At 39.7% G+C, this 61,259-nt stretch overlaps 1 protein-coding gene across 3 annotated transcripts; it reads left to right on the forward strand.

Annotated features, from left to right (window-relative positions):
- Positions 1–463: 463 nt before the first annotated feature.
- On the forward strand, positions 464–56,035 carry SNX3 (sorting nexin 3). Of its 3 annotated transcripts, none has more exons than XM_057528124.1 (4): positions 464–916; positions 36,278–36,373; positions 42,886–43,010; positions 55,996–56,035. In XM_057528124.1, the coding sequence occupies exons 1-4, from the start codon at positions 755–757 to the stop codon at positions 56,018–56,020; spliced, it is 408 nt and encodes a 135-aa protein (XP_057384107.1). In that variant the 5' UTR covers positions 464–754; the 3' UTR covers positions 56,021–56,035. The 3 variants fall into 3 exon arrangements, with proteins under 3 accessions (XP_057384107.1, XP_057384108.1, XP_057384106.1); XM_057528123.1 differs by lacking the exon at positions 55,996–56,035 and adding an exon at positions 44,522–45,285 and having other exon boundaries at positions 550–916; XM_057528125.1 differs by lacking the exons at positions 36,278–36,373; positions 55,996–56,035 and adding an exon at positions 44,522–45,285 and having other exon boundaries at positions 547–916.
- Positions 56,036–61,259: the final 5,224 nt, after the last annotated feature.

Raw genomic sequence — 61,259 nt, forward strand, 5'->3', positions numbered from 1 at the left:
TGATCTCGCGACGTTGTTTTTATTCCACTCTACTTTCCCACGTTCAATTTACCAAGCCAGACACATGTACGGTGAAACTCAAGTTGATATCAAAATCATTTGAGGCATTAATTCAAGGTTATCTAGAAAGGCATTTTCAGTGGTTTACAGTGAGACGGTGGATAGGTTGGCACTGAGCGTAGGCAGTTTTGTTCGGATTGCGGGCAAACCTCCGCTACCTCGCCGTTTAACTTTTGTCCAAGCGGCTCCCAAGACCGCGAAGACCGTTTCCGGCGTTCTCCCCACTGGTCCAGGCCAAAACGGACACAGCAACACAGGAAGCGCCCGCCCTCGCACCCCCGGTCCCGCAGCACCTGGGCCGCAGACCCGCGGCGGCGCGCTCGCCCGATGCACTGTGGGCGCTGTAGTCTGGCCGGAACCTGTTCGCACCTACAAGTAACCTGACTGCGCTTTTCTTCCTCTGCCTCGTGCGCAGTCACCCTCCGCGGTTTCCCCTGGGGCTCCCGGCCCAGGATGCAGCGTTCCGGCGGGTCAGCTGTTCCCCTCTTGGGGACAGGAGGCGGAAGCCGGAGGGGCGCGGGGAGGAGCTACGCGTGCGGAGAGAACACCCACCGTACGTGCTCGTTCGCCCTGCGACCGCTGCGCGCGAGCCCGGCGTCCCCGCGGCGGGCAGCAGCGGCGGCAGCGGGGTCGGTGGAACGCCGAGGGGGTGGAGGGAGCCCGCGGCGGCGGCGGCGACGGCTGCAGCAGCGAAATGGCGGAGACCGTGGCGGACACCCGGCGGCTGATCACTAAGCCGCAGAACCTGAATGACGCCTACGGGCCTCCCAGCAACTTCCTCGAGATCGATGTGAGCAACCCGCAGACAGTGGGAGTCGGCCGGGGCCGGTTCACCACCTACGAAATCAGGGTCAAGGTGAGGCCGTCTTACGCCCCTACGGAGAGACCCCTCCTGCGGTCCCTGGTGCCCCCAGCCGACCCTGGAGCACAAACCCTCAAACGGCCAAGGCCGCCTAGGCCGGTGCTCCCGGCTGTCCGCGGGCGGGGTTGTGGGCCAGGGCCCTTCTTCGTGTAGGGCTTGGATGGGGGCGGCAGAGTGAGCTGAGCCCAGCGCTGGCACTTGAAGAAGGTACTCGAAGAAGAGGGCGTGGGTTGAGCGCCGCTTGCCCCTCAAGCAGCTGATCTGGGAATGACATCTGAGTTGGAAAGGGGTAGATCTTTCGAGAACACAGCCCTTCATCGGGAAGGGAGCTAGCTGTGACTGAGAAAGGGGGTTTGCGCAAAGTTGAAGTATTTCCGGTTTTCTTTTCCTGGATACTTTTCTCCTAGGTGGCCAAGCCAAGCTGATTGCTTCAGGCCCTTCCCAAGCTACCAAACTCACCTAGGTTGTACGCTTTTCTGAACAGAACCTCATGGGAGTTCACAAAAGCCTGACAAATTTGGTAGGGCTGAGCCAGGCGAGAACGGTGATTGGAAATGATTGACTTTAGTATTTTGGGCCACCGTCGTGCTAAAGGCTGAGGAGTGGGGAGTGTTGCCTACCTCACAATCAGAACTACCACTGCTTTAAGAAAAGCCTGTTCATTTAGGGGTCTTGCTCTCCTAATTTCGAGATTTGCACTTCACTGAATGAAGGAATCAGCTGAAGTAGAAACATATTTATAATTTCATAACTAGTATTTGTTGGTAGTAAGTAATTCAGATGATTTGAAAGATGCTAATTGAGAATAGTGCTTCACTTTCACTCTCTAGTTCAGAATTAAAGAATTTCCTCATGTATGGAAGTATCCTTAAAAATTAGTTACATAAAACGAATCCAGCTGTTAATGACAACAACAACAAATTACTAAAAATTAAGCGTAAGAATTTGGTTTTAGAGTAATCAAAATTTACATAACAAGTTACTATTAACATTTAAGTGGAGTAATTTGTCATTAACTCACATTTTTTTGTGTGGTAGAATACAGCAAAATTTAACATCTTAACCATTTTTAACTGTACAGTTTAGTAGTGTTCAGTTTATTCACTGTTGTGAAACATACTTTAAAAAATGATTTACTTTTCATGTGTTGCTAGAAAAATGTAACAGTCGTCAGACTTTAAGATATGAAACGAACAGGTTCATGTTACAAGCCACCGTTGTCTCCCTAAGGATGTGTGGGCCACAAGCAGTCTTGTTACAGTGAAACTGCAAAATTTGAGCTCCAGTGTACCTAGGGAAGTACATTATCACGTAAGCCAAGTGAAAAAAATGAGGCATTTTTTTTTTTAACTTTTGGAATGGTTTGGGATTGTCTTAAATATATGGCAGATCGTTCAGTAAAAAGAACTTCCTCTTTTACCCTTATTCACTAGCATGTTTTCCTTTATTTCTTGTGCTAAAACAGAGCTTGGTAGTCCTATTTCTAAACTTCCAGAGCTAGTACTTCCTGTCACACAACTGAAGTGGAATCTCCTGCCTACATTTCCTCCATTTAATAACTTTGTGTTTATCATGCTGAGTGCCTTATATTAAATGGACTCTAGTATGATAATTATTTTAAAAATTCATCTGATATTTTATTACCAAATAGCTTATGTGACACTTAAAAATAGTGTTTATGGTATGATCATTTGTATTCTGGAGATTAAAATCCTTTTTAAGAGTGATTAATGAGTTAAGGAATTAACAAAGTACACATCTACACTGGTTTGTTAGATTATATACACCAGTTTGTTTTGTGTTAATGACTGTTAGGTCATAAGTCATGTGCCCTCTAAGAAAATGTAATTGAGTTTCTAATGCTTATGAAATGCCATTGGGGATTCTCTTAATAATGTAATGTGTTAACTTAAAACTCAGGACACCATATAGTAAGATATTAGAACTTATTTTAGCAGCATGTGATTTTTGAGAAAAATTAAGGTAGAACTGCCAGAGAGATGAATAGGTAAGTCATTTTGTCATTTTTTTTATTACTACTTTTCTAAACTCTTCCTGCTCTCCCTAGCTCCTGCTGCTTGCCTTCTGCTGTTGAATTTGACATGTGGCAAACCATTTTATGTTCCAAAGTTTGGGCCCTTAAACTATCTTATAGTTACTCTCTAACTCTAATCTTGAGAAAAATGTTCCACTTTATAGGATCTGATTGAAATTACTCTAATTCACAGAGTAATTTTATCTGGATGGTGGCACTTTAGAATGCAAGTTTCCCAGTCTCCATTTATCTTTTGGTTTGAGGATAGTGTTTAAGACTATTAGGATCACTTGATTAATATCTCTGGGCTTTTGAAAATAATTGGTACAGTGTTAATGTTTTTTAAAATTGTTCTAATGGTAGATATAGCAGAGAGCACCATAAATGATTAAAAGTTTTTGAAAGCTCAGGGTCTAGAATTATTTTGGCATATTAAAGGGAAGGCTAAAGGGGAGATTCAGTCACTGTTTATGAAGTTTGTGCTATAACGTAACTTTAATTTTCTGGAGATTTTAAGTTAATTAAGGTCTATTGTACCTAGAGACAACTGTTTTGAACAGGAGTGAAGTTAAGGATATTTCTTGAGCTCTGAGTTCAAAGAATAGATTTATCATTTATTAGCAGAGTAAGGTGCAGAATCTAAGCTCCACTTCCCCTCTGTAAAATAGGTATGCTAATAATAGTACAGTTGGCCCTCTGTATCTGCTGGTTCCTCATAGGAGGATTGAACCAACCACAGATCTAAAATAGAAAAAAATTCCAGAAAGTTCCAAAAAGCAAAACTTGAATTTGCTGCACACTAGCAACTATTTATATAACATTTACATTGTATATTAAGTATTATAAGTAATGAAGAGATGATTTAAAGTAAAAGGGAAGGACTTCCCTGGTGGCACAGTGGTTAAGAATCCGCCTGCCAATGCAGGGGACACAGGTTCGAGCCCTGGTACGGGAAGATCCCACATGCCGCGGAGCAACTAAGCCCATGCGCCACAACTACTGAGTCTGTGCACCACAACTACTGAGCCTGTGCTCTAGAGCCCACGAGCCACAAGTACTGAGCCTGTGTGCCACAACTACTGAAGCCCGTGTGCCTAGAGCCCATGCTCTGCAACAAGAGAAGCCACTGCAATGTGGAAGCCCACGCACCACAACAAAGAGTAACCCCTGCTCACTGCAACTAGAGGAAGCCCACGTGCAGCAACAAAGACCCAATGCAGCCAAAAATAAATAAATAAATAAATTTATTAAAAAATAAAGTAAAAGGAAGGATGTGTGTAGGTTATATGCAAATACTAAGCCATTTTATATAAGGAACTTGAGCATCTGCAGATTTTAATATGGAGGTGTGTGTGTCTTGGAACCAAATCCCCCGTGGATACTGAGGGATGACTGTACCTACCTCATAGGGCTAAATGCCATAATGCACATAAATCTCTTTAGCACAGTGACTGGTATATAATAGGTACTCAAAAGTTACCTCTTTCTAAATACAGCTACCTCTAAATTAAAAGTCATTGATCAGCTAACTACATTTTCTATGTTAATGTGCAGTTGAGCTACTAAAATCATTGAATTTTCTTGTCAAGAAACATGTATTTTGTGGCATTCCACGTGGGAAGTTGTGATGCCATTCAGAACATAGTAAATTTCACACTTAAGAACAAAAATAATGAATAGAATCCTCCATATTTTAAGGTAGTATGTTTCCTATGATTGTACTAGTATTTTTTTTCCAGTTTGAGATATAATTGACATATAAAATTGTATTTGTTTAGGGTGTACAACATAATGATTTGCTATATACATATATATAAATGATTACCACAATAATTTTTTAAATAAATTTATTTATTTATTAACTTTTTGGCTGCGGTGAGTCTTCGTTGCTGTGTGCGGGCTTTCTCTAGTTGCGGTGAGCGGGGGCTACGCTTGGTTGCGGTGCGTGGGCTTCTTATCGCGGTGGCTTCTCTTGTTGCGGAGCACGGGCTCTAGGCTCACGGGCTTCAGTAGTTGCAGCACGCGGGCTCAGTAGTTGTGGCTCACGGGCTCTAGAGTGCAGGCTCAGTAGTTGTGGCACACGGGCTTAGTTGCTCCGTGGCATGTGGTATCTTCCCGGACCAGGGCTCGAACCCGTGTCTCCTGCATTGGCAGGCGGATTCTTTTTTTTTTTTTTTTTAATTTTTATTTATTATTTATTTATTATGTTTATTTTTGGCTGTGTTGGGTCTTCGTTTCTGCGCGAGGGCTTTCTCCAGTTGCGGCGAGCGGGGGCCACTCTTCATCGTGGTGCGCGGGCCTGTCACCATCGCGGCCTCTCTCGTCGCGGAGCAGAGGCTCCAGACGCTCAGGCTCAGCAGTCGTGGCCCACGGGCCCAGCCGCTCCGCGGCACGTGGGATCCTCCCAGACCAGGGCTCGAACCCGTGTCCCCCGCATTGGCAGGCAGACTCTCAACCACTGCGCCACCAGGGAAGCCCGTGGCAGGCGGATTCTTAACCACTGTGCCACCAGGGAAGTCCAATTACCACAATAATTTTAGTGAATATTCATCACTGCACATAGTTCTAAAAGAAGCTTTTTGAAATTGAGGCATATTAAAACATAACACTGAATAGTAAAGTTTGCTAATAAACAGTGTGATGAGAAAGATAGTGAAAGTCGCATCTTGACAGTATTTAAAATCATTCTAAACCTGTATTGGTGATTCTTCTGTGGATGAGTCCTCTCATTTTAAATTGAGAGTCATTAATATCCTGATCAGAAATAAGTTAATTTTTAGACTTGTTTTTAGGATTTATAAGAATCAGTTGTTAAAGGGCCAAAATAGTATTTTAAAGAATCAAGGCATTTTGGAGCCAAAGGACATCTGCAGGATCTGTGTAGCTTTATCAGTTGGCCATGAGATGTTGTCTGATAAACATATTTGCTGCCAGCTACAGCTCACCTCCAGGATCTCTGTCAGGGAAAGGCATTTTGCTAGCTTTGAAGAGTCTCATCTTACCTAACCCATCCCTTAAGATGGGGGGAGGGAGGCAGTGGCAATTAAAAAGCAGCCCAGTTATATTGTGTTAAGGGAGTCTGTTCTATGTTGTTCATTTTGACAAATAAGGGAACCAAGGCACAGAAAGTTGTCTCTAACCCAAAGTAAATTATCTAACTAGTGTCAGAGCCAGGGTTGGATTTGAAGTATTCTGGTCCTGGGTCAGAATTGCTTCACAGCTGCAGTTAATTGAATTTAAAACAATGCATTAAAACCTTTGTTATCTACTGCCTAGTGTTGGGTAACCCTCAAGTGTCTGAACCTTTAGAAGGAAATCCCAGTGTTGGCACCCTTGAGACCTGAGAGTTGACTCTTCAGTAATCCACAGTAGATAAGATGCACCCAGGAAAAATAAATAGCTTAAAAGAGCTTACTGTTGAATTCTGTGCTATGATGAGATGACCTGAAGAAAAAGTGTGTTGTGGATTGGCTTTCTCATGTTATGTTAAAGCTGAAAAGTTAGGGGATTTATCACTTGAGTACCTGCTCTGTTCAATGGACTTTGCTATATATAGTATAATTTGATCTTTGAGGTAACCAAGCAGAGCAGATGATATCTTTGTTTTGCAAATGTGAAAGCTGAAATCACTCTTGGTCCTCATCTATTGTCCTTCCTTCATTCTTATTTCAGTCCTGCTGAACTACTTGTATCTCCCAAGGAAGCTGACTGGTATCCAGGCCTTTGCACACACTTCCTCCTCTGTTAAAAAGTCTTCCTTTAGCAGCCTCATCTATCATTACTTGTCCTGCAGGACTCAGCCTTGATTTTACCTTTTTAGAGATTTTGCTGATCCCTGGAATCTAGACTGGATTTCCTTCCTGGGTGCCCTTGTAGCCCTATTAGGATTAAGTCTGTTTGCTTGTCTGCAGCTTCCTTTAGTTCCTGTTTCTTCTACTATAACTTCCTAGAGGACAGGGACTGTCATGATCACCCTTACTCAACACCTGACATTGTGCTTGGCATGCAGTGGATTCTTCGGGGTCAATGAAGTTTAGGGAGGTTAAGTAACTTGTCCAAAATCACAGCTATTAAATAGCAGAACTGGGATTTGAATCTATATTTTCTGACCTTCAGAGCCCTTTTTCTTCCACCCTCACTGAACATTCAGATCACCTGGAGCGCTGCCGAAACCCTTTAGATTCTCTCTTAATTGAGTTGGGGTGGGACTTGGGAAGTGGTAATCTAAAAAGCACCCCAGCAAGGCCAGCTGACCGATGTGCAGCAAGGATTATCCCCGGAGGCACCATGCTCTCTGTGTCTGAGATACGACAGGCAGCAGAGTCGGACGAAGAAAGATACGTGGAGCCACAATGGTCGGTAGCCTTGATGAGTTTTTTAAAAAGGCAAATTCGGGGGGGGGGGGGGGGAAGAAAGAAGCAGCAGATCCTTACAGCAAAGAGGAAAACCAGTGATATTTGCCAAAGATGAAAACTATTTTTAGAGGGGAGACAGTTTAGATACTAAGCTGAAAGCACGCCAGCAGCTTAGCTTTGGGGGAAGAAGGGAGAAGGCATTGACTACATTCCGCCAAGCCAGATCTTTTTGCCCCTGTCTTGCACCATCCATGTCTATATCCCTGTGTAATAATCATGAGAGTAAGCCAGAAATCAGGACGAGACAAAATATATATCCACTTAAATAATCTTTATATTTTATTAATATTCCCACTCTATACCTTTAAAGTGGAAAATCTACAAGTGCTTAATTTTTAAGCTATTTTGGTGATTCCATGAGAGATTTTTCATCTCCTCACCTTCACAATCATGCTTACAAAAAAAAAAAAAAAAAAGGATTGAACTGTTATTTTTAGATACTTCTATGTTTGTACCATATTATGCTGCTTCCATGTAAGCAGAGCCAGCAATTTTTTGAGTATTAGATAAGAAAGATGGTGTCCAAGAAAAGCAATAGTGTAATCTTGGTACTGCTGTTTACTGATTCCTTAGTTAAATGACTTAAAGCTCTCAGCCAAAGTTCTACTTCTTTTAAAGAAATATTTAACTTAGAATCTAGGAAATTGGACAGGGTAGTAAAATGTGACATATGCTGTAGTTTGCCAGAAAGCTTGTATCAATTAAGATACAGTTTGGACTGGTCTCACAGAGACCTCAAAAAATGAGTTTATTTTTTTCTTGTGAAGAAGTCTCTAGCAGTCCAGGGCTGGTATTGTGACTATCAGCTCCCAGTATCACATCCACATTCTAGCCAAGGGGAAGGCATATTCCTGCCCCACTGCCACATTTGGCTACAAAGGAAGCTGGAATTTAGTCGAGCTGGGCAGCCATATGAAGAAAGGAGGAACAGACACTGTTCTCTGCTTCACCACGGTGGCAAATAAGTGATTGGGATCAGCCTTCTAGGGTGTGGCTCTAGCAACATTCTGATCATGTCTCTTGATTCTTCCCTTTGTTTGCTGATGACTGAAATTTCAATGTTTAGAGAAAGTTCATTTGATTTGTAAGAAATAAAATTTGAGCTCCCGTTTTGACATTCTTAAATGTGAATAAGTTTCCATCCCTTCCTGAGAAAATTTTGGTGAGTAGAGAAAGGAGGCAAGCATGAAGACATGGCGTATTGATAGAGGTATATCATGGGGTTGAGTTTGGTTTAGAGGTACTGAAAATAGATGATTAACATTTTTTTGCCTTCAGTGACTGTAAAACTATGTAGGCGGTTTTACTTAGGACCAGCGTTTTAGCTGATGACATTGAATGATGGAGTATGTTGTTTGAGCCACCTAAATAAGTGAGGTCAGTGTCTCTTACCAGAGAATCATAGGAAGACTTTAAATCATTTTAATAAAATTACTTAGTGCCTAACAATATTGGAATGGTCACTTTCTAAATTCTGTGCTCTCTAGACTTTGATTTTATCAATGATGTAGCATCTCTGTTTCCTTGGCTTTCCTAAAATTATTCCACACCTGCCACCTATAGCTTGTTTGCTTTCTGTGTTTTCCATTCCTGTCCTTGTGGTATGAGCTTCTCTGTTCTGTAGGAAGTTTGGGCATTCTAATCCATAGAGAGGAACAAAGGAGCCTCAAAGCTCCCCTTCTCGTGTCTAGTTCTCAGTATCTCCTCTCTTGCCATGAAATTATTGATCATCTTCAGGTGGAAATAGAAGCAGATAAAAATCTTGTTGGCTAGGCATACTTCTGTGTATCACCAGATCTTTGTTTAAATTTACACTCAAATATTTCCCCCATATTATATAACTGAGAACATTCTTAAGACACTAATCACTCTAGAGCAGGGATCAGCAAGCTGTGGGCTTCCCTGTTTTTGTAAAGTTTTATTAGAACACAGCACACCTTTTAATGTTCTGTTTACATAGTATTTATGACTACTTTCGCACTGAAAGGGCAGAGGTTAGTAGTTGCAACAGCCTAAAATATTTACTGTCTTGCCATCTGAGAAAAAGGCTGCCAATGCCTGGTCTAAATTTTATGTAGCATTGAAGTATTGGAAATCAAAAGCACTTGGAGAATCTTATTTTCAAAACATGAGACTTTGAAAAAAACATTCAATTAGAATGCCAGTAGTAAATGATGGAGGAAATGGTAGTTAAATATAACACTGCTAGTTAGGTTTTTTTCCTTAGACATTCATCAGATACCAATAGGATTTTAAAGCATAGTCATATTCTTGGGTGCTGAATGGAAATATTAGATGCCATTTTTTCCTTCTGAAGGTCCTGTTTTTGCAAAGACACAATCTAACTTTGTGAGTTATTAGATTACATCTACTATTCATATTAAGGCCAAGCACAAGGATTTTTAGTTTATAAAATTAATTTTCTTACTTGAAGCCTTTTATAAACTCCTTTGAATAACTACTTAGAGAAAGTTGGTGCTGATAAAAACTGTTAAGCAGCTGGTTCATGGTAGTTGAGGTTCAGTCAATAAACCAGTGGCAAAACTGAAGATGGTGCCTGACAAAACTATAGTCAGTTCTAGCCAGGATTGGGGTTTGGATATTTTTCAGCTCAGAATTAACTTTTCATGCCATATCATCATTTAATGTTTTGTGTTCTTACATGGTAACTCTCTACGTATTATGGCAGTATACCATTATTAAATGATTAAATTGGTATTGGTTGAACTATTGACATGGGTAAGTTTAATGTCTGAGTTGTAGAAAGGGGTTAAGTTGAAAATTGAGGAACTGTAATATTAGCTCTCAAAACGGGACAATATAGTAAATTGATAAAATTTTTATCTTAGTTTAAAGGGCAGATGATGTTGATACACTTAAGTTGAAATAAATTATGGAGCTTTTCACTAAGATGTTAGGATATGGTTCTTATCTGTAATCTGTGTATTTGCCCAGTTTTATTCTCTCAAGATTCTAATCTAACTAAATTTCTTTTTAGATTTAACTTGACATTTGAGTAGCCCCTGTGGGCCAGTTGTTTTATTGAGCACTTGGAATGCTAAGTTTAATAAGACATGGTTGCTGCATTTAGCAAGTTCACACCAACTTGAAACAGGACTAGACATTTTCTTTTATCAGTTTTCCCTAAAAGTGTCCAATAAATGAACATTTATGAACCACCTACTACATCCCAGACACTGTGCTAACATATGTCTTGCCCTTAAAGGCAAGAAACTTATAGACTGGCGGTAGGGAGGTAGGTCAATTCAATTCAGTTCAATTCAGTTCAGTTTAATGGTACTACTTGGTGAAGATAGTCATAATGTGCAGTAGGAACCCAGGCCTGCATGAGGGACAGGGTGGGGGGGTAAGGGCAGAATGGGCCGGGAGTGTTCTAGGCAGAGAGAGCAGCTGTCTTTTCCATCCTTCACTGCCAACATCTGATGTTGTCAATAACCTGCCAAAGTCACACAGTATTAATACCGGATTCTGACCACTTTATGCCCTGGGACCCCTTGTTACTATCTGGCTCGTACATATTTCTCTACCTCTTTATTTATGGTTTGTTTTAAGCATCTCTTGGGCAATTGCTATATCTCAGGTGGTATGGTAGGTACTTTCTTCTGTGTTTTCTTTGATATAGTTTTAGTTATCTGACTGCCTCTTCTTAGAAACTATAATGACTCTTATTTCCAGTTACAACAGATCATAGAAATAAACCAGGGTCATTCTTACTTAACAGTAGTCATTTCCTTTATCAGCCTGATCATGCTTTGTGATATAGCCAAGAAAGTTTACCTGCTGTCCTCCTCCCAAACCTAACCCAAATGACCTTATCTATCCTCCTTGCAAAAGCTCATCCAGATATATATACATTGTATAGGCTGGTTTTCCCACTAACCAATATTGTATCAGTTGCATAACAAACCACCCCAAAACTTAATGATATAAAACAGTGATTTATTTCCATCCATTCTGTGGTTTGGCTGGGCAGTTTCTCTGCTAGTTTTTGCCTGTGCTCTCCAGCTTTTGAGCTGGAGAGTTGTCATGTCTGGCATTTGATGGCATGTCTGACTATCCCCTGGGGTGCCTCATTGTCTTCTATACGGCCTCATTCTCCAGTAGGCTATACTGGCTTCCTTATATGGCAGTCTTAGAATAGCATTCCAAGAGAATGAAGATAGAAAGTTGCAAGACCTCTTGAGTTTTAGGCTCTGAAACTTGCTTGTCACTTCTACCACATTCTGTTGGTCAAAGCAAGTCATAAAGCTAGTCTAGATTCAAATAGACTCCACCTCTCAGATGGAAGGAGCTTCAAAGAATTTGTGGCAACATTTATTTACCACACATTACTTGTTAGGGATCTCCAAATGTCATAGTTGGTGGCACCTGTGGCTTGGGTGATTGTGGGAGCAGAATAACAATTCCTCAAAGATTTCTACTCCCTAATAACTAGAACCTGTGAATATGTTACCTTACATATGTTACCTTTGGAGATAATGATCAAATTAAGGATCTTGAGATGGAGAGGTTATCCTGGATTATCTGGGTGGGTCCAGTATAATCACAAGGGTCCTTATAAGTGAAACAGGCAGGAGAGTCAGTCACAGAAGATGTGACAATGGAAGCAGAGGTTGGAGTGATCTAATTGCTGACTTTGAAGATGGAAGAAAGGACCATGAGCTGAAGAATGCAGGTAGCCTCCAGAATCTAGATAAGACAAGGAAACAAATTCTCTCCTAGATCCTCCAGAAGGAATGCAGCCCTAGTGACATCTTGATTTAGCCCATTGAGACTCATTTCGGGCTTCTGACCTCCAAAACTGTGAGATAATAAATTTGTGTTGTTTTAAGCTACTAAGCTTGTGGTAATTTGTTAAAGCAGCAAATAGGAAACTAGTAAGAATGACATGCCGCTGTCCTAAAGATCATTTCCAACAGAAGGAAACACTGTAGACTCACTCCAAGAGAATGAGAGTCAGTGGGGACTGGGGCTCAGCCTGACTCTGAGCCTTGGTCATAGGCCACACAGCCGTGTCTTTCTTTTCTCCATCAGAATCTAGCACCATCGGCTCTCATTATCCCTTGCCTTCTAGTCTGCCAAGGTGTTTTACCAAAGGCAGAGAAAAATATTTTTTCTCATGGAAAAAGTTAAGCGTGTTACTTAAGTTAATAGCCTGTAGAGGATTAGTTTTCCAAACTATAGAGAAAATTACTAAAAGACTGTCACTTTGGCTGTCCAAGTGTAGGTCAAGATTAACAGTGCATTTTTTTAAAAGGATTGAGTGTAAGAGGAAGAACCACCTAATCTTTGATACAGTTGTTTACCCTTGCTGTTGCGATATAGTGCCTTTGTATGAGAGAGGGCTAACTTCTGAGACTAGACAAGTGTAAAATAATGTTTTAGGTGATGAATACCTTAGGTTATTGGCTCTTGATTAAAACTTAGAAAAGATTTCATACTTTATTGTAAGGCCTTTGACCCTCCATAATTCCAAGCAAAGTCTTAAAGCAAAAGTATCTTCCATTCACTGCACACCTTAGGAGAAAAGTATTTTGAGTATTGCAACTTGTGATTCTAGGTCTCAAAGTCTAAAATATATTTAAGGATTTCAAACAGTGAATGTATAACTAAATAATTTCTTCTGATGTCACACGATTTTTTATGTTTCTATTTTGAGAAGAAACCTGAACCTTAACTTGAGGCAGTCATTCAGAATGAACAAAAACAATCTTTTAAAACACCCACATCCATTTGTGACAGAATAGATTTTAAAAATCCAACTTAAAAGATTATGAAGCATATAAAAATATGTATCAAATATGTATGGTACCCAGAGCTTCTTTATGAAGAAAGTTCAAGAATGTCAAAGCTAACAGAGCATTGTAGAAGGATTATAATTATATAGAATCTGATCAAACTTTAATAAAATTAAGAAAAGCTTTATAGGTTGAAGTAGGACATCAGTTATAGATATACTTCAGTGGATTACTTAGAACTAATATGTTCTTTGATCTGCTTTTCTCTAGAACTTTTGATATTCTTTGTCTAAAACTGCTTTAATACAGTAGCCATTAGCTATATTGGGCTATTTAAAGTTTTAGACTCAAACTACCAGACATATCTTTGTCCAGTTTCCTTGGAATTCAGATTGACTTGTTTGACTTGTCTTTAGTTGACTATAATTGATATTGGCCTCAAATCTACAGGATGGCTCATATATGAAGGGACCAGTGCACACAGGGCTTTTTCTCCTGAGGTTTTGTTTTGTTTTGCTTTTTACCTTTTTGCCCTGTCTCACTGTGTTTCTGGTCAGTGGTCACTCACAATCTGGTCACTGTTAACCCCTGTGCCAAACTCTAGGTGTGACTGACTGCACACACACCCCATTCTTTACTGATTGAGAGAAATTTTCTTAATTTCTCTCTTTTAATCAAACAAAGGTTAGAGACTTCTTTTTTTTTTTCTAAGTTGCCCAAGAGGCAAGATTTTTTCTTTTTAATAAATTTATTTATTTATTTATTTTTGGCTGCATCGGGTCTTCGTTGCTGCACGCGGGCTTTCTCTAGTTGCTGCAAGCCGGGGCTACTCTTCATTGCAGTGCACGGGCTTCTCATTGCAGTGGCTTCTCTTGTTGCGGAGCACGGGCTCTAGGCGCACGGGCTTCAGTAGTTGTGGCACGTGGGCTTCAGTAGTTGTGGCTCGCGGGCTCTAGAGCACAGGCTCAGTAGTTGTGGCATACGGGCTCAGTTCCTCCGCAGCATGTGGGATCTTCCCGGACCAGGGCTTGAACCCATGTCCCCTGCATTGGCAGGCGGATTCTTAACCACTGCCAGCAGGGAAGCCCGACTTATTTTCGTGATAGGATCATTTTATTACATTAGGAAATTGAGTATCATGTGGTTTCAGAGACATCTTAGCAGTTTTTTCATGTCAGTATTGCCAGAAATTCTATATTCTATGCCAGAGTCTGCAGAGAAATTTTGTTTTAATTTGTAGTTGCTGTTATTTACTACTGTTATTTCCTATACTTGTCCTGACATTACATTTTGTTTCTCTCACTCTCCATCCATTCCTTTATAGGGCTCCCTGGTGTTATTCCACCAACAGAAGACCTGACGCATATCTCATTTTCTTTTTGGGTTTTGACTGATGGGTCTATCATAGTGTTTAAGTTTTCCTCTCAAGGAAGGTAGACTTCTCTCCCAGTTGATCTAAACATCTGGGGCAGTCTTTTCCGACCTAGTGATGGTAGAAGAGAACTGGAGGCAGACTTAGTATTATGTGTGTTGGGGGCAGAGGAACAAAACTATTGAGTACTTATGTACTATGGACTTCCATTCTTTTAGAGTCTCTACTAATTTTTTTGTTCTTTGGGAGATAACATTTAACATATTCTAAGTGTTTAACACTTGAACTATGGACATGAATTCATATCCCAGTTTTGCCCTACCTGCTAATTGAATGCCCTTGGGCAATTAACCCCTGTGAACTTTTTGTCCATCCTAAGATGAGAGTGTTAGGATCTTCCTCAGAATTACATGAGAATTAAATGACGTGTGTTACGGACTTTAAATACTATCGTGTTTATTTAATATTAGCCACTGCTGTTATAATCTGAGAGTTGGCTCCAGCTTTCTATTTATTGCATTGTCAAAAAAGAGAAGAAAGCGCTGATTTCAGTAAATGATTAGTTTTAAGAATCCATTACTCGTTCTCTTATAGAATGTATTATTTTAAAGATTCTTATAGAATGTATTATTATTTGGCAATAGATGGTAGTGATGGTTGCACAACAATGTGAATGTACTTAATGCTACAGAACTCTGTACACTTAAAACTGCACACTTTGTACACTTAAAATGGTAACTTTTATGTTATGTACATTTTACCACCATAAAAAAACATGGAAATGAATAATGGGGGAGGGGCGGTTGTTTAATTTTATATCATCTTTCCTCTCAAGTTACCAAAGCAAGGGAGGAAAGCAGTTCTTCAAGACCTTTTGCCAAGAATCTCAATTCTTTTGTCTTAAAGTCTGTTTTATCTGATACTAATATAGCTACTCCAGCTTTCTTACGGTTATTTGTAGGCTATATATAATTTCCCATCCTTCCACTTTTAACCTGTTTTTGTTTTTGAATATTAAGTGTGTCTCTTGTAGACAGGATATAAGTTTTTTATTCAGTCTCAATAATCTCCGCCTTTTGATTGGAGTATGTAATCCATTTATGTTTTATTTTGTGTTTTTAATTGAGATATAGTTCATGTGTAATATTATATAAGTTTCAGGTGTACAACATAGTGATTCACAATTTTTAAAGGCTATAGTCCATTTATAGTTATTAAAAAATATTGGCTGCATTCCCTGTGTTGTACAGTATATCCTTGTAGCTTATTTATTTTATACATAGTAGTTTGTACCTCTTAATCCCCTACCCCTGTTTTGCCCCTCCCTCCTTCCCTCTTCCCACTGGTAACCACTACTTTGTCCTCTGTCTGTGAGTCTGTTTCTTTTTTGTTCATTAGTTTGTTTTATTTTTTAGATTCCACATATAAGTGGTATCATACAGTATTTGTCTTTCTCTGCCTGACTTACTTCACTTAGCCTAATACCCTCCAAGTCCATCCATTGTTGTCGCAAATGGCAAAATTTCATTCTTTTATGGCTGAGTAGTATCCACTGTAATACACATACACGCACACACACACACTCTTATATACCACATCTTCTTTATCCATCCATCTATTGATGGACACTTACATTGCTTCCATATTGTGGCAATTGTAAATAATGCTGCTGTGAACATTGGGGTACGTGCATCTTTCCAAATAAGTGTTTTCTTTTTTTTCAGATACTTACCCAGGAGTGGAATTGATGGGTCTTATGGTAGTTCTATTTTTAGTTTTTGAGAAACCTCCATACTGTTTTTCACAGTGGCTGCACCAATTTATATCCTCATCAATAGTTTACGAGGGTTCCCTTTTCTCCACATCCTTCCAGCATTTGTTATTTGTAGTCTTTTTGACAGTAGCCATTCTGACAGGTGTGAAGTGATGTCTCATTGTGGTTTTAATTTGCGTTACTCGGATGATTAACAGTGTTGAGCACCTTGTCCCGTGCCTTTTGCCCAGCTGTGTGTCTTTGGAAAAATATCTGTTCAGGTCTTCCCATTTTTTAATTGGATTGTTTGCTTTTTTGCTGTCAAGTTGTAAGAGCTGTTTATATATTTTTGAGATTAACCCCTTATTGGTCATTTCATTTGCAAATATTTTCTCCCTTAATCCGTTTATCTTTAATGAAATTACTGGTATGATGGGTTTATTTCTGCCATTTTGATACTTGTTTTCTGTATGTCTCATATTTTTGTTTCTCTGTTCCTCCTTTACTGCTTTTTGTGTTAAATAGATATTTTCTATTGTACCATTTAAATTCCTGAGACCCTTTTACTTCTTTTTAAAAATTATTATTAGTGTTTGATCTAGGAATTACAGTATGCCACAGCTTTTCACAATGTACTTCAGATTATACCAGCTTAATTCCAGTGAAACAGGGACCTTAGTCCAATATACCTCCCCCTTCCTTCATGCTATTTTGTCATGTGTTACATTTTTATATGTTATAATGGCAATAATTTTATAATTGTTTTATGCAATTGTCTTTTTAATCAGCTAAGAAAAGAGAAAAATTTATTTTTTACTGTATTATCAATTTACATATGTAATTGCCTTTATTGCTGCTCTTTATTTCTTCATGTGGATCCCATTTACCATCTAGTATCATTTCTTTTCAGCCTGAAGGGCTTTCTTTATTATTTCTTGTAAGGTAGATGTGCTTACTATGAATTCTTACAGTCTTTGTTCATCTGGGAATGTCTTATTTAATCTTTATTTTTGAAGGATAGTTTTGCTGGATATATTAGTTTTCTACTGCTGCATTAAAAATTATCATAAATGCAGTACCTTAAAATATTACCTTACCAGTTTCTATAAGTCAGAGGTCTGGGCATGGCTTAGCTCGGCCCTTTGCTCAGGTCTCACAAGGCCTACAGTCAGGGGTTGGCCAAGGTTTTGGTCTCATGTGAGGCTTGGGATTCTTTCTAGGCTCACATAATTGGCAGAATTCATTTTCTTGGAGGTTATAGAATTTATAGTAGCCTTCCTCTTCAAGGCTAGTCAGACTATCTCTTTGGTCTAAGAGGAACTAAAGCCCTCTCTTAAGGAACTCACCTGATTTAAGTCAAACCCATCCCCCAAAAATCTCCCTTTTGATGAACTCAAAGTCAAAATGATTAGGGACTTTAATTCCATATGCAAAATTCTTTCACTTTGTCAGAGAATGTAATCTAATCATTGAAGTGACATCCATAGGACTCACCCACACTTAAAAGGAGGTGTGTACACCATGGGGTGGGAATTTGGGGGGCCGTGTCAGAATTCTGTCTACTACGCTAGGTAGTAGTAGAATATTCCACTGCTTCCTGGTCCCCATTGTTTCAGGGGGAAGTCAGCTGTTAATCTTATTGTGGGGGATTGGGGGCTATGTGATGAGTCATTTTTCTCTTGCTACTTTCAAAATTTTCTGCTTGTCTTTGTCTTTCAACATTTTTACCATGATGTGTATAGAGTCTCTTTGTGTTTCTCCTACTTGGAATTCATTGAGCTTCTTGGATGTGCAGATTAAAGATTTTAGTCAAATTTGGCAAGTCTTCAGTCATTATTTATTCTTCTTTGTCTCATTGTGAGACTCCCGTTTCACCTGTGTTGGTATGCTTGGTGGAGTCTCACGGGTCTCTGAGACTATTTTGTTGTTGTTGTTTTCCTGTATGTTCTTCAGAATAGAAAATTTGGTTGATCTATCTTCAGATTTGTTGATTCTGTTGTCTGCCAGTTCAGATCTGCTGTTGAGCCCCTCCAGTGAATTTTTCATTGCAGTTATTGTACTTTTCAACTCTAGAATTCCAATTTGGTTCTTCTTTATAATCTCTTTTTGTTGAGATTCTCTGTTCATTGAGTCATTGTCATCATACCTTGAATTCTGTAAGTATGGTTTCCTTTGGTTCTTTGAACATATTTGTGATAGCTGCTTTGAAATCCTTGTCAGCTTAGTCCAATAACTGAACGCCCTCAGAGACAGTTTCTGTTGACTGTTTTCACCCCCATATGGGTTACACTTTCTTGTTTCTTTGCATGTTTTATAATTTTTTTGTTAAACCAAGCATTTTAGATGATACATTTTAGAGACTGTTAAGCTAGATCACCTCTTGGCTTTCCTCCCAGGGGAGCTCTGATGCTATATCTTTATTTTTTTTAAGGACTTGCCTGCACTAAGTCTGTAGTTTGCAGTTGCTGATATTTTTCTTCTCTCTCTCTCTCTCTCTGTGTGTGTGTGTGTGTGTGTGTGTGTGTGTGTTTTAAGCCTGGCTTCCTAGAGGGTCACCCTTGGATCAGGACTGCTTTAGTGGTCAGTGACTGGTCAGAGGTTCTGCATAAACACCTTGAGCTAGTAAGGCTTCTGCCCTTTGCTAGTGTATTCGTATGTAGGTTGGGGAGTTGAAAGTATAGCCAGGTTACAGGTTTGTTTCAGCATGTCTTTCTCTCTCCTGTATCTCTGAAAGACCTCATATTCAGTTACAGATGTATGGATAATGAGGGTCCTCACCAGTCTTTTCTGAGCTTGCATACAGCTTTGTGCAAGCACATAGCCTTTCAGACCACCAGGGGTAAGTGAGAGCTTATCAAGGCCTGTCATTGCTGTGCCATTCTCAGGATATCCCTGCTAAAATTCTGGCAAGTCTGCTGATTTGTTTCTTGCCCCAGTCAGTACTGCAACCTTGGTCTACTGCAGTATTGGCCTTCCCCAGTTGTTTGCCACCAAGATCACTATTGTTAACAACACCCCTGTATATGGAACTTTTCTGCATTCTACTCGTGATCAGTGATCTGTCTCCCTCTAGCAGCAATGGTGCTGGTTTGCACAGCTTGCCTCACTGGTAGAACTACTAGTTTTATCTTTGATTTTTTTGGAGGGAGAGAGTTTACCAAGCTCCTTACCCCACCATTCCAGCAGTTCCACCCTTATCTTTTTACATTTGTTGACTGAAAAAAAAATTTAAAAAACACAACCTGAAAGATGAGAACTATGGTTTATTCTGCAGACTTGCTGAAGACAAGCCCAGGAGGCAGCCTCTCAGATAGCTCTGAGGGACTGTTCCATAGAGGTAAGGGAGGAGCTAGGATACATAGGAGTTTTTGCAACAAATACCAGGTAGTTGGAACATCAAAAGATTAATTAGAGACAAACAGACATCAAGTTAATGAATTTAGCGCTTTTTATGTATGGGAAGATGCAAGAGTCTGGGCTCATTGAAATCATTCCTTTGATATGCACCTTAACTATCTAAGACCAGTATCCTGTTTTTCTCCATCCTGAATCCCTTGAGGGTGCACAGTGTGGGGCGGGGGAGGGGGGGGGTGGACTGTGGCTGCAGTGGCTGATGGTTTGATGACTTCAACATCCTTTGTTTCTGATATGGCAGGTGACATTTTGAGTCCACACATTACACCTTTCTTTTAGGTTCCATATTTTAAAGAAACAAGGTTTTACGCATTATGGGTTTTTTGGGTTTTTTAAAATTTATTTATTTTATTTTTGGCTCCGTTGGGTCCTCGTTGCTGCGCGCGGGCCCTCTCTAGCTGCGGTGAGCAGGGGCCACCCCCTGCCGCGGTGCGGGCCTCCCACCGCGGTGGCCTCCCCCGCTGCGGAGCCTGGGCTCCAGGCACACGGGCCTCAGTAGTCGTGGTGCATAGGCTTCAGTAGTTGTGGCTCACGGGCTCTAGGGTGCAGGCTCAGCAGCTGTGGCGCTCGGGCCCAGCCACTCCGCAGCGTGTGGGATCCTCCCGGACCAGGGATTGAACCCGTGTCCCCTGCACTGGCTGGCAAACTCCCAACCACTACACCACCAGGGAAGCCCTCCTTTTAACTTTTTTTTTTTTAAGTACTCTTTTTTTTTTTTGAATTTTTGAATTTTATTTTTTTTTTATACAGCAGGTTCTTATTATCCATTTTATACATATTAGTGTATATATGTGAATAAAAGTTTTTTTAACTTTTATTTTATATTGGAGTATAGTTGATTTACAGTGTTGTTAGTTCATATTATTATGATTTAATGTTAATTTATGGGTGCTCAGAAGCACTTTTTATGCAATGTTTAAATATTTTTAAAAGCCTCGTAACCAAGTATTACTTAGCTCTTTGCACATAGTAGTTGTTGAACTGTTTATTAAATGTTTAGTAGATTTTTTAAAATTTATTTATTTATTTTTGGCTGTGTCGGGTTTTAGTTGCAGCATGCAGGCTCTTCATTGCAGCATGTGGGCTTCTCTCTAGTTGTGGCGTATGGGCTCCAGAGTGCGTGGACTCTGTAGTTGAGGCACACGGGCTCTCTAGTTGTGGCACACGGGCTTAGTTTCCCCGCGGCACGTGGGATCTTAGTTCCACAACCAGGGATCAAACCAACGTCCCCTGCATTGGAAGGTGGATTCTTAACCACTGGACCACCAGGGAAGTCCCTTTAGTAGAGTTTTTAACCTTTTTTATTTAACATCTGTTCTGGGTCAGGTACTCTAACCATAGTGTTCCTTAAGAGCATGAACCTTGAACATAGGTAAGAATCCTCTCTCTTTGCCTATTAGTAGACATGTGACCTTGAACAAGTTTCATATCGCCTCTTTTTGAGTTTCTTCAGCCATAAATTGAAACTTTACACTGCATATCCAATAAGTGATAATATGTGTGAAGTAATAATAGTTCCTATTTAATTGAGCTAAGTGGCAGTATCTTCATTTTAAAGATACTGCAACTCAGATATAGAGGGGGAAAGTAACTTGACAGGGTCATACTGTTTAGTTCCAGAGAAGGGCTTGAGCCCAGGTCTGCTTGATTAATTTATCTGGTTTTTTGTTTGTTTGTTTGCTGCTTCCAGGAATCAGAAATCATTGTCACAGATTTGTGATTAGCTTCTATTATGCTAAGTCTACAGTCATACAAAGGAAATACTGAATGAATGTATATATACTCATATATATTTGCTTGCATTTTGTTCCCCCAACAATGTATCATGTCAGGAACTTCCACCACTAAAAGTGTTACAACAATTATTTAAACCTTATGTCTCTCTCTGAGATACAACCTTAATGGCTGTTACCTTGAATACCTTAAGTGAATGGAAGAAACGGGGACTTTAAACTTTTCATCCATATCTAAACTTGAAAACTTTTGATACATAATGATGTAAGCAGCCATGAAAATATACTTAGAAAATTTTTCTTTTAGCTTTAAGGCCTTTGACAGGTTGTACATACATGTCTTTATCATAATGTACTCCCCAAATTGAGTACTATCTCACAGAAACTGCCCCATGGTATTCCACTCTCCTTAGTGTCTACCTCCTAACCCTAACCTATCCTTGTCTGTATAAAATCTAAGTCAGGGACCATGTCAATATACTTAGTCAGCGTTCATGGTAGAGTCTCAGTAAATGCCTTTTATTCTGTATACTTATTAGCATTCTAACATCAGTTTAATGGCTTATGAGACTTCATAATTAATATTTATAAATATTAAATATTTATAGGGTTTCAAGTAGGGTTCGGGGGCTAAAGGTGAAGGATCTGGAATGATTTCCTTTTCTTACAAACTTCACAACACAGCTTGGAGGAGAGGTCATGGAAGGGAAAGTATGAGAAGAAAAGAGGCTAGACAGAGTACTCTGAAATGAACCTAAATTATAAGGGAAAGAACCAGAATGCCTTGCTTTCCAGCCCTACCTCAAACACTGATTACACCTAAGTTAAAGAGGATCTGCTGACCAGAAATTTTTTAAAATTATACTGACCTAATTATTAATGTATTGAAACCTTTGATGACAAGTTACAAATCCTCTTATGACCTGTGCTGTTAGTCATGGTATATTATGAGGATTCTTAGAGAGTTACTTACTATTTCTAATAAAAAGATTTTGCATTAGTGATTTGAGTACTTTCAGGTTACTAGAACAATAATCATTCTTTGTGCAGCTTTATGAAAGGAATAAAATATTGTAATGACACTGCTGTCAATTTGTAAATTTAAAGCATGCATGTATATAGTGTTTAATATCATTGTCTAGTTGCTCTTACTATAGCTAATCACTCTGACTAGAAGAGAAAGGAGTCTATTACTATGGGGATCACTCATGTCTTAGAGAATTAAGACTCATTAAATACCCTCTTTGATGTTTTTTATAGTTTTCCAGGTAATTCTTTGAAGAAACACCTCAGCTTCATTCTTTTATAATATTGGTGGCAAACTATTTCATACTATCTATTCCTAGAGATATATCAAGTTACTGTAGAGAAAGCAACTCAATCTTAAATTATAACCATTATTTTAAAACTTTGCCTTTGTTCAGAGTAGGAAATCTTCAGGTTCAGCTCATTTGATCAGCTTCTTAAGTTATGGAGGAACACTTCCTTTGCTGAATAATCCAGAATCAGTAAAATCTTTTGGATTTTCTGGGAACTTCAGCTACTCAGAAAATAGTCAAGAGCTGATAAGGAAGCAAAAAAGTAAACAGCAAAGAGTTTAAACATTTTTTAAGTCTATTCGCTCTTTAGGTATCACATTTTTATATATGAAATACTATCCTCTCAGTCTCTTCTTGATTATTAGCATGACTCTACCAAAGTCAGGTTACTGATTCAGTTATCTATTGCTGTGTAACAAAACTCCCAAATTTGGTGGCTTAAAACAACAATTTACTTTCACTTTATTACAGTTCTACAGTTTGGTCAGATCTAAGAAGGGACAGCTTATCTCTGTTCTCCTTGATATCTACTGGAGCAGCTTGATTGGGGCTGGATTTATTTCTAAGATGACTCAGTCATATAGCTAGCTGGCAAGTTGGTGCTGGCTACCATCTGGGAGATAAGCTGGGGCTGATGATCAGGTCCTGAGTTTTCCTCCATGTGGATAGTTAGATTTCTAATAGAATAACGGTGGCTGGGTTCCAAGAGACAATGTCTTTATGAAGAAGCGTTCCAAGAGGACGAGCCCTATTGTAATCAACAGATATTTGCTAATATACCATTGATCAAAGGCAGTTACATGGCCAGGCTGATATGGGAGAGGATACATAAAGATATGGAGGATACAGAAAGAAAGATACCGAGAGGCATTGTTTATTGTAGGCCACCAAAGTAATAGCCTGCTACAGTTGTGTACCTCCTTAGTCTACAGCAAAGTAGCCTCTCTGGAGGACATTTTGAAGCCTTAACATTCATAGCTTTTGGCCCAGTAATTTTACCTTCAGAGGTTTGTCCTAAAGACGGTATATCAGTTCCCTGGATCTATATTAAGGCTTCATCTAGCTCTCATCCATAGCATTTTGCCCAGGGTCAGATAGCTGATTAATGCCTGAGTTGGGATTAAAACCAGATTGTCTGGTTCCAGAGCTGCATGCTTTAACCATTGTACTATACTGTCTCTCATATAGATGATGACTGTGTACAATCATGTTAACGATATCAAATGAGAAGCTGATATTTTTAATAAGAATAAAATTTGTATATATGGAAGTCTGAAAGGATATACTGTTGGTCCTTGAACAGCATAGGTTTGAACTGCATGGGTCCACCTATTAATGGATTTTTTTCAATAGTAAATACTACAGTACTACAGGATCCATGTTTGCAGAACCACAAATACAGAGGAACCATGTATTCAGAGGGCCGACTATAAATTATACTTGGATTTTCAACTCTCAGGAGGGTCAGCGTCACTAATCCCCAGCATTGTTCAAGGGTCAGTAATGTATCAAAATGACATATCTGCAAATGAGCATGTACCATTGTTCTTTTTTTTTTTTTTTGTAAGGATACTTTTTATGAGCCTGCCATGCAGACTTAACCTAATATATTCATGTGTGTATGTTTTATGTCTATTTCATTTCTACCCTGATTACTCTAGTGCAGGTTTCTACCCTTTTATCTAAACAGTAAGTCTGTGATGAATTATGGTTGTAACTGCTAAAGGTAATAAATCTTGGAAGACTACTTTGCTCTCCTCCCTCCACCCACCAGTTTTATGCTGTAAATATCTCTTAAGGAGGGTGTCCTTTTTAGATCTCTGTAGTCCATATGTCCTGGTAATGCATATATTGAAGTTTAAAATACACTTACTGAAAAGAGCTTCTTAACTAATATTCTTTCACTGGTTTCTACATTATAGTTTTACTTACAGTGACTTTGCATCCTGTTTCCAGTTCAGTGTTCTCATAGTGTTAGTTCCAGATCACTATCCTTGAGGAGGTAAAATACTGCCCTTATCTGTCCTGGCTAAACTAGAATCACTGGTGACCATACAGATTCCTCAGTACCCCCCCTACCCTGTTTCACACTTAGTAAGTCTAGGGCAGTGGTTCTTGACCCTGGTTGCACCTTAGAATCACCTAAAAATACTGATGTTTGGATTCCAACCCATACTCATTTGAATGAGATTCTCTAGATGAGGGCATTTGGAGTTTGTGGGGATGGGAGTATGTTTAAAACCTCTTGAGGGACTTCCCTGGTGGTAAGATATGATATATCTTATGATATATGATAAGATATAAGAATTAAGATAGTGTCCAGGGCTTCCCTGGTGGCGCAGCGGTTAAGAATCCACCTGCCAATGCAGGGGACATGGGTTTGATCCCTGGTCCGGGAAGATCCCACATGCTGCAGAGCAACTAAGCCCGTGAGCCACAACTACTGAGCCCACGCTCTAGAGCCCACAAGCCACAACTACTGAAGCCCACGTGCCCTAGAGCCCGTGCTCTGCAACAAGAGAAGCCACCGCAATGAGAAGCCTGCGAACCGCAACAAAGAGTAGCCCCCGCTCGCCACAACTAGAGAAAGCCCGCGTGCAGCAATGAAGACCCAACTCAGCCAAAAATAAATAAATTAAGTAAATTTAAAAAAATATAAAACCTCTTGAGGCAATTCTTACAATTAGGCACGTTGGAAAGAGATAGAAAGTTGTTTTGCACTTTAAAAATTGTTCAAAAAAGGTTACCCTGTTAATAGGCGGTTTTCGTTCAGCAGAAGCCTGTAGGATTATGTAAGTGTTCATGAACTATTAAGAACAAATTGTCCTTTACAGTAGAATTATTACTGCACAATTCCATTAAAGGTTGTTCATTGAAAACCTTGCATGAGCTCACAAATGAATCTTGTTGCCATTCACAAATGAAGAATATGGACAAAGTAGGAAAAGTATTTGGAATTACTTGGTTTATACATTAAACCAGTCTAGATAATTTCTTCTCTACTGTTTCAGAAATTATACCATAAAGGATACTTCTTTTAAAATAACGGGAAATTGTATCACAGGAAGGCCACGTCCTTATTTTTTAAAAAAAGAAAGAAAGAAACTAAACTAAATACCTTGGCTTAATGACAATCTACATTTCAAAGGTTCTCCAGACTAAAAGCTTATTCTTCACTTCAATGACTTCTCCCAAGCCATATTTAGAGTTCATCTAGGTTATAAACCATATCTCCAGTTATTCATGCTGTTCCAGTTTGGGTAAAACAAGTATCAAAAGTACTGAAGGGCGAGGTAATAGCTTAAGCACTTCTCAGCTTATCCTTTATCTCTAGATGTAGATATTTGGAGAAATACAACCTTTTAATGAGAACTGTAGTGAGGCATCCATTTACATCTCTTAGGATTGGTTGAATAGAGTATGGTCTATTGAGTATACTTTTGATGTCTTTGCCAGTCTCTTTTTTCAAATGTACACATGACACTATCTGAAGAAATACTAGAAACACCTAGTAAACATTTTTCTAATATCTATTGTTAAGCTATATTCAGGTGACCACGTTTTGAGGCTTGGTTTTCTGCTTGGTTATCAGTGATAATCAGGTTACATATAGGGTATCTGTGAGCTGCTGACTTTAATAGGTCAGCCTGTGTAAGTGCGTAAGACCTAGCTTTATGGAGACCAATAATGTGGCCATTTCCTCTGCTTGGACATGAAGGGAGCATTTGTTTTAGAGCTCTATACCATGGTTTCAAAATCTGTTCTTTAGTATATAATGTCTGTTTGGATTCCTGATGATTTTACCCTATGTGATTAGTAATACCTTGTGGGAAATGACTGGTTTCTGTTTTATATAAATAGCCTTTTAAGAGTATCAGGCAGGGGCTTCCCTGGTGGCGCAGTGGTTGAGAATCTGCCTGCCAACGCAGGGGACACGGGTTCGAGCCCTGGTCTGGGAAGATCCCACATGCCGCGGAGCAACTAGGCCCGTGAGCCACAACTACTGAGCCTGCGCGTCTGGAGCCTGTGCTCCGCAACAAGAGAGGCCGCAATAGTGAGAGGCCCTCGCACCGCGATGAAAGAGTGGCCCCTGCTTGCCGCAACTGGAGAAAGCCCTCGCACAGAAACGAAGACCCAACACAGCCAAAAATAAAATAAATAAAATAAAAAGAAAAAAAAAAAAAGAGTATCAGGCGTATAGGCCTCTCGCATAACATTTCATCCCTTTGCAGTTTTGTTTCTGGTGTATTATTAGGAAAAATAAAGAGCAATAAAATAATATTGAATAGTTCTCTTCAAGTGGTTAGTCTTGTTCTTTTCTAGTTTTCTGAATGCCCCAGGTTTCTTATACAGTGATTAGTCCATCTCCTTTTCATAAGCTACACAGAAGCTTGAGAATTGCCCTGAATTTTGCATAGGACAAGTAACAAATATCCATGGCTTCATTCTAGCCAAGTAGACTATAAGTCTTCTTAATTTTTCTGAATCAACGAATTGTGAACATAATGTACTTACACATCTGCATGTTCACACTGTATTTGGCAGAGAGTAGGGCTTTCCTGCAGTAAGCCAGTCTCTCTCTTAATGGTTAAAGCCAGGCAAGTAATTTCACTTAAAAATGTGAATTCTCCAAGAAGAATTCATTCTGTGCTCTGCCAGTTCTATAAGTTTTAAATTTAGCTGGGTAAATTCCAAATGGCACTGAATTTTATTATGAAGGGTAAGTGCAAGAATAAAAAAAAAAACTCACTATAAAGAGGAAAAAAGGTAACTTTACATGGGAGAAATCTAGCTGACCTCACCTTAACCAAGTGATCCAATAATAGGACAAGCTGACATCATGTGCTTTCTGATGTCGGGCACTGAGAAAGCTTCAGCATTCCTTCTGTAAGGACATTCCTGACAAAAATGAACGACATGCAACTGGTCATGAGGAAAAGGACAAACTCAAGTGTATAATGTATCTCAGATACATTCTTTAAAATTGCCAATGTCTTAAATGGCAAAAGGGCAGGAGGATTGCTCTAGATGGAAGGAGACTAAAGAGATAAGGCATATATAAATAAACTACAAGGATATATTGTACAGCACAGGGAATATAGCCAATATTTTATAATAACAAATGGAGTATAATCTATAAAAATTTTGAGCCACTCTGTTGTATACCTGAAACTAATATAATATTGAAAATCCACTATACTTCAATTAAAAAAAGAAAACTGCAGAATATTACTGATGTCACAAAATTCAGAAATTAACATAATTTTACTAACTGCCTATATACCTACCATTCTATATTTTTTTGAGGTTTTTGCTGTTGCATACTCGATCACTTCTACATATGACAATAATTTTATAATATTTTACATAGAAAAAATTTTTAAAAATTACATTCCTTCCTCCAGCATGGAGAATAAAATTTTGTTCTTTACTAATGATAGTTTAGGAAAAAAATAGTGTCATATATCATTATTTGTAATGCCATGTAGATTTTGGGGCTTGTCAAATTTAGGAAGTCTCTATCAAGTTTCTTTCATTTTATGAATTGTCATATTTATGGGCATTTTGAATTTTCTTTGTGTGGTGTTAAGCTTAAATACTCTGAACTGACATTCCTTAACCAATTTGTTACCAGTGTGAATCTTGTAAAGAATTTTATGTTATCTTCGTTTTGTGTCAAATCAGTAAAAACTTTAAACGTTAAAAAAAAGAGAGCAATAATGAGGCAGTGCTTGATTCTTTATTTTTAATATATTTATTTATTTATTTATTTTTGGCTGCATTGGATCTTCGTTGCTGCACGTGGGCTTTCTCTAGTTGCGGCGAGCAGGGCCTACTCTTTGTTGCAGTGCACAGGCTTCTCATGAGGTGGCTTCTGTTGTTGAGGAGCGCAGGCTTCAGCTGTTGTGGCACGTGGGCTCAGTAGTTGTGGCTCACGGGCTTCAGAGCACAGGCTCAGTAGTTGTGGCGCACAGGCTTAGTTGCTCAGCGGCATGTGGGATTTTCCTGGAGCAGGGCTCGAACCCGTGTCCCCTGCATTGGCAGGCAGATTCTTAACCACTACACCCCCAGGGATGCCCCATGTTTTGTTTTGTTTTGTTTTAGGACTACCCGGATTACTACCACTGGAAAATTTATTGAGCTGTACCCTCAATGTGTTTGTGCACTTTTCTCTATTTGTGTTATTCTTCATTTAAGAAGTTGTTTTAAACTACTCAGGTAATTCTGAAGCGTAACCAGGTTGAAGAAGACGTCTTTGACTTCAGTAGCAGGAATAGGATATGGAGTAGAGATTTTGGATTGACTTTCTTAGCTCTGACTTTTTAATATTATGTTCTATATTTAGATATGACTTTAAAAGCTCCTTTCAGTGCCAGATCTGATCACTCTTGTTGTATTCTCAGCTTTTGCCTCCCTAGTTAATATAGGTAACCTATTTTATAGTTTTCCAAAGAAATGTTATTAAGTACTGGTGACATTTAACTAGTATTTGGCTTATAATGATTACTAAAAGCATATTTTCAATGTGGAATAAATAGTTTGTATAGACTTTATGGATTCCAGGCAACCAACTTAACTTTTTGAGGGGCAGATGATTATAATTCTCTGCTTTTTAAGTGTTAGTTTGGGCCATAGCCCTGACATAGCTTTAAATTATGGTTAATTTGTGGTTTCTTACATGTATGACAATAGTTGATGTAAATATTTATAGGAGCCTCTGTCTTTGCTTTGCAGAACGTTCATAACTCCATGAATGAAACTGAAAAGTCTAAAATAGGCCAAGGTTACTTAAGCTCACCTTCAGCATTTACTAATAACACATACCTACACAAATAGCTGACGGCTGTGTCTTAGTTTATGGTTCCTGCCTAATGACGGACTTTAGTTTTGCTTGTCTCTGATCTTGCCTGTCTCTGGTCACTGTTCCTCAAATATTGTTATTTCATACAAATGGCTGAGTTTGACACTTTTACCTGTTAGGTAAAATGAACCATAGCTAGAGGAAAACAGTGGTTTCTAGTTTATGCTCAGCTTGAGCAACTAGGGCAGCTTTTCTTTTTTTTTCTTTTTATTTATTTATTTATTTATTTGGGCTGCTCCAGGTCTTAGTTGTGGCACATGGGATCTTTGCTGCGGCATGCGGGCTCTTAGTTGTGGCATGCAGACTTCTTAGTTGCAGCATGTGAACTCTTAGTTGCAGCATGCATGCAGGATCTAGTTCCCCTACCGGGGATCAAACCTGGGTCTCCTGCATTGGGAGCATGGAGTCTTACCCACTGGACCACCAGGGAAGTCCCTAGAGCAACTTTTCTTGAAATTAGGAGGAAAATATGAATGTAAGGATGAGAAAATACTAAATCTTGCCTTTTAAATTTCAGAGGTTTTAGTCATCTTAAGTTAACCATAGTTAAGTCTGATTTACGTTTAGTTTCAGAATGCAGCACTTTGTCTCTGGATAAGTCAAGAGCATTTTAAATGATATCCAAAAGAAAACCTCTGAAGAATTTTTCCTATAATTTGCCTAAGTTGTCTGTCTCTTTTCCATATTCTTCAAGCAGATAAAACTTAAAAGTAGCTAGAACCAACCTTTTTCTTTTTTTAAGAAATAACTGACATCTAACATTGTATTAGTTTTAGGTGTACAACATAATGATTTGATATTTGTATACATTGTGAAATGATCACCACAATAAGTCTAGTTAATATCCAGAATCATACATAGTTACCAAAAAAATGCTTTTGTGTGTGGTGAGAATAGAACCATCTGTTTTCATGCTGCCCCTTAGTAGTACATGTAGCTCATCTGTTGAATTCATAGTAACTTCTCTGTTATACTTTTTTGATTTAAAGATATTTTCCTGTTCAGAGATGTTTGTTAACTCCTGGTGCTCACAGGAAGATACCTTAGCCAGACATTCAGGCTTTTCAGTTTTAATTCCCATCATCTCCTATGGTTTAGAATATACAAGAATTACTTCCTAAATATACTTCTTTCCTCTCTGCATGTAGTTCACACTATTTTCACCATTCTCAACTGTCTTCCTGTAGTATGACTGACTCCATGTGTTAAAGGAATACTGACCAAACCAATCGTCAGTTCCTTTATGCTTTTTCTTTTTTCTTTATACAAATGGTATCATACTGTAGATAGATACTGTTCTGAAACTTCTTATACTTTACACGTCTCAGGCAGGCTTCTTGATCAGTCTATGGCTGAGTTATATTTTCTAAAAGCTGTATAATAATTCATTTTATATTTGTAACAGTTTAATAAGATTTTTAGTTTTCTGGGTTTTTGTGTGTGTGTTGTGTTTTTTTTGTTTTTTGCTATTATATAAACAATGCTAAAGTAAATTTCTATGCACTGATACCTTTCTGCATATGTGGAAATATTTGTAGGATTAATTCCTGGTGGAATTGTTGGCTCAAAAGATAAATGCATTGGGACTTCCCTGGTGGCGCAGTGGTTGAGAATCTGCCTGCCAATGCAGGGGACACGGGTTCGAGCCCTGGTTTGGGAAGATCCCACATGCTGTGGAGCAACTAAGCCCGTGTGCCACAACTACTGAGCCTGCATAGCACAACTACTGAAGCCTGCGCGCCTAGAGCCCGTGCTCCGCAACAAGAGAAGCCACTGCAATGAGAAGCCCACACACCACAACAAAGAGTAGCCCCTGCTCAACGCAACTAGAGAAAGCCCGCGTGCAGCAACAAAGACCCAACGCAGCCAAAAATAAATAAATTAATTAATTAATTGAAAAAAATTTTAATTAAACTAAGAAAAAAAAGATAAATGCATTTAAAAGAGTGATAGATATCACCAAAACACCCTCCTTAAAGGTTGTACCAGTTTTCACTATTATCAGCAAGTTTTTTAGATGCCTATCTATCTTCGCCATCATTGGGTATTAAAATTTAATACCTGCCTGTCTGACAAATGAAAATGGGATCTTACTGTTTTGACTGGCATTTCTTGTGTGAGTGAAGTTGAACATTATTGACATAGTTTTTGTGTGTTCTGCCTGTTCTGTTTGTCAGGTTATTCATCTTTCATTAGTTTTTAAGTTCTTTACATTTTAATGAAATTATTTCTTTGTTTTTTATTGCATATATTTGTCTACAGTTTTTTGTGGTCTTTCAACTTTTTGTTTATGGTGTATGATATTTTTAACCATGTAAATTTAACTTTTTATATGCTTATCTTGTAACCTAACATATTATAAGCTTCATAAGGGCCGGGACTGCATCTTACTCATTGTTATATTCCTCATCTTATCTAGCACTATGCCCTTTTATAGATGCTCTTAAACTGTAGTAATAGTTGCATCCTCCCAAAACTGTAGGGGAAACAAATTATCCTTACTCTTTTCTCTTTAGAAAACCAAAATAGAATATTTTATAAGGGTTAAATAAGTTGAAAGTGACCAATCATGAGAGTTTGTAATCAACAGGGATAGTCCAGTGGCTTAAACAAAAAACCTCAGCATCTTTCATTTGTATTTTGATCAAGTTGAATTGCAAGTCCTTGTGATGATCGGGGAGAAGTTAACAGGCACACTTACCACTCTAAAAATAATGGGCAAATAATACTAAGAATTACTTGATGTGACTTTATCAAAACTCTAAACAAACACACAAAAGGATGCTCAACATCACTAATCATTAGAGAAATGCAAATCAAAACTACAATGAGGTATCACTCACACCGGTCAGAATGGCCATCATCAAAAAATCTACAAACCACATGCCGCGGAGCGACTGGGCCCGTGAGCCACAATTGCTGAGCCTGTGCGTCTGGAGCCTGTGCTCCGCAACAGGAGAGGCCGTGGTAGTGAGAGGCCCGTGCACCGCGATGAAGAGTGGCCCCCGCTTGCCGCAACTGGGGAAAGCCCTCGCACAGAAACGAAGACCCAACACAGCCAAAAATAAATAAATAAATAAATAAATAAACAAAGTAAACAATGCGTTTTAAAAAAAAATCTACAAACAATAAATGCTGGAGAGGGTGTGGAGAAAAGGGAACCCTCTTGCACTCTTGGTGGGAATGTAAATTGATACAGCCACTATGGAGAACAGTATGGAGGTTCCTCAAAAAACTAAAAATAGAACTACCATATGACCCAGCAATCCCACTACTGGGCATATACCCTGACAAAACCATAATTCAAAGAGTCATATACCACAATGTTCATTGCAGCTCTGTTTACAATAGCCAGGACATGGAAGCAACCCAAGTGTCCATCGACAGATGAATGGATAAAGAAGATGTGGCACATATGTACAAGGGAATATTACTCAGCCATAAAAAAACGAAATTGAGTTTTTTGTAGTGAGGTGGATGGACCTAGCGACTGACATAGAGAGTGGAGTAAGTCAGAAAGAGAAAAACAAATACCATATGCTAACACATATATATGGAATCTTAAAAAAAAAAAAAAAAAGGTTCTGAAGAACCTAGTGGCAGGACAGGAATAAAGACGCAGACATAGAGAATGGACTTGAGGACACGGGGAAGGGGAAGGGTAAGCTGGGATGAAGTGAGAGTGGCCTGGACATATATATACTACCAAATGTAAAATAGATAGCTAGTGGGAAGCAGCCACATAGCACAGGGAGATCAGCTCGGTGCTTTGTGACCACCTAGAGGGGTGGGATAGGGAGGGTGGGAGGGAGAAACAAGAGGGAGGGGATATGGGGATGTATGTATATGTATAGCTGATGCACTTTGTTATACAGCAGAAACTAACACACCATTGTAAAGCAATTATACTCCAATAAAGATGTTAAAAAAAACACAAAAAACTCTAAAGCAGTCCTCATATAAAGAGAAATTATAACCAGCTGAGAAAACCATGAAATTTTCTTAAGCTAACCATGATCATTTTTTAATATATAATCTATCAAACTCTTAGCTAATCATAGAAAGGAATGGACTTTTTCTCCCTCCCACTACCCGTCTATTAAAGTGAATCAGATATAATCATGCTTGTGTCAAAAGTTCAAAAGGGAAAATGGAGGTAAAATGAGCTGAATTGGCATTCTTCCCTCAACATTGTACCTGTAAGCTTGATATGTTGTTTCAGAGATTAACTTTATAGACTTCCGTACCCATAAGTATGAAAATTCTTAGGGAACTCTATTCACAAGCTTGATCTTAACATATTGAATAAAGAGAGCAGCTAATCCCTTTTGTAACGTAATTTGAGAGGAGGGAATTCAAAATGTAAAGTCTCACCTGCAGAAAACACTCAATTCTGTAAAGGCCTTTCTATCTTTAGACACTTACAAAGACTTAATATTTTAATGCGGAAGGGTGAACTTGGTTAAAAAGCCAATGGGTGAAATTAGAGAGAAATAATCCAGTGCTTTCTTTCTGGGAATTATCATCCTGCTCTCCAGGGGACCTAATTTTATTCCCTGTGGGGAGTGAGAATACCCCTCTGTACAGCAAGCCAGCATCTCTAAATATAAGCTTGACTTTTAGTATAATAAGAGTCTTGTTAGGTGCAATTTTGCTCTTAGTCATTAATACAATGAACAAATGTTGTGGTTACCTGGGAAAGAAAATTCAAGTGCTTTTAAACCTCTTGTGAGATTTGGTTTCATGCTTGAAACCTATACAGTGTTATGCCCAATAGCATCTGTAGAAGATTCCAAGCTATAAGGTATACTACATAGAGAAGTTAATACACGTTGGAAAAAATTGAAACCACTGCAAAATGGGTTTACGGTCCTGAATAAAAAGCTTTACTTCTGCTGAATGACACTTACTAGTGGCATTAAGTTTAACAAATGATTGGAATTTTCTTAGGGGTGAATTTTACATGGTGATGATGTCCCTGTAAGAAGCCAGTCTTTCCTTCGGGTGACACTTTTTCTTTTCAGCTTTAAAACAGTTTGTCATTCTACAAGTGTAAAGACTGAATAAAGGACAAAATATAATCTGAGAGTATATAGTATTAAATAGCATTTTCAGTATGGTATGGCATTAATTATGTGTTAGGTCATTTCTGTCCCTACCAACTTTGTGATATTATGTGCATTTTAAAATCTATTCTTGATTATAAAATTGTAGTGGTATACAGCTTCTGCTAATAGCCCTCAATCATAAACCATTTTAAATTGTATTTGGTAGTATATTTTCTCTTTAGGATCAGTAAAAGATAATAGAAATCTTTCTTATTACTTTAAGTTTAGAATTTGACAGAAGTAGTCATTGTGTTCTTTCTTGTAAAAATAGTCTTCCATTCCGATGTTACCTCAAGGTACTGGGCATTATGTTTTCAGTTCCTAAACTTGCCCTCAGCCTGTAAGCTCTGGATAGATGGACCTTATGTGTATGACTCCTAATTTCCTATTGGTGGTAAGAGTGCATTGCACTCTTTCCCAGCTGTTTTCTCGCATTTTTAAGAAGACTATTAAGAATAATTCTGGGGCTTCCCTGGCAGCGCAGTGGTTGAGAATCTGCCTGCCAATGCAGGGGACACGGGTTCGAGCCCTGGTCTGGGAAGATCCCACATGCCGCGAAGCAACTAGGCCCGTGAGCCACAATTACTGAGCCTGCGCGTCTGGAGCCTGTGCTCCACAACAAGAGAGGCCGTGATAATGAGAGGCCCGCGCACCGGCGCACCGCGATGAAGAGTGGCCCCCGCTTGCCGCAACTAGAGAAAGCCCTCGCACAGAAACCAAGACCCAACACAGCCATAAATAAATAAATTAATTTAAAAAAAGTTGTTATCACGAGAAAAAATGTGTAATTAAAAAAAATAATAATTCTGCATTCTTTTCTTTCACTATGAAACATCTAATTTAGTCATAATAACAAAATATTTTGTATTTCATTTCAAAGTAGTTAAGGTCTGTTTCCCCTATGAGCATTGTATACTAAACTGTATAGCAATCAGAGCTAGCTTTATCTCACTCCTGACATTTTTACAGCTTACTGAAATAGAAAAACTGACCTATATTTATGTAACTGACCTCAGGCAGAATGACATCCAAAAGCATATGTACAAATGTGCATTTTTAAAAGTTGTATTCTGGGCTTCCCTGGTGGCGCAGTGGTTGAGAATCTGCCTGCCAATGCAGGGGACACAGGTTCGAGCCCTGGTCTGGGAAGATCCCACATGCCGCGGAGCAACTAGGCCCGTGAGCCACAACTACTGAGCCTGCGCGTCTGGAGCCTGTGTTCCGCAACGAGAGGCCGCGATAGTGAGAGGCCCGCGCACCGCGATGAAGAGTGGCGCCTGCTTGCCACAACTAGAGAAAGCCCTCGCACAGAAACGAAGACCCAACACAGCCAAAAATAAATATAAAAAATAAATAAAGTTGTATTCTAGTATAAATAAAATACTTTTTTAACAGCCATGTAAAAAATGTACTTTTTTACATTTAAAGGTAAAATGTCATCTTAATAACTTTATGATTTTCTTATATTAACATAACTAGGCTTGCCATATTATCAATTTGACAAACAGGTCCTCCCCCAACCCCCCACTTTTTTGAAGTCCCTGTAACATGCTTCAATTTAGGAGTGATTTTCTGTTTGTTTCAGACAAATCTGCCTATTTTCAAGCTGAAGGAATCTACCGTTAGAAGAAGATACAGTGACTTTGAATGGCTGAGAAGTGAATTAGAAAGAGAGAGCAAGGTAAGAATTATTTGTGATGTGTCTTTAAAACAAAACATTCCAAATTTTAATGTTTAAGACTTCTCAGGAGAATTATCTTGAATAAAGTGAGTAAAAGCAAACATTTTTTTTTTTTTCAAATAGTTCACTTTCATTTTACTTCATAGGAGATGGGGGAAGTGTGCAGTTTTTCCTTAGAACTCTTCCTTCTCATGTCTACTTCAGTGGCCCAGTTGTGGCCTTTGCTGACTCACACTTAGATAACTCTTCTTAGAACTTTCTTGCTATTGCTTTCTTCCTTTCCGTGATCTTCCTGTCCCACCTTCCTCTCCTCCCCTTGCTAAGTTTCTCTTCTTTAGTACATCTCCTATATCAGTGTATTTCCAATTTTTTTTTTTACTGACTCCATACTTTTTTTTTTATCATCACACATTTACATATAACAGAAGTTTCATAAACCAGTACTTACCTTACTCTGTGTGACAGGTGCTGATATTCCTCAGATTAGCTTTTTAAATGATGGCCATGATCTACTGTCGGTTTGCTACCTGCAGTTTTAGAACACTGTCATATATCCTGATAATAATTGTCTTCTCTTAGAAGAAATTTGGTGGCTTTGGCTGCAAAATGGAGAGAACAAGGTCTCATTCTAATGTCTCTTATTTCAGCCCTACATCAGAATGACACATATGGCATGGAGTCATGAAAAGTACACTCAGAATGACGAAAAGTTATCTTGTGACTAGAGTGTAGTAGGATAAGAAGTGGGTATGGTAGGAGCCCTGAAGTAGGTTAAGGCTAACTCGTTCTCGCTTCTGAAGCGTACTAAGGTAGAAAAGGAAGGAAAACGCCCTTAACCAGAAAAATATGGCTGGATACAAGAACAACATATACAAATCATAGCATTCCATCAAAAATGGAAAAACAGTTTTACTCAAAAGAATATCCAAGTATAAAATACTTACAAGTAAAACTGGAAATATAAGACCCATGTAAAGAAAACTTTAAAACTTCATTGAAAGATCAAAAGAAGACCTTAATAAACAGAAATATTACATTCCTGGTTTGGAATATTCATTTTTGAAGATTCATTTACTCTATAAACATTTGAGAGCTCATTCTGTGTGTTCTGTCAGTTGCAGATAGAGCTGTGAACAAATGAAGGGTCCCTACTTTTATGGCACTTTATTGGGTAAGTTGGGGTAGTGGTGAAGGGAGACCAGAAAAAGATAGTAAGATATATAATATGTCAGATGGTAATATGCTCTAAAAAACAAAATTAAACTAAGGGAAATAGGGAGTGCCAGGAGATCTACTGTCATATAGGATAGTCAAGAGAAGGCCTCTCTTAGAGGTGGCATTTTAGCAGTAGACCTGACAGAAATAAGGCAGTATCTCCTAACTTATTTATAAATTTGTAAAATTCTAATACAAATCTTAGTGGAGTTCGTTATAAACCTGCAGATTCATATAGAGCTTTAGAATCAGAGAAAGCTCAAGAATAGCCAAAAATTATTTTTACCAATAATTTAGCACCTGCAGACATCAGAGCATATGTTAAGACTATAGTAATTAAAACAATGTAGTATTGCTTTAGGGATGGACAAATAGATTAGCAGAATGTCAGAGAATTTAGAAGCTGACCACGTGTTTACTGGAAACTTAGTGCATAACAAAAATAACATTGCCAATTTGTGCAGAAAGGAATTTATATTCAGTAAATGGGGTTGCAACATTTGGCTATTTGGGAATAAAGATTTATAACTCATTGTCTATAAATTACAGATGGTTTGAAGATCTAAATGTACAAAACAAGTTAGGAAAGTTTTGGGTAACAAAGAAGAAATTTTTTATGACCATAGGGAGAAGTGTCTTTTTTTTCCCCACCTTTATTGAGATAGAATTGACAAATAACATTAAGTTATATAACACAATGATTTGATATATGTATATATTGTGAAATGATTACCATAATAAAATTAGTTAATACATCTATCACTTCACATAGGGGTTTTTGTTTGTTTTGTTTTGTTGTTAGTGGTGGTAACATTCAATATCTGTTTCTCTTAGCAACTTTTTTTTTTTTTAATATTTTACTTTTTTTTTTTTTGTAATTCTTTATTTTATTTATTTTTATTTTTGGCTGTGTTGGGTCTTCGTTTCCGTGCGAGGGCTTTCTCCAGTTGCGGCAAGCGGGGGCCACTCTTCATCGCGGTGCGCGGGCCTCTCATTATCGCGGCTTCTCTTGTTGCGGAGCACAAGCTCCAGACGCGCAGGCTCAGTAGTTGTGGCTCACGGGCCTAGTTGCTCCGTGGCATGTGGGATCTTCCCAGACCAGGGCTCGAACCCGTGTCCCCTGCCTTGGCAGGCAGATTCTCAACCACTGTGCCACTAGGGAAGCCCTCTCTTAGCAACTTTTAAGAGTACAATACAATCCTGTTATCTATAGTTACCATGCTATACATTAGCTTCCCAGAACCTACTCATCTTTTAACTGAAAGGTTGTACCATTTGACCAATATCTCCCCATTTCCCCCACCCTCAGCCCATGTACTACTCTCTGTTTCTGTGAGTTCAGCTCTTTTAGATTCCACATATAAGTGAGATCATACAATGTTTATCTTTTTCTGTTTGATTATGGGAAGAGTGTCTTGATAGGCTTTTGGCTTTGCTTAACATAGCGCCTGGCACACTGGAGTGTTTAATACGCATTTCATGAATGTATACATCACTTTTTTTATGACAGCTTTATTGACATAATTCACATGCCGTACAGTTCACCAATTTAAAGTGTACAATTCAGTGGTTCTTACTATATTCACAAAGTTGTGCAACCATTACTATAGTCAGTTTTAGAACATTGTAATCACTCCGTAAGAGAGACCCCATACCCGTTAGTAATCACTACCAATTTCTCCTCACCCAGCCCTAAACAACCACTAATCTTCTTTCTCTATGGATTTGCCTGTTCTGGGCATTTCATATAAATAGAAGCATAGAATATGTAGTCGTTTGTGTCTGGCTTCTTTCACTGGCTTCTTTCACTGAGCGTGTTTTCTAGGTTCATCCTATTGTATTTTTTTTTTTTAATAGCTACTTTATTTATTTATTTATTTATTTATTTATTTATTTATTTATTTTTGGCTGTGTTGGGTCTTCGTTTCATGCGAGGGCTTTCTCTAGTTGTGGCAAGCGGGGGCCACTCTTCATCGCGGTGCAGGGGCCGCTCTTCATCGCAGTGCGCCACCCTTTTACTATCCCGGCCCCTCCCATTGCGGGGCACAGGCTCCAGATGCGCAGGCTCAGTAGTTGTGGCTTACAGGCCCAGTTGCTCTGCGGCATGTGGGATCTTCCCAGACCAGGGCTCGAACCCATGTCCTCTGCATTAGCAGGCAGATTCTCAACCACTGCGCCACCAGGGAAGCCCCATCCTATTGTATTTTTAATCACTACTTCATTTCTTTTTATTTCCCCAAAATATTCTTTTGTATGGATAAACCACATTTTATTTATCCATTTATCATTGGCAGACATTTGGGTCATTCCTGCTTTTTGACTATTGAGAATAATGCTGCTGCGGGACTTCCCTGGTGGTCCAGTGGTTAAGACTCTATGCTCCCAATGCAGGGGGCCCGGGTCAGGGAACTAGGTCCCGCAAACCGCAACTAAGACCCACGCAGTCAAATAAATAAATAAATAAATATTTTAAAAATAATAATAATGCTGCTGTGAACATTCATGTACAGGTTTTTGTATGGACATATGTGTTTGTATCTCTTGGGTATATACCTAAGAATGGATTTACAGCCATATGATAACTCTGTTTAACCTTTTGAGGAACTCCCAGACTTTTTTTTCCAGAACAGCTATACCATTTTTACATTTCCACCAACAATGTATAAAGGTTCCACGTTTTTCCACATCCTCACCAACATTTAATATTATCTGATTTCTTTATTATAGCTTTCTTAGCGTGTGTGAAGTGGTATCTCGTGGTTTTCATTTTCCTGATGGCTAATGATGTTGATCTTTTTTTCATGTACTTATCAGCCATTTATATATCTTCTGTGGAGAAGTTTTTTTTCAGCTCCTTTGCCCATTTAATTGAGTTTCTTTTATTATTGAGTTGTATATAGAATATACTAAAAAAAAAAAAAAAAAAAAACTCTTACAAGTCCCTTATCAGATTTACAGTTTGCAAAAACCTTCTCCCATTCTGTGGATTGTTTTCACTTGATGTTGTCCTTTGACGCACAGTACTTCACTTTTAACATTAGACCAGATAATTATTTGGGGCATTTAACCTGTGTGAAAGTTGTACTTAACATTAGTATTGCTAAGAACAATTAATCAAGTTGTTTTATTTATATATTAGTACTTTTAATTAAGATCTGTTATACTAGACTAGAAAGTAGATGACATTTATTGTATTTACTGGTCATTATGGTTAAATCTTTTAGCTTTTTTTATTTCAGTATGCTTTCACTATATTATGCTGGCCAGATATCCTTCTGTCCACTTCTTGCCCCACATACACACACATATCATCAGACTCATTACTTTTAAATTGGTGTAAGAATTCTAAGTAGATCTTTTCAGACTGCTTAAGCAAAAATAATTTGATGTTGAAGATCTTTGGGATCTTAGCTGGACAAACCACTCATGATTTTTGTAGGTGATTAATCCTGTTGCCTACAACCTCACCATCCACTTCAGTGAGTATTTTGAGTATTAGTAAGAACGTATCTCTACGGATGATAATACATAGTAATCTTTAATCTTAAATGTCATGCTAAATTCTACCCTGAATTAATGGTGGTCATTTCTGTAACACACTGGTTCTATATTCCTTTTTTTATAATAGCTTTATAGATACAGATGTTTTTCCCTGCCCATCATATAAACTATTCTACTGGAGCTCAGCTAGTGGTCATGATCCCTGTTTTTTTTTTTTTTTTTTTTTTAACCTGTTTTTTAATTGTACGTTCCCTGCAGGTTTTAACTCTTCAACTTGACAAATGCTAATATAGGGGAGAGATTTAAGAATGTTAAAGCAAACTGACGAAGACAAATCTTTAGATGTCTTAATCATTGGGTATCTGGGGAGAGTAGATCTAGGAAGGAATTACAAGGTTTATGTTGGGCATTGGTTTTGTGTTTCTTTTTTTCTCTTTGTTTTTTGCTGATCTGTAAGAAGTTGTATGATCTTTCCCTTTTTTACCTTGTTGAATTATTGTTTTAGGATAGAAACTCTGCATCAAGGGTTTTAGGTTTTACCTCTTAGAATATGTATAATTTTATTACTGGTGTTTACTATTTATATTTCTCCTTGTTTAACTTGTTTGCCCACACCTTTTCTCTGTTTTAACATAAGGATTCACCTAAATGGTTAGTCATTTAACAGATATTTGAGCTTCTGTTGTATGCCCAGCTTTTCTTAAAATAACCATAAAAAGCCTGAGACGATGGTCCTTGATTTGAAAGCATTAAGAGGATAGATTGGTGGTTCTCCACCAGGGGCAGTTTTGTTCCCCAGGAGACATTTGACAGTGTCTCGAGACCATTGTTATTGTCACAACTGTGGGGTGCCTACTGGCGGTGTCTAGTGGGTAGAGGCCTGGGATGCTGTTGAATAGGTATTCTACAGTGTACAAGAAACCCCTCCCCCCAGTACATTATCTAGTTCAAAATGTTAATAGTGCCATGGTTGAGAAATCCTGAGATAGAGAACCCAACTAACCTGTGAAATAAATAGCTAGGTGCTATTTAATTCAAACAAATATTTGAGCTCCAGATAATTCCCAGAAGAGGGAGATCAGTCATAAGTTGTCCCTAGAGGAAAGTTAGGCTTTGACAGGGAAAATTTGGGATGTTCCTCTAGTGTGGGAAGGAAGAAATGACAGGTCTTTGGGGAAAGATAGGATAATGGGTTTGGGAGAAAGTTGACGTGCTTCTTAGCCTAGGAAATGGAAGAGTGGCAACAAGTAGAGTTGATTATTTTGTCATCACCTCAAACCACAGGTAGGAAAGATTATATGCAGATGGTATGAGGTGGAAGAAGTTTACCACAGAATTCTTATCTGCCCATGCCAGAAAGAACATTGTTAGTATTTTACTTCTTCATTTAATCGAGAGTTGAGTTTGATCTCTTCAGTTACCATTGTAATAAAGCATTGTCTTCCCCAAGTGACATCAACACTGAGGGGCATGGTAGCCTTTATTTCAGTATTGATTATTCTCTTTGTATACTTGTGCTTTGATAAGTCCAGGAAAAATGAAAATTAAGCTGTGGGCCCTGCCATTGAGGAGCTTTAGTTTGATGGACTATTCTGGCATTTTGGTTATCTTGCCTCCAAAACATTGAATCATTTTTCAGTGTATTTTTATTGATTCCCTTTTACTGTATATTTAAACTAGTTTAACAATGGGATGGTTCTCATAGTGAAGATATCCTTTGTCTTCGTGTTATGCTCTATAAATTTTCCCAACTCAGCCAGCATGTTCAAGAACTTTCTTTCCTTATCTTGTTTTAGGTTGTAGTTCCCCCACTCCCTGGGAAAGCATTTTTGCGTCAGCTTCCTTTTAGAGGAGATGATGGAATATTTGATGACAATTTTATTGAAGAAAGGAAGCAAGGGCTGGAGCAGTTTATAAACAAGTAAGTGCTTTCTGTTCCTCAAGGTCTAAGAGTGAATAGTGTTCTGAGATGTCTTTAGGTGACTGCTGTTTATTAATTTAGATATCAGACTAAACTGGTGCTTTTTCTTTTTGGTCATTTCCTAACTTTTTGTATCATTTAAACAAAGTGAAAATATATAACAAGTTGAATATCATGATAAATATTAACACACTTGAGTGAGTGATACGAGTATCGTTGTGTTGACCTAAGTTTTATATTTGTTTTTCTTGGTTAATTTATGCAAATTACATTTAAAATTACAGCATTTAAAAAATAGTTTTACTTATGATTCTTTCTGATTTAAGGTATGTTCTAGCATGAACAGTAAAACTTACAATACACTTGCAATCATTTTGTTTGATTGCAGATGGAAGTATCATCAGCATGTCTTGTGTAAAGGTGCACATTTAAAATTTTTGTGGCAAAATATATTCTTTTGAAAATGTAAGGAGACTGTATCATTTATCTTTTACTTTAGAAACTTAATAAACTCAAACTCTAGCTTTTAATTTTATTCCTATTTGCAGTATAGTCTCTTTTTTTTTTTGGCTGCACTGTGCAGGATCTTAGTTCCCCGACCAGGGATTGAACCTGGGCCCTCAGCAGTGAAAGTGCAGAGTCCTAATCACTGGACTGCCAGGAATTCTCTAAATATAGCCATTATTTAAAAGCCAAAATGATAGGAAGAGTTATGCCTGGAAAGGGCTCACTATAATTGTGCATTTGGCCTTAAGTTTGACCAAATAAAGTCAAATCCTAGAGAATATGGTTGTGTGAGCTTATTTATTAGCAATACTTTAATTTTTAATCTAGTAATTTGAAGATCTGTGAGTGGTAAACAGAGGGAAAGTTATACAAAGCCCTTAACTTTTAGTTATCTGAGAGCACACAACCTTCATTGTCTTCTTATGAACATACTTTCTTTTTGGAGAAGGCAGTGCTAGCTTGGATGTTTTTAAATTCTGAAATAAAGTCTGGTTGCCCAGTCTGATCTTGTGTTTAGTCTGATAGAAACCTTTAAAAGCAAGCAAAAAACAAAAACAAAAAACAAAAACAAAAAAACCTGAACATTTGTGCCTATTTCTTAGTATTTTGGGGCTTTTATTGAACTTCAGTGTATTTCTAACTATAGTCCTATATCTTTTCCTTCTTTAAAATGGATTCTTAGAATCAATGACATTGTTTCACTTTTAACACTAAAATTCATTTAGGTTTCTTACGAATATACCAACTAATATGTAAAGAAGTTAATTGCGTACATACGCCAGAGGCAGTGCAAAACTAGTGATTAAATGTTTTCTAAATTACCCTCATGAACTGAAGGAAAGAAAATATACTGTTAGTTGATAGACCATCGCTTTATGGGCAGTCCAGAATAACACTTATTATTACTAAATTGTTCATGCTTCCTAACCTTAAAATGTGTATGTTTGGTCCCCCTCCCCCACTTTTATAAAATACTGGACTGAATTTGTATCTTTTATTCCTAGGGTCGCTGGTCATCCTCTGGCACAGAATGAACGTTGTCTTCATATGTTTTTACAGGATGAAATTATAGATAAAAGCTATACTCCATCTAAAATAAGACATGCCTGAAATTTGGCAAGAAGGGGCAAGAAAAACTTTCCGTGACTATTAATGATTCATATGCACCAGTGAAGAAGTTCTAACTAACTTTAGCATGCTGCACAAAAACTGGTATAATATGCCTTCAGTATACTAACACTCATAATGCTCAGTTTTGTTCTGTTTTGTTTTGGCAGTTTACAAGAAGTTAATTTGCTTTCGTGAAAAAAATCCCTCATTCCAGCCTTTCTATATAAATAGTTCTTTCTTGCTGTTTTAATGTGGTACATGCTCTAGCTTCACAAACCTGTTACTCTAGGATAACTTGCAGTGTCCTAACTAAAGTTACTCATTTGGTCTTACCTGCAGTTTTTGTGTCATGTTTGCTTCTTGAATCTGATTAATAGAATTTTCCTCTTATCCCCTTTTTAATATGTGGTGTCACTTGACCTAATTTATGTGTGGAAACACTACACATTGGTTTGCAGTACCTACACGTAAGATATACACACTTGTGTGCAGAAAGTATCTCCCTTCAGGCTTGTAATCCCCTTCACATGGAAGATCAATGAGGGAAATCTTTATATTCTGTATAAAAACAAAATCAAATTTATATACTAAAATCATTTGTTTAAAAATTTAAGTTGTTTTCAAATAAAAATAAAAATGCATTTCTGATATGCACTGATTGTGTTGCTTCTGGCTTTTCTTTTCTCCCTTCAGAAGACTTTCCTACTTAACTCACTTGTTGAGAGGGATTATTTACTAATTATATACTTCTCATTCCTGTAACTCCATTCCTCTTTAAGCAGTGGTGATATCAAATATGCTACTACCCTTTGAATGGGGCTATTTTCTTTTACACAACAACAAAAGTGATGTACTAGGAAAAGCATTCCTTAAAGCTTACTGAGTTGTTATGAAGCACTTTGTGTATTTGGAAAATGCTCTATAATCCCAAGTCATTCTTTTCAAAAGGCCTTTTAAGATAAGTCAATAGCATGCCCCCTATTTTTCAGAAGAATTTTTTCCCTAGCTCATCTGAGTGACTTGTTTAAACAAACTTAGCAAGGGTGTAATAACCATTTTCTTAGTCAGCAGATTCATGCTTTCTCTTTAGTTTGGTTTAGGATAGTGGCACACTTTCTCCTCTTCAACCAAGGGAGAAGGGCAGTGTTCTAGCTGACTTGTATTATTGATAAGAAACCAGCAAATGCATGACTCCTTGCTGCCTAACTTGTGTTGCGGCCAGACCTTTACAGCCAGGATGTGGTCTCCAATTTGAATCTGCACAACATCTGGTGGTTTGGGGACCCGTTGTGACCTAGAGTTAAACTCCAAGGTAAGGAAAGTTTGCCCTTGTACTCCAGAAGTGTCTCATGTAGAGACAGATCAGTCCATTTGAGAGGAAATCAGCTTAGGCCTTGACCAAACTAGGATGTCCCCCAAGCAGATGGATATCATAGGAAGAAGTCAGAGCTGCTCTGTAGTATCTTTTGTTGCTTAAATATGTCACAGTTCCATAAAAGTACAGAGCTAAACAACTGTGAGTTCTGTCTCAGTGAGCTAGAGCAGTCAAATCAAAGGTGGTCAGTTTTTGGTATGCAGAACAGAGTAATGGTAGTTCTGCTGAACTCAATAATTCCTCTAAAGCATACATGATTTTGCCTCCCGGGGAACATCTGGCAGTGTCGCCAGACTTTTTTTTTTTTTTTAATTTACTTTTGACTGTGTTGGGTCTCTGTTGCTGCACGCAGGCTTCCTCTAGTCGTGACGAACGGGGGCTACTCTTCGTTGCGGTGCGTGGGCTTCTCACTGCAGTGGCTCCTCTTGTTGTGGAGCACGGGCTCTGGGTGCGCGGGCTTCAGTAATTGTGGCACACGGGCTCAGTAGTTGTGGGTCGTGGGCTCTAGAGCGCAGGCTCAGTAGTTGTGGCGTACGGGCTCAGTTGCTCCGTGGCATGTGGGATCTTCCCGGACCAGGGATCGAACCCGTGTCCCCTGCATTGGCAGGCGGATTCTTAACCACTGCGCCAGCAGAGAAGCCCCTCGCAAGACATTTTTGGTTATCACAACTGGGGGATGCTACTGGAATCTAGTGGGTAGAAGGTTAAAGATGCTGCTAAACTGCCTACACTGTACCCGGGACCACCTCCCACAACAGAAAAATGTCAACAGTGCCAAGGTTTCTGCTCACTGTGGAATTCTTTTGCTTTTGATCATTTATAGACAAGGGAATAGTGTGGCTTAGGATGGGTTGTACTGGCCTGCTTACTTTTAGTCTTTACAATTTCCTAAGGGCAGGCCTGCTTTTAGAAACTTGAAGGTTTCAAGTTAGATGAAAGGTTGTTTATTCTAGGTAACATGTTTTTACCTAATGTAGGAGGGTACTTCTCAGTGTTGTCTCTTAGAGAACTGAAACCATGGTCTGTATTAAAACGACACCTTTAACCCTGTGAAGTAAAAATGCAGGCGCTGTTAACTCTAATGATATAGGAGGAAGTTCCAGAAGCCCTTAAGAGTCTTCCTAAAAGAATAGAAGTTAAACTGGCAGTGAGTTATGCAGCAAGAGTCTCAGGCTCCAGGTCCTCTCAGTAAGTTATCACCTTGTCCCAACTCCTGCAAGACGTAAAGGGTCAACAGCAGTGGTGCCTTTAGTAATCTATAGTTGTTGAGGACCAAATGTAAAATCCACAGAACAGCAGTGCCTGAGACATGTAAAGAATTAATGATGGCTATCCAATGGCAGTGGGAATCACAGATGTGGCAGTAGCAGCAGCAAATAGTACCACTAAGCCCATGGCAGTTCCTGGATAGGTTTATCTGGTATTTGGTTTCCTGCTCGGTGGTTCTGCCGTCATGACCCTCAGTAGTCATGATGACCTCTGGGCTGGACATGAGGGAGCATCTCCTTTTTTTTTTAAATTATTTATTTATTTATTTATTTATTTATGGCTGTGTTGGGTCTTCGTTTCTGTGCAAGGGCTTTCTCTAATTGCAGCAAGTGGGGGCCGTTCTTCATCGCGGTGCGCGGGCCTCTCACTATCGCGGCCTCTCTTGTTGCGGAGCACAGGCTCCAGACGCGCAGGCTCAGTAGTTGTGGCTCACGGGCTTAGTTGCTCCGCGGCATGTGGGATCTTCCCAGACCAGGGCTCGAACCCGTGTCCCCTGCATTGGCAGGCAGATTCTCGACCACTGTGCCACCAGGGAAGCCCGGAGCATCTCCTTTTTTATTACATCCTGCATCTTTTTAACTCAGCCCTCTTGTTAAGGGCCACTGCTGTTGCTTCAGCTTGCTTTGCCTGTTTTGGGTGAATATAGCCAATGAAAGAGGAGGCTGCTGGCCTCTAAGCCTTTACAGATAAAATTTGTTTGAGGTATGGATGAACAGGGAGCTTAGCACACTGCCTGGTTTATAGGTTAACTGCTCCGTAAGTGCTAGCTGTGATTATTACAATATGAAAGTGTTTGGACTGGGAAACAAGTTAGAAACTGTTTTAGGAGGATGGAGTATGTTTTCCTTGATAGTTCCTTTGTGATCTCTGTCACAGAACTTCCCTATGAAGTAAATAATATTATCCTTTACAGATGAGAAGACTGGAGGCTCTGCAAGCTTAAGTAATATGCCCGAGGTTACCCAGGATGTGACGGCTCTGGATTTAGACTGGAAGGATGTCTGCCTCTAAAAGCCATGCCTTGGTTCACTTCCTCCTTGTGGACCAGGGCTGTGACTTGGCACCTACCCAGCCCTTACTTAATGCTCAGTAAATTTACTGATTGAATGAAAGGGTGAATTTCCAGTAACGTTTCCAATGTCCTCTAGGCTGAGCATGAGTGAATGAATGAATTGATTTTGTTTTGTTTTTTAGTTTGATTTTAAGTGTGGGTATAAAAAGCACTTTGGGGCATGGAGAGCTAGGTGATCAGAAGTATCTTATTTTCCTAAACTTAGCTGTGCACCACAATTACTGTCTAAGACTGAGTCCAGGATTTTTTTTTTTTTTAAGCTTCCCAGGTAATTCTGAAACAACCAAGTTTGGGCACTTAGCTAGGAGGCCCTTTGATTTCCTGGTATTTGGTTAGATTTGATCTTAACCTGGCTACTTAAGTCATTACAAAAAGAAAGCAGGAAATTGAGAAAAAGTCAGGACTTATCAGATCTTGAGAAATTACTTTTGTAAATCTTGATTTACAGTTAATCAAGTTTGCCTTATTCCAACTTTGCTGAGAAAATAGGACCTTGAGACCGGGAAAAGTCATTTAAAAGCACAAAAGGAAGTTTAGAGGATGCTGGGTTAACGCCTCACCACAGATGCTTTTTACTGTTAGAATGAGTGCCATAAATGGAAGTGACCCAGTAAAATCAAACAGCAACACTAAGCATTTTATATGAGCAAAGTGTTAACATAGACCAGAGGTTAACAAAGGCCCTTTTCTCAAGAAACTCAGTCTTGTTAGGACACTGGCATGAAAAGACTCACATAGTACAGACAGGAGACATGGCAAATGTGAGGATGGAAGAGACACAGGAGTTCAAGTGGAGGGAGGGGAAAGGCCATTCCAAATAAAATAAATCGGACTTGAGTTTCAGCCCCAACGTGTAAAAAACTTGAAAGTTGGCACCCTCGTCTTACAACAAGGAAAAGCTGGACAAACTGAAAATCAATGACTTTTCTTAGACCCACCCATCAGTGAATTGAGGTTGCAGAGCAAATCACCACCCCCAAATCTGGGGAGAGGCTTATCTAGCCAGACTCAGTCAAAACCTGTTTACCCGGAGCAGGAACTGCTAGAGCCATAAACTGGTAAGGAACACACCTACGGCAATACTGATACTGAATTGCTGGGGGTTGAGTGTGCTCTAGCACAAGAGTGACTCCTGGAGACCACAGTCTTAGAGGGACCCCCACATGTACCTGGGCTTTACCTCCAGGAACCCCACAAGATTCCCACGGTGAAGATCAAGAAAGATCCCCTATGTCTCTGGCAGGGAGAGGAGATGAATAATCAGTGTGAAATACCAGAACCTTCTTTATTACAAAGGCTTACTCTCCAGGATAAGACTTCCAGAGCCTTATCCCTGATGGGGGAAGGGCATGCTTCCCACACCAGCCCTTCTAGCCTTCCTATCTCACCTAAAGGAAAAATAAAACACAGTCAGCAGGGGTCAAGACTTCAGGGAAATGCTGCAGCCAGAGAAGGGAGGAAGGGGCACAGGGGTAAAGCTATACCCCTGGGAAACACCTGTGACGGTCACAGGCCAACTAAACACTGGGACTTAATCTGGAAACTACAGAATGTGCCCTTGCCCCCCCACTTTACCACCGCACCACCAGGGCTCCAGTATAATAGTGGATTACAGCCAAAAGCTGCAAGACAGACTCTGAGGAGGAGAGAAACCCAGAGTTAAGAAAGAGACAAGGGCTTCCCTGGTGGTGCAGTGGTTAAGAATCCGCCTGCCAATGCAGGGGACACGGGTTCGAGCCCTGGCCTGGGAAGATCCCACATGCCGCGGAGCAACTAAGCACATGCACCACAACTACTGAGCCTGCGCTCTAGAGCCCGCGAGCCATAGCTACTGAAGCCCGCATGCCTAGAGCCTGTGCTCTGCAACAAGAGAAGCCACTGCAATGAGAAGCCCGCGCACTGCAACAGAGAGAAGCCCCCACTCTCAGCAACTAGAGAAAACCTGCGTGTAGCAGCGAAGACCCAATGCAGCCAAAAATTAAATGAATAAATAAATAAATTTATTTTTTAAAAAAAGAATTAAATGCTAGAAATCAACATCACTGTCATAGAAATGAGGAATGGCTTTCATGGGCTCATCACTAGGCTCAACATAAAACAGGGACTAATCAGTGCATCTGAAGATAGGTCAGTAGAAACTTCCCAAACTGAAATGCAAAGAGAAAACAATAGAAAAAACAACGGAACTTCCAAAAACTGTGAGATCTTTGCAAAAGGTGTAACACACGTGTAACTGGAATACCAGAAAGAAAAGAGAACACAGCAAAAGAAATATTTGAAGTTCTAATGGCTGAGAACTTTCCAAAATTAAAGACAAGAAACCACAGATCCAGGAAGCTGAGAGAACACCAAGATAAATTCAAAACAAAACAACACAGGCATATCATATTCTAACTGCAGAAAATCAGAGACCAACAGAAAATCTTGAAAGAAGCCGGAGGGGAAGAGTAAAATAAAGGAGTGCTGGTTTGACAGTTTTTAAATGCCTTTTTAAAATAATTAATTAATTTTTAAATTTTTGGCTGCGTTGGGTCTTCGTTGCTGTGCATGGGCTTTCTCTAGTTGCGGTGAGTGGGGGCTACTCTTCATTGCGATGCGCAGGCTTCTCATTGCGGTGGCTTCTCTTGTTGTGGAGCACGGGCTCTAGGCATGCAGGCTTCAGTAGTTGTGGCACGTGGGCTTAGTTGCTGTGCAGCATGTGGGATCTTCCCGAACCAGGGCTCGAACCCGTGTCCCCTGCGTTGGCAGGCAGATTCTTTTTTTTTTTTTTTTTTTTTTTAAATCTTTTTTCCAGTTTTCTCTTGCCTTTAGATCATACTTTTTTTTTTTTTTTAAAGGATTTTCTTATTTATTTATTTATTTATTTATTTATTTATTTTTGGCTGTGTTGGGTCTTCGGTTCGTGCGAGGGCTTTCTCCAGTTGCGGCAAGCGGGGGCCACTCTTCATCGCGGTGCGGGGACCGCTCTTCATCGCGGTGCGCGGGCCTTTCTCTATCGCGGCCCCTCCCATCGCGGGGCACAGGCTCCAGACGCGCAGGCTCAGCAATTGTGGCTCACGGGCCCAGCTGCTCCGTGGCATGTGGGATCTTCCCAGACCAGGGCTCGAACCCGTGTCCCCTGCATTAGCAGGCAGATTCTCAACCACTGCGCCACCAGGGAAGCCCGGCAGGCAGATTCTTAACCACTGCGCCACCAGGGAAGTCCTAAATGCCTTTTATCAGTCATCTTGAGGCCAGAGGTGGTGATATTTTATAATACCTGAGTTCTTAACCTGGTGTCTCAATTTGGATGGGAAAAAAGTTGTGTCTTTAGTATTCTGTAACTGAAATGTAGCATTTTTTCATTATGAATGTAGTAGCAAACCAGAGTAGTAGTATAAGCAGAACTTGTGACTGTCACTAATTTAAAAATGCAAATATCACATTTATTGCTGCAGATCTTGAAATACTTTCACTATCTGAAAATTACTGTAGTGTTAGACCTGCCCCAAGATCTCATTTAACGTGTTTTTTAAAAAGCACATATTTTTTTACAAGTTAAAAAAGAATACTTGGATAAATGTATTTCAACAAATTGGTTGAGTGTGGTTTCCTTTGTATTCCTATGTGTTTTGTGCTTTTATAAACATCTGAGTAGGGATCTTCGGCACAAAAAGGGTTAGGAACCCCCAGGGTGAAAAATTTAGAAGCGTCCTGTAATAGAACGTAATTTGGATGTGCCTGAGTCTGTGTGGCGTGGGGTAGGTTCACTCGGTATTCGTGTTCTGGTGTGCATGCATGAGAGGGAAACTGGGAAACAACCGACCAACCATCAGCTGAGGACTTAGGTTTCAGCCTGGGCTTTTCACATTATTACCTCATTTAATTCTCAAAACAACTCTATTGGATGGGTGTTATCCTCATTTTACCAAGAGAAGAGTTGAGACAGAGTGTAAGTAATTTGTCCAAGGTCACAGAGCCAGTAAGAAGTGACATTGGGATACAAACCCAGGTCTTTCTGATTCTAAAGCCTGTGCCTGTGCGATGCTGCCTTCTATATGGATTGCACAGACTGTTGGCAGTCAGGCCAGGGCCCAGGCCAGAACATGCATCCTGACAGCCGGGGCCTCCGGCCTCCTGGGCATCATTGTCCGTCATGCTCACACGGTTGCCTTGATGCCAGTGTTGTTATCAAAGAGGCCAATGCAAGCAGGGATTCATTATCTTGATCTAAAGGAAAGCTAAACATTTAAGAATATTTGGTTATAAAACTGGAATGGCCATCCCTGCTTGGCACATGTAGACACTGCAGCTTTGTCATTACTTAGCTTTCTCGGTACATTTCCTTTCCTTTCTAGCTAGATTATACTTTAATCCAGTTGTTTTCATGTTCAGTAAATCCAAACCATGTTTAACTGGTTTATTCATTGAAGAGTCTCTGAGGGTGAAGAAAGTTTTGTTTTCAACTGCACTGGGGATTTGCTGTCTTCTTTCTGCAAAGGGATTTTCCTGGACCTGTAATCTGAACACTTTGACCTGCTGAGGTTTTTTTTCCCCACTATGAGCAAATTTGTGAGGCTTGACCCTTTGTGTGCTGGGGAGCAGAGACAATGGCCTTCTGTGAATGTCCTCTCCTGAGGACAGTGTGACTGAAGTTAGGAATGTTACTCATTTGCTCTCACTTCTTCATAGCCTTGCTGCCTCTGGCCGTTGCAGCCGCCCTGCGTGACTTGGCTACGTGCTTCAGAATGGACGCATGTTCTGTTGGCAGCATTCTAGAGAGGTTTGTTCATGAATATTTTGGGAGTTGACAGTATGACTTAAACTGAAGTGAACTGGTCTCTCAGACAAGAGTCTCTGTTGGTGAAATGACAGGCCCTCAAACACAGTGTCTAGCAGGAGGACAAATGGCACACCCACCGTGGAAGGCAATTTGGCAATAACTATCAAAACTATATGCCCAGGATTCCCACTCCCAGGAATTTACCTCACAGACATACTTTCTGTTTTGAGAAATGATATGTATATAATATAGATATTTTCTCTGATTATTCATTGAATATCTCTGAAAGATTATATAAGAAACAAGCAACATTGGTTGTCTGATTGGGGGGACTGGGTGCCCAATGGATGGAGCTGAGAGGAAAACCTTTCACTGTATATGAACTCTTAAAAAAAAAAAAGCTTGGGGCTTCCCTGGTGGCGCAGTGGTTGAGAATCCGCCTGCCAATGAAGGGGACACGGGTTCGAGCCCTGGTCTGGGAAGATCCCACATGCCGCGGAGCAGCTAGGCCCGTGAGCCACAATAGCTGAGCCTGCGCGTCTGGAGCCTGTGCTCCGCAACAAGAGAGGCCGCGATAGCGAAGAGGCCCGCGCACCGCGATGAAGAGTGGCCCCCCGCTCGCCGCAACTAGAGAAAGCCCTTGCACAGAAACAAAGACCCAACACAGCCATAAATAAATAAATAAATAAATAAATAAATAAAAACAACAAAAAAAAAACCAGTCCAGAAACTCCTCTGGAATTTAAAAAAAAAAAAAAAAGCTTTTAATTTTGTAATAATTTTAGATTTACAGAAAAGTTGCAAAGATAATATGAACAGTTCCTATGTACCCCCTCACTCAGTTTCCCCTCATCTTATATGACCACGGTATTTTTGTCAAAATTAAGAAACCAGCCTTGGTACATTACTATTAACTAAACTCCAAACTGACTTTCACCAGCTTTTCTACTGATACCCTCTTTCTGTCACAGGATCCCATCCAGGACACCACATTGCATTTATTTGTCATGTCTCTTTAGTCTCCTCTGCTCTGTGACATGTATACATACCCTTTGGAACTTTTTGAATTTTATATCATGTGACTGTTAACTATTCAAAAATAAGTAAATGGTTTAAATGAATTAGACTTACAGAATCAAAGGACATTAGAACTGTAAGGAATCTTAGAAGCAACTCAATCCAAACCTCTCATTTTTCCAACATAGGAAGGAACTTGGCTGAGGGCCTCCCCTAACAGCAGACCCACAGCCCAGACTAGAAACCAAGAGGCAGGCTGGGGACTAGTAGAAAGGGGTAAGCTTTAAAGTCACCCAGACTTGGGTTCAAATCCCAAGCTCTGTGTCCTTGAGCCAGTGCTCCGTTTGTCTGGATTCTTTTGTTCAACAAAACGTTTTAAGATTCAGCCATGTTGTGCATGTGTCAGTAATTTGCTTAAAAGACCAAAGAAAAAACATTTAAGGGAGTCGTTGTGATTTCTAAGAAGTTGTTGAGAAAAGAAAATGTGTTTTCCATCCTTGACCTCTGTGGATGTCAGTTCCCTGATCAGGGATTGAACCTGGGCCATGGCAGTGAAAGCCCGGAATCCTAACCACTAGGCTACCAGGGAACTAGATCTCTAGTTCTTATGAAGAAATATGACACCACTGGCCAGACTCTTTTCCCTTCCTGGGAGCACTCAAGTGCACTGAGTCCTGGGGCCCCAGTACTGCTGAGGGGGAAGCACTTGGAAGGAGCCCTGGGAGATAAGTGAGAAGAAAAGTAAGCTCCTGATATAGGCACTAACTCAGTAGACACATTCCATATTGAGAAGCAGGGGACTGGTCTTTTATATATGGACTGCAAAATTCAGTTGTAGAAGCTGGGGAGCTTCTGAGTTCAGAGCAGCTGTGTGACCTTGGAGATGTCGTTCACCTGCCTGAGCCTACGGAGCTGGGACCACCTGCATCGGGACTGTCAGAATGCAGATGCCCAGGCCCCACCTCACACTGGCTGAATCCCAATCTCAGGAGGTAGGAACCAGGAAACTACATTTTAACATTTTACGTGGGTAGGTCTTATGTGTGTTGTTCCATATAATGTGAACTTACTTTATTAAACATTTGGGTTAATAATTATCCAAAACTGAATGAGAGGTAAATTATGGCAAATGCCAAGTATCTGAATTATTATGAAAACATCAAAAGGAATTCTGAAGTTTCATAGATACTGTAAAAAATGTTAGTGATAGAATGTTGAGTAGTATCAGAACGGAAAATATGTTCACTGATTACAACTATGTTAAAATATATAGGTACATGTGTAAGAACTAGAAAATATAGGCAAAAATAAAAATAGTGTTAGGGAGGTGGAATTATACATACTTTTCCCCTACAAATTTCCTATATTACTATCTAATAAAAGAAAGTCACTTTTAATATTGTTGTTTTATTTGAAATAAAAATAACTACCCCTTCACCTCTGGCCCATAATCCACCTACCACGTATGTATGAGATATTCCACTAGGCACTGTGTTTGTTAGAAACTCCATCAGCCAGCCCAATCCTCCCAGGAGGGAGAACAGCTGTAGTCCCAGGGCCACTCTGATCACCAGCTCCCAGCATACAGGAAGAATCCTGGAGTCACTCTGGGCTGGGGGAGGGGGCACAGAGCATGCATTGCTCCATGCTCAACTGCTATTTATGGGGTTCCAAGGTATCTCTAGGCAAGCGGTTTAGGGAGGAACGTGTCACTCCCTTGGGCTTGACAGCCTTAACCTCACTTCTGAACTACAGATAATCTGGACCCACTGCTCCTCCCTGACAAGACGTGAGTTGCCCAGTGTATAAAGAATCCACTGATCTTTCCTATTCCTCTCTTCAGAACCTGAAGAGACCTTCCTTTCCGTTGCAGAGAGCTTGGGGTGGGCAAGGGTTAGCCTGAAGCGCTGCCAGCAAGAACTGTCTTCCTCGCCTTGACATTCAGGGCAGACGACACTGAGAGCTTACTGGCCCCTCTGGGAGCCAGTCACAAAGAGCTGAGGGAGTCAGTTCAAGGAGGCACAGCCCCTCCCTGCACACCAGCTCTCCCCTCCTCCAGCCTCCTCACAGACCCTGGATGCCCTGCTCCGAATCACAGGCTGCTGCCAATTACAAAAGCACTCAACTCTGTTTCGCAGCCCCTTGATTGATAGCACTGGTAAGTGAAATTATAAGCCTTAATGATCACGTTAATTTCTGGGGAAAGGGAAGCGGTCAGAAGAGGTTCTCAATCATAAGCGCCACAATCAGCTGGGTGAGCTCAATGACAGGCCAGAGCAGGGAAAAAGGGGAAAGAATTAACTTTTTTAAAGGTCACCAGTGAGTAGGGGGAGAGCAACCAGGCATGAGGGATGAGGGACACAGACGATCTGGGAGCCTAAACATGACCCCTGTCCCAGGCCTCCCAACCGAAGGCCACCTCAGTGCCTCTCATCCTTAGCCGCACACTGGAATCACTGGGGAGTTTTCAAATACTGGTGCCCAGGCCCTGCCTCAGAGATTCTGGTGTAATTGCTCTGGTGTGGATGCAGCTTGGGCACTGAGCATTTCGAAGGCTCCTGGAGTGATGCTATGTGCAGCCAAGATTGAGAACAATTTGAAATGAAAGGATTTGGGAGGAAAGTAGTCAAGGTTGAGCACGTTTGGAAATCCGATCAATCTGATTAGTTCTTGCCACCAAGGAGAATTTCTTCCAGTGGTCTCCTGGCCCCAACTAAAAGATAATGATGAGAATGATGAGAACAGAAGAAGGGAAATTAGGCATCACTAAGCCTAGTGCTCCTTTGCACAGATGAAAATACTGAGGTGCAGAGAGGTTAACTGACTTGCCGGAGATCACACTGGTCATAACTAGAACCCCAGTCTCTTCACCCTGGCCAGCACTCCTTCCTCTAGGCTCATGGCTGGGTCAATGCAAAGAAGATGGCCTGGATGACACTTGGTGGGACAAGAGCTGGGAGCTGTTCTCCAGCCTTCACAGTAGAGGAGCCCAGGCCTCCACTGCCACTTGCTCAGTGTCCTGGGACATAACCATTGAAGGACGTTAGAGATACTACGGCCACAGACAGAATAAGGCCACCTGGCTCCCCTGAGGATCAAACCTATGACCCTGGCCTCAATACTTGACCCTACTCACAGTTCCCCAGCAAAACACTGCAATACTTTGGTACGTCAGAAAGATGCCCAGGATATGTGGCAGCATCCTCATTTCTTCATCAGAGAGACTGCCCTCTGTACATTGCCAACAAGCCCAGCTCAGCGGTGGTCGAAAGCTCTGACAACCCTCCCTAATGGTCTATATGCAGGTCAGCAATATGTGGAGAAAAAAAACTTCATGTTCCAAAATGAGCCTCAAAAATCTAAAAACATAATTTGAAAAACAGACTACATTAAAAAATAAGCCATATGTTGTAAAGGTATTGGAGCTATTCAGTTAAAGAGAGTTATTATTATTATTCAATTTCCATAATCCATTTTTTTTTTCTTTTTTGGCTATGCCGTACGGCTTGTGGGATCTCAGTTCCCCGACCAGGGATCGAATCCAGGGCATGGCAGTGAAAGCCTGAAATCCTAACCACTAGGCCACCAGGGATCTCCCTCCATAAGCAAATATAAAAAATGTTATTGTAAAATGAGTGACTTGAGATTCTTAGAGCAGCTTCTTAGCAACAGAAAGTGTCTGCCAAGCTCCTTCTATATTTTCATTTATCCACTGTCTCTCAACCTTCATTGTGATATGGGTACTGTCAAAAGTTCACAGAAGTGGCCTGGATTGAAAATTTTAGGGAACCAAGCTCTACCCATGGGTGCAAAGTGAAACCAACTTCACCAGTCCAGTAGCAGAGGCATATTCATTATTGAAACATATGTATTCTCTGTATTTTTCTAACAGCTTCTGAAGTGTTCATCAAGCCTGTGTCTGATTAAGCACTTTTAAATTCTGAGCAATGAAATGGGCACTCTCATACCCTCTTCGCAGAGTGCAAATTGATACAACCCTTTTGGAGAGCCACTTGGTTGTACGTATCAAAATTAAAAATGCATATAATGTTTGTGACCCAGAAATGCCACTTCTAAGAATTTATCCTACAGAAATACCCCACAAGTCCACAGAAGTGTACATAGAAGGACAGCTCTTTGTTGTTTAACTTACTACAGTGAAAAACTGCAAGCCACCCAAGTCCACCAATAAGGAATTCGTTGGGTAAACTGTAGTCCATCCATACAGTGAAGTACTAGGCAGATGGTAAAACGAATGAAGTAGAGCCATATGTACCATCGGGAGAGGGAGACACACATACATACACAAATAACTTCAGAGAAGTATAGTGTTTCCTTTTTTTTTTTTCCTGTTCTCTACCTTGTTTGTTTTTCCCCCAGTTTTATTAAGAAATAATTGACATATATCACTGTATACGTTTAACTTGCACGGCATGACGCTTTGACTTACGTATTGTGAAATGATTAACATTTATCGTCTCATAGATACAATAAAAAGAAAAGGCAATTTTTAAATGTATAAATATTATGAGATGAAGATTTAGTACCTCCACCTCTCCTCCCTCATCCTCTCCCAAAAATTTTATATTTTTAATTATACCAATAATTAGTGTTTGTATTATTATAACAATGTAAAAATTGTTAACTGCAGAACCTATTAGAATACTGTGATTACATGTCCTTTCTTCTTTTAAAACTGAGGTGTAATTGACCTGTAACACTATGTTAGTTACAGGTGCACAGCATAGTGATTCGATATTTCTATATATCACGAAACAATCACCACAGAGGGTTTCCATTTTTATATAAATGATTAAGGACAGCAACTACAGTGCAGGTCTCTGGCCAGTGGGTTCAGTTCTTGGGCTCCTAAACTGAACTGAAAATCTTGAACTACAAGTGAAATAATTTGGGAATCTCAATTCAGTTTCTGAACTCATCTTCTGTTCTTTCTCTTCCCTAGCATCAAAGAACAACTAAAAGTAATTCAAACACAAATGTAAGACTCCATATCTAATTGTCATCGTACACAACTACTACTCTTAAAAGGTGACCCTCCCAGATTCAGAAAAAGCATTTGTCAAAGGAGAAGCACTGAAGACTGGTTTTTGACTGCAATAATCACTTGGCTGGGTTCACCTTCTCTTGTTGGTATATTCAGATTGCAGACCTTGAAACTGTATATCTGGAATTTGTATATCCAAGACTGCAGTGACACCTCCCCACAACAGCAGCCCTAGAGGATGTCTGCCTTAAAATCTAAGCAAGCTGTGAGGTTCTTAAAGTATACAGGCTGCATACAGCAGAGATTTCAGAATCCCAGAAGAGAGCGCTACTGGGTTTTTAATTCTGGTCTTTCTCAAGTGTTGAAAGCCAGGGTTTTGTTTTGTTTTGTTTTGAAACTATAGTTGATTTACGAAAGCCAGGTTTGATTCTTCTTTGTAATGGCAGAGATGCCCCAAACAAAGGCAATTCCGGTGGGAAATCAGTATTCTGTGGCATGTCACAGAAAACTTACTCCCTTTTAACTTTACTGAGAGTATTTCAAATAGATTAGATTATGACTGTAAGAGGTTTTTTTTAACATCTTTATTGGAGTATAATTGCTTTACAATGGTGTGTTAGTTTCTGCTTTATAACAAAGTGAATCAGTTATACATACACATATGTCCCCCTACCTCTTCCCTCTTGCGTCTCCCTCCCACCCTCCCTATCTCAACCCTCTAGTTGGTCACAAAGCACCGAGCTCATCTCCCTGTGCTATGCGGCTGCTTTCCACTAGCTATCTATTTTACATTTGGTAGTGTATATATGTCCATGCCACTCTCTCACTTTGTCCCAGCTTACCCTTCCCCCTCCCTGTGTCCTCAAGTCCATTCTTTAGTAGAGAACGGACTTTATTCTGTGTCTTTATTCCCATCTTGCCCCTAGGTTCTTCATGACCTTTTTTTTTTTAGATTCCATATGTATGTGTTAGCATACGGTATTTGTTTTTCTCTTTCTGACTTACTTCACTCTGCACGACAGACTCTAGGTCCATCCACCTCACTACAAATAACTCAATTTCGTTTCTTTTTATGGCTGAGTAATATTCCATTGTATATATGTGCCACATCTTCTTTATCCTTTTATTATGTCAGCGATTCCCCCCTCCTCCTCCTCCATGAGAAGCGTACACTCCCTGCCCCCATGAGGTTGGGTTTGGCCATGTGTTTGGCTTTGGCTGGTGGAAAGTGAACACACATGTCGGGAGCAGCAGCTTTAAATGTGTTCGCATGGTTTGGCTCAGCCCCTTGCACTTCTGCGCTCTGCCATGCAAAGAAGTTGCTCTAGGGAAGATGCTAGTCCAGAAGGAGGAAACACTGGAGCCCACTTGAACCCAAACCGCAGCCAGGTGCCCAGCCCAACAGTCCCATGAGCAAGAAATACAAGTTTGTTGTTCAAAGTCTAGGGGGTTGTAATTCAGCATTATTGAAGTAAAACTTGACTAATACATGGATGAACAGCCTTGAATCCATTGCTCATCTTTGCCAAATCTTGTCATTGAACTTATATTTGTTTCCAATTCTCTTTTGTCTTATGAAATCAACCATTTCAGAAACATTTGAGGGAGGGTCTTCTTGGTACCCTTCAGCAATCCCATCCATTCCCAAAGGTAACCACTATCATACAGTTAGTGTTTACCATACTTGTGTTTGTTTTAAACATATGCTATACATTTGTATATCTATAAACATGGTGGAGTATTGTTCTGTAGTTTGCAAAATTTTATATTAAAACCAATCTGTATGTATCCTCTGGGATTCACTTCCCCCAACACCATATTCCAGATTTACCTATGTTATTCATCAGCTCTAGTCCATTCACTTGAACTATTGTTAACACTGTCTGTATTTACCACAATTTATCTATTCTCTGTTGGTGGACATTTTAGTTTTTAAATATGAACAGTGTTGTAAAGAACATTCTTGTACACATCTTTGAGTAACTTGCTTTCCTTTAAGACCAACTTCTTTTTCTCAGTGGAATTAGTGGACTAGGAGTGGATGGCTGATTGAACTTCCACACATGCTATCTGCCAAGTCAGTATGGCCAAGAGATGCTAGTGTCTCTGCTCCAGACTCTTGCTGGAGCTGC

This window comes from Balaenoptera acutorostrata, chromosome 14 (genome assembly GCF_949987535.1).
Source record: "Balaenoptera acutorostrata chromosome 14, mBalAcu1.1, whole genome shotgun sequence".
NCBI lineage: Eukaryota > Metazoa > Chordata > Mammalia > Artiodactyla > Balaenopteridae > Balaenoptera > Balaenoptera acutorostrata.

Bases quoted from the DNA above. Each gene is read 5' to 3' on its own strand.
- SNX3 (XM_057528123.1), top strand. From the start codon at position 755: ATGGCGGAGACCGTGGCGGACACCCGGCGGCTGATCACTAAGCCGCAG. The intron at 917-36,277 runs GTGAGGCCGTCT...TGTTTGTTTCAG, and splicing joins CCTACGAAATCAGGGTCAAG to ACAAATCTGCCTATTTTCAA. The intron at 36,374-42,885 runs GTAAGAATTATT...ATCTTGTTTTAG, and splicing joins AATTAGAAAGAGAGAGCAAG to GTTGTAGTTCCCCCACTCCC.